The sequence below is a fragment of the Rhododendron vialii genome, chromosome 6a (assembly GCF_030253575.1).
Source record: "Rhododendron vialii isolate Sample 1 chromosome 6a, ASM3025357v1".
Taxonomy (NCBI): domain Eukaryota; kingdom Viridiplantae; phylum Streptophyta; class Magnoliopsida; order Ericales; family Ericaceae; genus Rhododendron; species Rhododendron vialii.
Genome location: NC_080562.1, coordinates 11,275,957 through 11,334,909, shown reverse-complemented (window position 1 = coordinate 11,334,909; position 58,953 = coordinate 11,275,957). Strand labels below are relative to the sequence as shown.

Below are 58,953 nucleotides of genomic sequence, written 5' to 3'. Positions count from 1 at the left end.
GAAAATCTACATTTTAACTAAAATGAGGACCTCCTCATGGGGGACAGACTGACTATATATAATTATAAAAGACGTGCAAATTTTGGATTAAACAATAGAGTATTTGAATGCATAATTTTCAATTCGATCTTCGCACAAAATAATTTGAAAAGATTCATGAATTAGAGCATTACAAAAAATGATACTCGACAATACTTTATTTTTGAATCATAAAAATCACCTCCTCGCCTTTTTATAAGAGAGATAAACTTTACAAGCACAGAGGGTGGGTGTAATCATAAGAAATAACCTACTCCAATCATTATAGCAGAAATAGAATAATCTCGATACAAGCGGAGAGACAAGAAGAGCAACATGGAGAGAGAGAGAGAGAGAGAGAGAGAGAGAGAGAGAGAGAGAGAGAGAGAGAGAGAGAGAGAGAGAGAGAGAGAGAGAGCACTGCCTCTATCCTGGCTAAAGCTTATATGCACCCTAGCCAAAATTACGAAAGAACTACAAACTTAAACAATGCAACCCAAGTAATCAGCATGGCCACAAGAGGGGAGAGACTTCCAGCCGAAGATGCCATGGTACCGGTTGTTGGCGTCGTGGTGGTGGTTGGCGTCGTGGTGGTGGTGGTTGGGGGAGTCGGTGTTGCGGACGACGGTGTTGTGGTGGTGGCTCCGCCTCCGGCGGCAGCTGCAGCGACAGTGACTGATAGCTTCATGCCACTAGTGCAGTGACCAGCAACGCCACAGATGAAGTAATGTGTGCCGGCTGTAGTGAGAGGGACGGTGGTGGCGCCGCTGCTGTCTGTGTTGATTGCGTTACCCGCGGTGCAAGAGCTGTAGTCGCTTGAACTTACTTCGTCCACTGTGTGCCCACTTGGATAGTTGAACACTACCCAAATTTTAATAAAAAATAAAACTAAATCAGATATGCCAATTAAAAAAAAAAAAAATTAGATTAGCAGTTATGGAACAAGTAAGAGTTCTCTAGTAGGAAGCTAAGCTAAAATGGTGAACGCAGAAAACCAAAATTAAAACAGAATTCGCATGAAGAAGATGTAAAATTTAGTATTGGGGGCTGAAGTGATACTTGGTAATAGTTGAGGCAAGGGTTACGCAAAAGTGATCGATCATAAAACACTGTAGATATATATCACCACGGATCCCGTAAGGGACTACCGTGCGGACCTCCCCTTTTTTGAACAAATTTTGATAATTCGAGCCGTTCAAAGTGTGCAGAACGTGATTTTAAGGGCATCCACGAAAAATCAGCAAAAAAAATAACCGGGAATGGCTTGATTCAATAAAAACTACTCCGATCAAACCATTCCCGGTCTTTTTTTTGCTGATTTTTACGGATATCATAAAAATCACGTTCTGATCACTTTGAGCAGTTCAAATCATCGAAATTTGCTCGGTAAGGGGAGGTCTACACGGTAGCAGCGTCCGGGATCCCTTACGGGTTCGGGACTGTATAATATATAGACGCACAAAAGTGAACCTCACTAACCAAAGAAAAGGTGGAGTGGCACAAGAACTGCCTCTTGATTTATGCCTTTACACGCGAGCGAGTGTTTGTGTGCGGCGGCGATAACAATACCACTAACAAATCTTTTGAACTCTTATCCAGCCCTGTATTTCCCATGGCCTATTTTATAAGTATTTGTGTCCCCACGTCAATTGGATAGGTATAAGATAAGTTATAAGTGTCTCTCCTGTGCTCCTCTTGTAACCGGGACATCCGTAATTGTGTCTCAAACTTTTTGAAAATGATTAAGAAACCACATTTTTCATCACAGTATAAACTGCCACCTCTCATTTGAAACGGACATGCAGTCTTGCGGGAGATATGGTTGATATAGAAGTTTTAAATAGTGGTAGCAAACAGTGTACGTAAAAGACAGCAGGAGCTAGAATTAAATAATACGCGTCGAGAATCAAGCGAGAAGTCATGAACTACTTTTACGAAACAATTTTGTCTGCAGGACTTAAAGTGATTGTAGCGATCAAGTATTGGCCGCGGCGACACTGAAGCGAAATTGGTCATTTCTTCTGGTAACAAAACTAGCTATCAGTTGTGCTATGAGGGTGTGGGATAATTAAAATGCAATTATGCTATCAACAAACACAAAAAACATGCTCATACTCGTGCAAGCCCCTAAATTTGCATGCAATCATGTTACAGACACGTCTTTCGACTACTTTCCAAACACTCCTCTCTCACAAGTAGCGGAGCTCGAAGATGTGTGGAGTTCATAAATATGTGAGAGAGGAGTGTAGTGGCCGAGAGGCGTGCCCCAACATTTCCGATTTACGTGAGTGTGTGTGTTCATAGCAATTTTCTTAAGAACATGTATATATGTATATACCGAGGCTGTCACCAACTGCGAAAGTCTTCCCACTAGCCCAACTTTGGTAATTAGAACCGATAATCCATCCATTTGAGTCCCCCACCTTGTAAACCGTTGCCAAACACGGCACAGCTGCTGAACACAGGACCAAGAAAATACACACTACTCCGGCTTCATATCCACTTGCCATTGTTTTGTTTTTTAGAGAGAGAGAGAGAGAGAGAGAGAGAGGGGGGGGGGGGTTTGATATCACAAATGGGAATTGGGGAAGCGGGAATCCTTAAATAGTGGTATAAAGGGAATATGGGGTAAGTAACTGTTTGGTTGAGAAAATCAACTTAATTCCCGCTGAAGTGTTCAAAAGGCCGGGGTGTAGAATGACTCAATTTTTAAAAAAGTATTATGTTACCATAATTTTTTAGATTTTATTTTATTTTCCTGTTTCCTCAATTTGTTTAGATTTTTAGTCACGAAGCTTGTAGCCTATAAAGGCATATTAAGGCAATATTTTGATACAAGGTAGGTTTTTGACAATTTACTTTCCTAACATTGAGAATCAATTTCACCATGTATCAGCAGGGGGAGTGCTATAATACACACCTCTTATTTGAATGTATATCATATGCACCTTCATTGAAACACACCAAAATATTATGATTCCCAAAATGTTATGAATCTATTACTAAAAAGTTACGAATCATATAGATGAAAAGTTACGAATTTTTAGTATAAAAGTTGCAACATGAAATAAAATATTACGAATGACCGGTCCTACAAGTAATTTTTTATGAGGTGGTACAATATGAACTACGCAATAGATGCATATGGTAAACATTTTTAGAGGGGTGTGTATTAAAGACTTTCCCATCAGCAGAGGGTCACTTGAAATTGGGACCGTTCGTATCCCTGCTCCATAAAAATTGGCAACACTTAAAAAAAAGTTCGAAATTGAAACTCGGATGGGAGCAAACCTTCTAATTCTCATTATCTTGTTAAAGCATCTTATCATACCTTGGGGATGACTTCAATCAGACTCTGTACCTAATGCTCAGCAGTGCTCCCCAGAGTGGTTGGCTGCTGCCATTTCCTTTTTTTTATTTAGTTTTTCTTTTGTTGGTTTTATTAGGGGACATGGTTGTTGAAAAAGGGTTTATTCCTATAATTATGATGATGTTTTAGGACCTGTGGATTTTGCAAAACTGAACAGCTGTGTAAAAAGGCATAAAGGGTTCAAAGATGCTCTTGCAAATGCTTTTAAAATAAGCAAAAGAGGAGTCAATTATTCCTCCAGGGAACTGTTTGATGAGAATGAAATGAATGCTACCATAATACAATAGTCAAACTCGAATGATTATGAAGCAGAAACAGAATTTAATAGATGGGGGTGTTTCCAATAGGAAATAAGTTGAAAAGAAATTTTATTGTTGTTGACAAGTGATCATTAGTTGTTTTTACTAATCAATAAGTTGTTGAAAAATATTTAGTAATTTTCACTAATCAATAAGTTGTAGATAGGTATGTGAATGAAAAATATCAAATTGTTTGCAGTTTGCACTAGTCAATAAATTGCTGTCAAATGTCAAGTTATTTCAACTAACTAATAACTTATTGATTAGTGTGAACAACTTGGTAAAAATGCCATATGTTATTACTGAAAAATGTTAGTCAAAACATGACCCAATGAAGTACTGTAAAACCAGCTTACATAATTAGGTTATCGAGTTGAACCAATTAGGTTACAAAGGTGATTGCTTGGAGAGCATGAAGCAAAATGGATGCATTTTGGATAGCCGTGGATTTGAAATCAAACTAGACAGTTGATGTTGTTCTTTAGTGAGAATGGGCGTGTTTGCGATAGCTGTGGATGCAAAATCTTAAATTTTAGCTTCATATTCTGCTGTAGATTTTAAATTCCCAATTGAAGTCGAAGTAGAGAAACATGTTAATTTGTTGCAGCTGTGAGATTATGTGGATTTCATTCTTTTTTTGAGAATTTGTGTTGCAGAATTCCAAAAACTACCCAAACCTGGTTTGAAATTTTGAGAATTTCATTCATTTTAAAACTTTTCAAAATTTGGGAATCGTTATTTAGAATTTTTGTCAAACACTCCAAAATTAATTTTGGAAAGTTAGAAAATCTCAAAATCTGAAAAAATAAAAAATAAAAAAATTCTCGCAAACACGCACAATAGCTTAAATCTAGATTTGGTAGTTTATATCGGAAATTTTGTACTCCCGTAGTCCCAAAAGATTTGTCCGTCCCAAAATATCTATGAACGAAATCGAATTCAGAATTTTAGATATCAATACTCATAAAAGTAACTACATTACCTAATAATAACTTACATCTATTCTCTTTCAAACACAATTATGGTTGTTTTTTTCTCTTCCCTAAAAACCTTGGGCTAAGATTTAGAAGTTAGTATTTCAGCTAAAAACTCAAAGTTTTTTTGCACTTTGAAGTTTTGAGAAAGAAATGAGAACAATGGTGTTTGTCTAATTCTTCAACATCCTCGTATGAAAGCCTCTCTCTGGGTCAGAAATTGATAATTCTTCTACCTATGGGGTCCGTAGTTGGTTGGGGCTGTTGGGGTAATCCATTGGGTTCAGCCAACTGCTCCCAGTTCTCATTTGTGACCAACTCTACTCCGTCCCAATCCTCTAATTAGTTCAAAAGCCAGCCAGCCAGTACTCTCCATGCTATTGGCTATTGCTATTGGTCTTCTCCCCTTTCTTTTTCAGACTCTCTATTTTTATGTGATATGATTCATATGTTGCCAACGGGCTTATAGTCCGATGACACTTCCTCATCTCTTCCACATGGAAGGTGAGAGTTTGATTTTCGCCAAGAGCGCGAGTGTTTGGTAAGGTGGTGGATATCCTTTTGGCTTGCCCCACCTGTATGCCACTTAGCAGTACGCATTCCTCATCCCCTTAAGAGTAGGCTAAACATCTATCGAGCTGTTTTTTTTTTTACAAAGTAGTAGTGAATTAGGTTATTTACAAGATCCAAGGATTGTATGTGCTGAAGGAGCAAAAGTCATAAATTTCCAAACAAGAAATAGATGTATCTTGGCATATAGTAAATGCATATGGTTACAAGAACTTGACATCCGAACAGATGATAGTGAAACCCAAAGCCACAAGCACAGGCTTCATGTATTGGTAGTGCACATATAGGTGGAAGGCAAAAACAAAAAACAAAATCTGGACCATACATTTGTATAATCACTCTTACCAGTAAAAATCTCTAAGCAAATCAGCACAATTAATCACAGCAATGGATGATCCAGATTTAAACTATCTCATCCAGTCCAAATTAAGGACTAGAGAAGAGTATCCAATTCCCTTTGTTAATGTCATTTCATTCTTTCATTGACACATTTCATTTTCCTAATTAGGTACTCCATTATTAGGACGATTGTGACTAAAATTTGTGCCAACAAATAGGGGAACCCTTTTCTTCTCTTAACCTAATTTTTAGGTAGAGTTTCAACATTCACCCACATTTTCTTACTTTTTCTGGTTTTCCACTCTCAGAGAAAGCAGGACTAATTTAACATTCTAAAAGTACGAATGGTGCATTTAAAATCCTCAACAAACAAATGGAACCTCGTCGATTTTCTTTCATGTATCTATCTTCTTTCTCTTTTGTTCTGAACACCGAGACTCTATTACATCACGAGAAACAGAAAAGCAGATATGCAACGGTTGAGAGATATAGCTTTACAGCAAGAAAAATATGAAGGACTCCAATTTTCATCGGAGCATAAGAGTACTGGAAAAAAAAAACACACGATAAACTAAGGAGTTGTTTGATAACCTGAATTCAGTACTTAAAAATTGAATCAATTAAGTAATAAATGATTCAAAAGGTTTGATAACCACATTTTACATTATTTAACAAATTAAGTGCTACTTAAAATATAGGCTAAAAAGTTGAAAAAAATTAAGTTCGAGCTATTTAATTCTGGCTGAATTTTTGTGTGCTTGTATTCAATCACCATACCACCTTCACAACCACTCACACCACCACCACCACTCCACCACCACCATCACCTCCAGCACTCCACTACCACTTCACCACCATCACCATCAATTAATCCACCACTGCCACCCCCACTCCAGCCCACCACCACATCGCCGCCGCCACTACCACGCCACCGCCACTGCCGCCACCACCACCACCACCATAATGCCACCATTGCACAACCACCACTCACCACCACCGCTGCTTCCACCACTCCACCACCACCACCACAACCACACCGCCGCCGCCACACCACCATTAATTGCACAACCACCAATCCATCGCCACCATTCACTGCCACCATTACATCACCATCACTCCAACGCCACCCCCACCATTACACCACCACTCTCACTCCATTCCCACCCTCACCACGTCGCTACCACCACCACCAACCCATCACCACCACAATCACCACTCCACCATTACCATAAATATATTGTGACCATTAGTAAATTAAGTGAAAATCGAAAGTAAAATTAATTCATCATTTTTTTAATTCAGTACTTAATATATTTATCAAACGATTTTTCAGCTTAAAAAATTCAGCATTCAGTACTTAATTTTTCAGCTTTCAGTTTCATTTTCAGTTTTATCAAACAACCCCTATGTAAGAAGCCATTTTTCCATTTCAAGCCTTCCAGGTAACCCAACAGAGCAACAAGCAGGTTCGGAAACAATAGAGGAAAGCTAGAGGTATGATCACAAAATTGAAGGTACAGCTTCACTGAGCGTAAAGTTTCCGGCGTAGTGAAATTCGATAACTGGTGTGATTCTTCTCATCTCCTCTCATGAGTTCGGAAGTACCAACCCATACTACATTTCTAGTGGGTCTCAAACGCTGTAAAAGAGGGTAGACCAAAGTGAAACGCGAAATGAAGTATGTATATTGTATAAACCATTTAAACCAAGTTCTACAAAGCAAAATATTAATAAAGCCAATACACATATTTTTGATAAGTAAAAGTGAAGCCAATGAGCTCTTACCTTGGTAGGTACGCCTCCCTCACTGGAGGCCTGGTTTGAGCCCCGCGAGGGGCGGTTTGGGGTTAAGGGCTATGGACAGCCTTTGAACGCCTACGGACTAACAAACTAATACCCCGCTAACCCCTGCTAATGTCTACAATATCGGCAAAAAATAGAAGTAAAGCCAATGCACTATAAATAACTTCAGCAATGCGATCCATGACAGAAGCGTAAATGATAGAGAAGTTAGAAGCAAACAGTAGGGAACTCAGCGTGAAACTAGAATCTTCTAAACATTTTGTTCCACCGAAAGATGACTACCATTTTCTTAGTAATCCACGAGTGACAACCACTACGCATCACAGATATGCTGCCATCTTCCGATTGGAAGAGGAAGCTCTTACAAGAACATAAGCTCAGCAGTCAGCACACTGCACACAAGCCCCCGTAACTTCGTCTAAAATACAGGATGCTCTTGTCCATCTTATCTAAAACAAAACAACATCCATTCCTCCTCCAGAGAGCAGATGTGCGCGCGCGCGCACATCATCTAAATATCCAAAATCATATAGAAAGAAGCAATACGTGCTCGTAAACTTTCTTAAAAAAACACAAATATGTCACATGTACTCACTTTTTTTGAAGCATGAAAATGAAAAAGCCTACCCATTCAGAAGCTGAAACCACTTCAATACACAAATACAAATTTTATGTTTGATATTTCATTATGTGTAATTACATTATAAGTAGTCTATTATCTATCAGTTGACGCCCTCCTACTAACCAATTCCATCTTCTTCTTTTTTTGATAGGCACCAATTCTATCTTAATTACCATGGGTCAACTGCAATGCTATGAAGCACAGGTACATACGATACTGCATTAAAATATGGGTATGTCAATACGGCTAATTCTAAAAAAGTTGGGTAACAGGTGCAACTAGGTTGCGTCCTTTAAAAGTATTTTTATACTTAGAAGAAATGCATTATGGATGACAATTTGAAAATTGACAACAATTTACCGATTTACGGCACAGGGTACAAAACAAAATTAACCTCATTATGCAAAGAAATTACACACCAATGCTTAGTTCTAAAAGCATGATAAGCGTAATAAGAAATCTCATCAAGCTAACTCGTATAAAAGATTTATCATCCTGACCGGGTACAGCTCTAGCATGTACTTTGTACTTTTGGGTTATGGAAAAAAATTAAAGGGAAAAACGATTGCGCATGCATTTAATACACCTGTGCGCATCTAGAAGTACCATGTCTGTATACCAACACTCAATAAGTAGTCAGCATGGGTGTGACATTTTTTTAAGTACCCATGCTTCATAACTCGAATGACAAGAATACCTTATGTAGTTGCGTAACTTTTATTGTGTACGGGACGATCGATGAGTTCCATAAATTGAATTTTGTATTTATATCGGCGTTACTAGCAAGGCTTCTCATTATACTCCTTCAAGTGTTGTGGTTTCCATACCCAAGGGGTTGGTCTGGTGGTTAAGGCTTGGGACTTAGGGGTTTGCTCCCTCCTAAATCTTAGATTTGAAACCTCTCAAGTGCTATCAAGTATCAACTCTTATTGGACCATCCAATACGGGAACTTTGCTCTAGCTTTAATTAGGGCCCCGCTAGTGGACAGTGGGATTGGTCCTCCAAGGATTAGTTGAGGTCCAAGTAAGCTCACCCGGACACCCTAAGACATCCACCTACAAGACTTTGAAAATTTTATTGCTCATTTGTTCGAATCCTTTTCACATTTCACAGCCCTTATGTCTAGGCTGATGTTATCAAGGCAGAGAAGAGAGCCTTTCACCGAGGGTAACAAATACAGCTCCAATGTCACAAAATGGATAAAAACAGAAGAAGTAGAGACGTTTCTTTTCCAGACTTACAAATGTAAGAAGTCAGAACCAAAGGACTTGATTATCAATATGGATAAGCATCTACAAAATTGTTTTCGAGCACTACTTTCCACTGTTGGCTAGCACCTAGCCTTGTAAATAAATTATGAATTTCTGTACTAGTCAACCTATTGTTATTGAGGTTGACAATGCAAAATTAAGTTGCATCCAAGACTTCACCATGCAGTCAATCTAGGTAAAGTAAGTACTCCTTCAGAAACTCTATTATCAATTTCACTTACATAAAAAAAAATACACCATGATAACAGCCAATGAATCAAAACTAGAGGAAAGTCCACTGAGGTAAATCGAATGTCATCTAGGTTTTCGCTTATGCAAACTGAACGTGACATTATGAAAATCATACCAAGAGGAAGAAAACTTCATTGCCACCCAAAAGATACACCATCAAGCCGCATCAGCTTCTTCTGACCGTTCAGTGTTAGGGTTCAAGGTTGTTGAGGCACTCTCTAATAGGATGGTTGCCTTTGTCCCTTGTCTCAAAAATCTTTTACTATTTGCTACTCGAATTCGCCTTCCCATGAACAACTGCGAAACAATAACTCCTCAGAAAACACCAGGTAAAATATTCCAAGTATTTAACTGACAATCCAACAGGCACGCAGGGTTCGTTTGGTTTGCTTGCTTATTTTCTTATTGCTCAAAAATAAGCCATAAGCAAATAAGTTTGTTTCTCGAGCTTGGTTGCTTAATTTCTTGGGAAGATAATACACACGCAATCAGCAAATACGTAATCCCAACCAAACGGCCCCTAGATAAGCATGCCAACAAATGGAATCACCAATGTACATAATTCACTTGGCAGAGTCAACAAAACCCCAAATTACCTTTCCTTGAAAAGCAGAAAGTGCTGCCTCAGCCTCCTGCTTGGTATAGAAGGAAACAAATCCATACCCAGCTGACCTTCTCGGCTTCTCATGAAATATAACATCTGCAGAAACAGCATTGCCATTTTCAGAATTGAAAAACTCCTTCAGATCTTTGGCTCTTGCCTGATATGGCAAATTTGCAACAAATAAGTTGTGAATTGGTGCCGGCTTGGGCTTCTGGGCAACAGGATTAGTTTTCTCCTTTGGCTTTGCCCAGTCAAGCTTTAAAATTCGACCCTCAAATTCCTAAAAAGAACACATCAACAAACCAAACTTCAGCTTACTACCATGATAACACAGAAATCCCTCAAGTGAATAGTAGTAGAAAGCTTCTCCATTTCTTGCCAAATCCTGGCATTGCCAAATCTTCTGCCTAATTTGGCACAAGGTTTGACAATGCCATTTTTGCCACATCATCCTCAGCTGTTATGGCCAAATCTAAGAGATATATAGCTAGTTGGCTACCAAAATGTTTTGCAAAAACCTGGCATTTAGGCGCTCTAGCATGCAAAAGTATAGCTTTGGCATTGCCATTTTGGCAGTGAATAGATGGAGTTAGTCCTACAAGGTTAGCATTTCAAGAGGAATTCCATTGATTTAAAAGCAGAAACTACATTGGTAATAGGTTTTCTAAAGCAAAAGGGAATACTTCCACCAAAATGCTAGGCACACCTCCAAGTTTACATTCATTCTTACGTTCTCTCACAAGTTATGGTGAGACCCTCAAGAGAAGGTTGTGGGCCCTACCATCACTTGTGAGAGAGGACGTAAGAATGGATGTAAACTTGAATGTGTCCCAAGCACTTCTCAAATCAAAGCCAATATTCTTACATAGGATTGCAGGTTGTTGAGAGCTGACAAAGCTTCCTCGTGTGAGCCCATAGTAACGAAAGCCAATCCCCTGTTCGTAGCCCTTTTCTTGTTATAAATCGAGAGCTTTTTAATTTAATCCCACAAACAAAAAAGAAAAAGACAAAAAGCAAAGACCCAAAATCAGAACAACAAAAATAAACATAAACCAGAAAGAGAAACCAGCATAATAGAAACAAATTCACCAAAAAAAAATAGAAACAAACTTCTATGTCCACAACGGTGCCGTATTTCTCAAATAGAGAACGAACGTCATCGACAGTGCTCGTCCATGGCATGTTTTGGGCGAGTACTTTGGTCTGAGTGGCTTCATCAACTTCTGCTTCTTCATCTTCTCCTTCAGAGAGATGGGGCTGGGTTGACTCGGTTAATTCTGGGGTTTCAATGGTAGCTTGGGATTGGGTTGAAGATGAGGAGGCACTGAAGATAAAAGGGTTGCTGGGTTTATGGGTTTTGAGGGGAAGTATGTGGGAGAGAGGAAATGAGGAAGTAGAGAGAGAAAGAATGGAGAGATGAGGGAAGGGGTTGGTGGTAAATTGGGGGGCTTTGGGGAGAGAGGATAAGGGGTTTGTTTGGGGGAATTGTAGTAATTGTTGGGTAGAGAATTGAGAGGATGTTGGACAGTATGGAAGGCGAACAGGCGCCATTGAAACGAAACTGAGGAAGAAAGTGAGAGAATTCTAGATTTTTGTTTAGGGTCCTGTCCTGGTTATTTTAGAGCGCCGTTCTGGATAAGGGAGCTATGGATAATTTCCCACGCTTTTGGGGGCCGGGCAAGCAGTGAAGTGAAAATGTGATTCGTTTTTGCTCTCAATTATTGCATTACGATGGCACCTTGAATTTTTGCTCTCGTAAATTTTAATATTATGAAATTTGATTTAAAGACGCCTTCACTCAAAGCACAACACAGGTGAATCGACGACCTTCAAGGATTTCATGATGATTATGAGGAGTTGGCTTTATTTTCTTTTTTCTTTTTTCAAAAAAAAAAAAATGCTTTGTTTGTATTGCGCCCCGAATTTCCCAAACACGAGCGGAAGAGAATTCTTGACTTATGTTGCGAAGAAATAATGCTCGTTTGTATTTATTTAAACTTGGACAGCCGGGACTTGCTTTTTAAAGATTTTAGAGTCACCACTTACCATAAAAACAGGTGAGTTAATCACCTCTATATACAAAAAGATTATATTTAGCAAGCGTATTGCTTTCGAAAAAATGGTTTTGCTTTGCCGTGCCAGAAAGTGACTCTTTATGGCTTGCGAAAACAGAAATTGGGTTCGGAGATTTACCGTTATGTGTAAGGAAGTCATAAAATAGAGCGCTTTTACAACACCTTAGCCTGCCCTTTCGGTACTAACTTCTCGATATTAACCTTTTTAAGAAAATAAGTTATCCTTGGCTTCGTGGGAGACAGAAGACAGGAAATGCACTAACAAATAAGGTTAATGCGATGAGATATGTCAGAATTTAAATAAAATGCCTCAATAATTCGATAAAGCTAGAATTTTGATAGCAGGCAAGAGGGAGCCCATCTCAACGATACTGCGTCCTCAATTTATATCACTGAATCGAAATATACTAGGCTCCGCTTTATCAAATTACCAAAGATAGCAAAACTAGCATTTTGAGGCTCTAGATAAAGGGGGATCGATGATCGCTCAAACCGTACCCAAGTCCAATACCCCGTTTGCTTCAAAATGCTAATTAGGCTATTTAACGTATTGCATTCTAAAAGCAAGACATCGTGGCGGTTGACTTAGCAGCTTACTTACCTAACCTCGACGCTCGCGATCTTTGAATGAAGGGAAAGACTACAATACACACCCCTTATTTGGGTGTATATCATATGCACCCCTCAAAATATTATGAATTTTAGAAAATAAGTTATGAATCGTATTGCTAAAAAGTTACGAATCGTATAAAGGTTACGAGATATACCAAAATGTTATAAATCATAATGAAAAATATTACGAATCGTACTGCTGAAAAGTTATGAATTCTAGAACAAAAGTTACGAAACACTCTAAAATGTTATGAATGAACCACAAAATAGGTGCATATGGTACATTCTTTTAAAGGGTGTGTATTGTAGACTTTCCCTTGAAGGAATACTAATGTTGTTAAGTTTTGATAATAAGCTAAGCAGGTCGAGACTGACACGACAATAGGAGCCCGAACTCAATCGGGGGTTGTCTACGACAGCCCTAACACGCGAAGCTTATTGCCAGAAGGCTAGCGATATTACCGAATTTTGAAAAAGGTTTTTAAAAAAAAAAAAACTAAAATAAAAGAAGGAGAAGAAAGAGAATGCTGCTTTTATTGCTTGGCCGGGCAGAACCCTGGCTATAACTGCTACATTTTGCTCCCTTCGTGCAGAGATTACAACAACAGCTTAGGGCATCTGCACCTCCCTCGTTAAACCCCACTTCTTGTTAAAGTAACGAGTAAATGTTCGAAATTGATGCAGCATCAGACTCGCTTGAGGCTTGCTACTAATTACAATCGCTACAGTCACTCTTTGTTTGAAACGAGCTCCTGTTTACTTGCTACCTATTTCTTTAATGTTTTACTTTTTCATTTGAAACTTCTCTGCCTATCATGAGCTGCCACAATACCAATGCCTAGAGCTTACAAAATCAGGTGGGATGGTTTTCAGATAAAAATAAAATATTTTATTGAGGTAGTTTTTGGATAAAGAGTCCGGTGTAGTAGACATTATAAAAAATGGTTAGCTAAAGTAATAAAGTGAGTTTTTAAGGTGTAATTTGATCCAAAATTTGAAGAGATTAGTGCGGATGCTCTTAGGAAAGCTGCTAGTGGGGCTGCCTAAACTAAAATATATAGAGCTGAGGATCGTAATGGTGAGGTTCGTATCGCTTGATTGCTGTCAGATAAAAAGCCGAATGGTGGCGCTGCCGCTTTAGCTATGTGATGGTACTAACGAAGTGTTCCGAGTGTCGTGGGACGTGCTTTTTGCCGATGCTGATATTGCTATGCTTTGATAGTGTGGTGTTAATGCCCGTGTTGTCGTCAGAGTTATTGTGCTCCGGTTTGTTATTTAGATGTTGCTATGCTCAGGTTGTTGCCGATGTGTTGATGCCATCGTTGATTATTAATGCCGTGCCGTTGTTCGAATGTCGATGCCATGCCGAATGTTAATGCCGTGCGGCCCGTGCCGCTGAATATTGCCGTGCCATTTGAAATATTCTCGAGGCTTGCTTGGGGCCTTTGAATATTGCCGTGCCGTTAAAATATTTTCGAGGCTTGCGGGAGCGCTCGAATATTGCCGTGCCATTGAATTTTGGGATTTTAAAAGACTTTCGATCATTGCCTATGCTGGAGTTCTTCGGACTTGTAACCGCTTGTTGGAGCACTCGATAGAGCGATTTTTGTCATGCGAGGGTATTTTTGCCATTTGTTGTTGACCTGCAGCGAGGCTAAAAATATAGGAAAATCCTATGTGTACCGACCATTTTTGGACCGAAACCGTACCGACGGCCGCGCGCGGCCGTCTCCGGCCACCGGACGGCCGATCCGAGCCGTCCAAAAATTTTAAAAAAAAAAACCGAGGGGCCCAACGCGGGAATCAACGTCATCCGATGTGTGTAAGGTGCTTGATCTAAACACCCTATTTTTCGTGTATACATATATACACGAAAAATAGGGTGTTTAGATCAAGCACCCTACACACATCGGATGACGTTGATTCCCGCGTTGGGCCCCTCGGTTTTTTTTTTTTAAATTTTTGGACGGCTCGGATCGGCCGTCCGGTGGCCGGAGACGGCCGCGCGCGGCCGTCGGTACGGTTTCGGTCCAAAATGGTCGGTGTATATAGCAGTACTCAAAAATATATATTCAGGTGGTGGGGCAAAATGGGGTGTCAACAGCTTGGTTTTGAGTTTTCTAAAAAAAGATTGATGTAAAGAGTGGTAATGAGGAGTCCGGCTCATCTCCAATCTTGGCCCGTAAAAATTTCTTACGATCTCGCGTCAATGATCGAAACAGTTCTTTTTGATCTTCTCGCTGAGAACAAGTATGCCAAAAATCAAGTTTATTGGACATCATTAGATACGATTTTGGAATACATTATCTTGCAAAATATAAGATTACAACACTGGAACAAAACCCCTTTCTAAAATTTTTGAAATATACATTTGTTTCGAAATCATATCAAACGATAATTGATCAAATTGATTTTTGGCATGCTTGATGCTTTCAGGGAATTAAAAATTATGAACAGTCCCAATCATCAATGTAACGACCCAAATTTTCGACCCAATTTTTTTTTTCTAAATATAATATTATTAAAATTATTTTTCTTAATGCAATTCTTTTAAAAAAAAAAAATACAATTATCCATGCAATATATATATATGCATTCTTTTTAAATTTTTCCTGCATACACATGCGTGTATGCACACTCCTTCCTCACCTCAAACTCCTTCCGTCTCCTACTCAGTCTCTACTTCCTCCCTAACCCTAAAACCAAGCCAAATTCGTTCATTCCAAATCCCATGAACCCAACCTTATTAAATTCACTCTTATTCTCTTCCACCAAAATTTTCCTATAAATACCCCACCCCATTGACCCACGAAATTTACACCACAATATTCCTCACGCCCCACCAGTCCAAAAGAGAGAGAAAACCCATAGAAACCCAAGCTCCAAACAATGGAGTTTTAGAGAGAAAAGGAAAGAGAGAGAAAAGTGGGTTTCGTACCAAGACCCAACCAAAACTCAATCCGACCATTCCAATCTCTTCCTACTACTCCTAGCATCACCAAGCATCGTCCAATTTGGTTCCAAAGTCTCCCGATCAAAAAAAAATCGAAGTCTTCTTTCTCAAATTTCAAGATTCGTTTTTAAATCAATTCGATCCGATTAAAGGTACTATAATCCTATCCAGCCTTTTCTCTAAGTATATTAAGTGTTTATATGCTTAACCCTATGTCCCGAACGAAAAAATATAGTTTATCGCGCGTTTTCTGCCGTATTTACCAATATGATATTATTTTTGAGCCCAACACTTTATTTGTAATTATTTATGAAGAAAATGACCCTTATGATATTTATTTTACAACCTGTCTGATATTAATGTTATAACAAACTACTGACTTGATATTATTTTCTTACAATATAATATCAACTTAATATAAAACGTATTAATTATATCAGTTTAATTTATCTGGTAGATTAAGTTGGTTTTAAACGTTTCGAAACAACTTTGCGATCTTCCGAACATCGTTTATGGCGCCCGAACTATTTTCCTAGACTTTTCACACCTCAAGGATCATAAATTGTTAAGATCATATTTTTTTTATTTAATTATCTATTTATTTAATTATTTATTAGTTATCTATCAAAGTTTACAAACGAAAAATCTTTGCGACCTTCTAAACAACGTTTTAACACCCAAACTAATTTTTCCTAGACTTCTTGCATCTCAAAGATGATATCTAGTTAAATTAATATTTTTTTTATTTAATTTACTATTTATTGTTATTTCTTTAGCGTTTCAAATCAAAAATTCTTTACGACCTTATAAACCTTATTTTAAATGCCCGAATAATTTGATTTCGACTCTCTATATTCTGAAGATGAAATTTTGTTAACCGTAACATATTTTAATTTGTAAATTATTTATTATCTATTTACTTCACTTTCGGCCACTTTATTTAACGTCTTTATTTAAATTAATTCCGTGACCCTCCGAACCCAACTTTTGACATTCCACTGGTTGCGTAGGACCTTTAGGACTCTTATTTAGGTCATGATAAATATTTTAATATTTTTATCTAATTAATGTATTTTATTCATTTTTAATTAATCTATTATCTTAGAATTAATTAATAAGAGCCCTGAAATTTTTTTCTTTTAATTCATTTTAAAACTCTTACTTTATTATTGACATTGTGACCATACAAGATTAAGGACAACGGTCCGTTCATAATAAGTTGCATGATTTTATTGTTTATTAATTGTTTTTAAATTATTATTGATTGGTTGTATATTGCATCGATACTTGATTTGAATGCTAGATTGGACCCTAGAGACATGGGGTGGTATTGTGAAATAGAATTCATCTAGACGATGCTAGATAATAAACTGGAAAGTTTTTATTTTTAGATTGCTTGCAGGCGGATTTTGGTGATTGTGATGAGATTTGTGATGAAAATAAAACTGGCGGGTGTCCAGTGATGAATTGATATACTGGCGGGTGTCCAGTGGTGATTGTGATGTGGTTTGTGAAGTGGTACATAAGATAAGCGAACCCTAGTCGTGATTCAGGCATGATAAGCTTTCCCCTTGTTGTAGTTATTGGGATGCATACTCGGTACATAACTTAGATTCATCTGCGACAGCAAAGGGAAGTGATCTCATGGGACCGAGCATGGCTAGCGGTTGGGGAGGAAAGATCCCGCGGAGGAGATCTTTGATTACACGACAAGTTAATGGATAGTAATAAACTGGTTTATGTGGAATAAACTCTGTATTGCTTTTTCGCACTACTATTATCCTGTTGCTTGCTAGCTGTAAAGTAAGAGGGGTGGTTGGGTTGGATTATTCTACTGGGTGATTTATCACTCACGGATACGTCTGTATCCTGGCAAATCGTTTGCTTCGGCGATCAATTTGCCAGTGGGCGCAGGATTCAATGAAGAGAATTCAAAGATGTTGCAGTTCAACACGGAAAGAATATCAGGAACGAAGATCGAGTATGTTTCGGATTTGTATCGAACCTAGAGTCAGCTCTGAAATTAATGTATTTTGAATCAGTAAATTTATCTTGTGACTGTAATAGCTAAACTTTATTTTGAAAAATTATATTTATTTAGCAAATTTTCTTAAGATTTTATTTTATTTTGCTTCCGAAAAGTCGGGGCGTTACAATTAAAGTGTGATTGAAAAAGTTTTTTTCAAGCCGGAATTGGAGAGAGTGTTTTCTCCAATCAATTTAAAGGGATTGGAGAAGAGCCAAACTCGGTAATGAGTGGAGAGAGATAGATAGAGAAATTTATTTAGAACAATGTAAAGAGTAAATTTTTTTCTCAAAACTTATAAAAGAATTCCTTTTGTATGTCTTAATTTGTTTTCTTTTTCTTTTTCTGAAGTTTGTTCTAGTTTTAAATATTGACATCTTTTAATTTAATTTATTAAGATTTTAATGATTTCAAAATTTTGTTTAATTAAATTAATTAAAATTTATTAAACAAGATCCATATAGTGGTAAAAAGTATTATTATTAATTTTTTATTCAGTTGGAATAAAGACAATGGAAAAACAAACTGGTAATAGTGTATCCTAATTTAGTACTAGTAATTTAGACCATCAATTTTGTTAATCTCAATATATTTACTTCATCGGGTATCAAATGGAGTATTTATCTCAAGAATTACATTATCTTCAAAAAATAATGTACAATTAAAATCATGACTATTCATTTTGGACGAGACATAAAGTAAGATATACTATTTCTGTTCAAAAAAGATTATCTGCTATACGAAATAAGATTTAAATAGAATGCATTATTGTCCAAAGAAATTTAATTTTTTTTTTTTATCAATTTAAAGAACTCATGATTGTCTAGTAAACTGTAGGAAGAATTTTGAATTCTTTTCAATAAAATGCATTTTTTCCAAATTCTCATTTTGATATGGCTACAATTTGTAGTCGTACAATTGCGATGTCGTTGCACCGTTACCAAAAAAAACATGAAAAAAAAAAAAGAATACATCTTAGAGCATCTTCAATGGATCTTATCTCCATTTTGAAAACCAAATTTCTCTATTGAGGGGAGATTTTGTGATTTACCTCTTCTTTTCTTCAACTTTTTGTACTTCATTTATGGAGGAATTTTGAAGAAATCCATCGTCTCTAAAATCGACCTTTTTAGAGATTTGGAGCTTTTGGGTCTCTATGTTTGGAGACACAAAAGTACTTTTGGATCTCTAAATCTCTAAAAAAAAAAAAAAAAAAAAAACCAATGTCCCTCCAAGATTCCAAATGAGAGATTTGGCAAGAAATTCTAATCATTTCTCTTATTTTCTCTTCAAATTCCTCAATCCAAAAGGGCAGTAGGAAAACTAGTCCGGTAGGACCACCCGTACCAACATGAATGCAAATGAATTCCTCAAAAAATGACAACTTTTGCCTTCAAGTCTGTGTTGAAATAAAAGGATCACTCCATTCATGACATGATAGAAATGGAAGGACAAGATGGTAAGCAGGAGCATATCATTAGCATCTATACCATCTTCCCCAACTTCCTAAAGAGCTACATTTAGAACAAGAGCACTTATCATTGTATCTGTAATGCTTGGAAGTGCAAAAACAAATTGAGAGAAGGAAGTAATCTATTAACCATATGATCCAAGCTGCAAATTGGGAACACATTTACCAGGCAATGTTCAACAACCAGAAAGAAAAGAAAGCATAACCTACATAATATGACTGAAATATTATCCGCCATGGGTATCCATTGAGCAGACAATTCAGCAGATGTTCATAAACGATGCAATTAGAAACCAAAACATTCACGTTAAAGGTGTTGTAGAGAAAAACTGTTTCCGAGTGAAATCATTCTTTTGCACAAATCATGTGGTTCCAACCGAATGTGATTTCTTTCCAATGCCCTATATAAGAGGTTACCAAGAAAAGTAACATTTAGGATACAACATTTACCTAAGGATGGAAATTCACAGAAAAAAAAATGAAAAAGACAAAAAGAAAAGAAGTTGGAGCAAACAAAAACTAATTCCTATTTTTACTTCTTGTGCATTCTGGACTCTGGGGAGTTATGTAGCAAGGGTGACAGAGGCTTTCTTGGCGAATCACCATCACCAAAATTGATTTTCCCCTCAATTGGGCTACTCGTCAGGGGGCTAGTTTTCCGCTTGTTCCCCTGCACAGATGCCAAGTAAATCATGTTACCACTGTTTTTAGCGTGCCAAGCCCAAAAAAACAACAGAAAAATTAAAAATAAAATGCCAAACGATCAATTCTATCCTTCTCACCTTCGCAGAAGCGCTACCAGTGCGTTTTTCACTGGAACCAGGGTGGCACCTTTCTTTCTGGTGCCGCAACAACCTTTTATTCTCCTTGTGCAATACTTCGTTTTCCTCAAACAACACTTTCACCTAAGCACATCAAAGAAAACAGTTTGTCAATTGGTAATGCGCCATAAATAGAATAAATAATCGACCACGTACTACTTACCTCCTCTTCTGCTCTAGCGAGATTAAACCTCAGATGTTCCTTATCATTCTCTAGAGTCTTGACTTCAGCAGCCAGTGCCAGAATTTTCCGAGTTGAAGGCCTTAGACTGGAAAACAAATACGAATAAAATATTCAGTAAACAGTTGATAAGTATTTGCAGGCAAGTGCTGCTATGATGCGTCCAATCACCAGAGAAGCATCTCACCTATTCCAGGTATTGAGCAACTTTTGGCACACATCTACTCCACTATTTGCCTGTAAAAAGGCATGTGCAGTTGATGTAACTTCGTCATTACCAACCATGCTTGTTATGAGTGACTCAAGTAGAAGTTGTTCCACTGCAGAACCTTCTCTGGAAGAATCAACCTTTCAACAAGAGGAAAACAAAGTTCAAATAATCATCAGCCCCCACTTATTGTTGGATTAAACCACCAGTTTTGCAGAAGTTAATAGCAAAGCATCAACCAAGGTAAAGGTAAAAAGGAATAGGAGAAGAACTGGGTTCACTACCTTAATGTGGACCACCAGTTTATTCAAGAATCAAGTTCATGACTCACATACAAACGTTCATATATAAGTAACCTAACAATATTTAGCGTCAGCTCTGTATAGAATCAAAGCATGCACAGTAGCAGCATTCCATTGTCAACTGAGAAAGTGACGAGAACTAAAAAGTGAACAAAAGAAGCACAAGATTCAATTGTCTGATGGTTCATAAGAATCAAACCAGTCTGGATAAAGAAGAAATTGTGTTAGTGAAATTTTTTTTTTCCATATCATTAAAATCGTAAAATTTCCTGTAGAATTACAACAAAAGAGGTCCCGCATTGAGATAGTTTAGAAGGGACCAAAACCCTCCTACTTCTAGAGCTCGCAGAAGCCTGAATTGTCTCCTCACCTCTCATTTTTTATAAGAAAATACATCCAAAAGCACCTAAAACACCCTGTGTGTTGGCAAGACACCAACACCACCCTATTGGGCTCAGCCCGATAGACACCTAAACCCAAAAGAGGCTCAGCCCGATAGACACCTAAACCCAAAAGATGCCCAACCCTATCCCTAATCCAGTCTCAGCCGCCGCCACAGAAATAAAACAGATCACCATCGACGCCGCCATCGTCGCCGCTGCCGATGACGCCCCAGTCTGCCTGCCTGACTGCCTAAAACCAGAGTTCTACAACCAGAGAAACTGATCCTGTTCCTAAAAACACAGACGCGCCCCTTGACCTGCACCCCCAATCTCTAGGTGTTAGTGATAACCACCTAGAGATTGCGTTCTTACAAGATTAACAGTTTCATACACTTGTATCACACCGATACATTATGATTTGCGAATGAAATTTGTTACCCAGAGAGAGAGAGAGAGAGAGAGAGAGAGGGAGTAAAGTTCATTTGCAAGGAATTGCATGATTCCAGAGGTAAGCTTCAACTAAAAAATGCAGTTGCTATTGAAAATCAAAGTTCCATTTTCCCAAAGAGACAGCCGAGTTCATAATTTTCTCCACCAATTCGTCTTATACCTGTTGTCTGCTAGAAATCAAAGACAATTAACTACAAGAAGTTCAAGATATATAGTTTCACACTACAGTTACACAAAATAATGTTTTCTGACGCTGCCTGATGACAATTCACATGTTACCTATTTCTAACATCCATGAAAATCTAGAGGAACGGACTGAAATATCATAAACTCCTCCCTAACCACTTCTAAAACTTAACACTATGAAATAACCTGCCAAATGCCACTTCGCACCAACCAATAACAGTAGATCGTATGAGGCTTCTAAGAGAAAGAAAGTAAAAATAACAGGACTTCATCTACTGTGTAAGCTCATGCAAATCACACATGCCAGAAAATTTAAACCTATTCGTGGTTTCGTTGGTCACATATAACAGATTTTGGCACTTATCCAATTAGTTCTCTCGTGAAATGAAGATCTGACCTGGAAGTGAATCTTGGGAAAGAAGAAAAACAGAACCAACTCTGTGGGTCAACCAATGGGCTGACCGGTTCCAATGTTGCTGTTAGAAGACTAGAAACTAGCTTCTGATGGGCAAGGATGAACCATGTGGTCCTGATATGGAACTGGAGTATCAGTAATTTCCGCAAACTACACGGAAAGCCATCCGACTATTTCAAGTTACTTTTTCACAAATTAGGAACTAATTATTTCAGTGACGGTACCTCCATTTGGAGCAGATATTATAATGACTGAAAAGTATGAAAGCAGTGGGGTTTGTGTTGAATAATGTTACCAAAGAAGATGTTGATTAAGCTATTGTCTAAAACTTCACAAAAAATGAGATCAAACTTCACAAGGGATGTTGATTAAGCTAATACACCTCTCCTCCCTTCTCCCTGCAACCACCACCGCCACTTTCCTTTTCTTGCCCACTAGAACTTCCCTTGTACTCATCCCATGATTGAACCCACGCGGTGAACTTTTTTCCCTCCTTGTCGCTCTTCCTCTCTCCTACTATATTTTGAGCTCCATTGTAATGGCTACTTATGTTGGTGACTTGGATGATGTCATTGTAATTGGTAACTTACGACATACATTCATCTTTCACTTAAATTTTAAGATTCGCTACATTGCCATTATTTGCCCTCGTTTCTGATATGTGGCTATACATTAATGCACAACTCTAGCAAGCAACAAAACTAGCAATATCTGATTCAAACGTCTTTGAGTTCTAAGTTGTACAGTTCAGAAAAGCTTTTACTTCTTTCCTCCTTGATTCCTGAACCTTTTTGCAAATACAACATGAACACTAGATTAATCAAAATTAAAACCGGACAAGCTACAATTATAAACTAAGCAATTGTCTACTGGTTGTGTAGTATTGGGTTCGAGCTAATGGAGCAGTAGCCCTAGAACTTAGAAGTAACCTAATTCACTAACCCACTAACATCCTACACATAGAAAAGAAAGACGAAGAGAGATTTGCATTGCTGATCTTCCTATTTGCTGTCTATATAAATGCATGCATATATTCGTGCTGGCTTTTTAAATTGTATGTTTTGATTTAAGCATTTGCCAAAAAATACTTTATCAGCAAAACCCCCATCCTTAACTAATTTGAATTCCTCTTTCAAGCTCTCAAGATACGGGTCCACCTGAGGATGCTGTCAGAAGGAGTCCTCCCACAATTTCACACCTTTTCTCTTTCCCACAACAAGAAATCGAATTGGTATATGTTTGCAGTGGGTGCTTCTGAGGTGAATTGGACGATTAACTTGGACGGAAATTGCGACCATGCAGTTTTAGTCCAGGGCCATGGATTTATATACTTGGTTTTGGATGTCGGGTGTTAACAAGTATAGCCATCCTAGATTATAGCCAAGTCAACACTAATCTACTGATGGAAATTGAAGAGTTATCTACTGCAAGGAAATAAAATCGAAAATGAAACGTAAATGTGATAGTTATTTACCGACTGCATCTCGCACTGATGTTTGTAAAATTGCAATTCATCCACCACTCTCCTCAACTCTCCCTCCAACTCGTGCACCCGAACCTCGGCCTCCTTAGCACGTTCATCCGCCTCGTTTCCAAAATCCATCAATGCTTCCCTATCGTGGTCGTACAACGAGCACTCGTTCTCCCACCTCCGACACTGCCCCAAGAGGCTCTCGCATTCCTTTGCGAGTTTCTGGTTTTCCTCCACAAACTTCTTCAACGCTTGCGCGTTCATACATGATTCAGCCTAAGTACAATTAAAAATTATATATATCATCAAAGGACTCACAAAACCCTAATTAAAATCTCCGGTGAAAACAGATGAAATTTTACGAACCCTAGAGCGGTCGATGACGTCATCTTTCTCCTTGAGCCTGGTCTGGAGGTAGAGGCACTGTTGGCGGAGACGGTTGCAGGCCGCTTCGGAGGCGTTGAGTTTGGACTCGAGAGTTTGCGTGGATACGGGAAGGCCGAGGGCGTGTTCGATGGACTCCTTGATGTAGTCGTCGATTTCTTGGGACAGATCCATTTTTGCTTGATGTTCGAAACCCTAGAAGTCGACTGCGAGTAGAGACCAGAGAGAGAGAGCCCCAGAGGTTGAAAGAGATTAGGGAAGAAACAAGTTCGCGATGACTGGAAATCGAGAGCGAGCGAGAGAGAGAGAGAGAGAGAGAGAGAGAGAGAGAGAGAGAATAAGGGATTTGGTCTGAATTGTGAAGAGAGAGGAAACAAGGGTTTTGGTATTAATGGAGTACTTCGAGTTTCTATTTTGGGGGTTTGGAATTGGGAGCGCTAGCCGTTACGAGTTCACCAATTTCAAATGGATGGCGTGGGCCGCTAATGACCCGGGTTTCGGAACGACCCACATTCTTTTTTCCTTTTTAAATCCCATCTGTCTCGAATTTTTTATTTTGTCAATCGATGGAAAGATTATTTATAGAGATTAAATTATTTACACTGTCGATGTAAATATTTGTTTTCATCAATTTAATTATATTGCGTCACATCGTCATATTCTATTAATTTCACCATTGTTTTGACGACGTAACACAATATTTATAATGCCGGTGTATATAATTTATTCTCTTATTTATATGTGTATGAAGTACATAGTACTATTAACTCACGACACTACATTAACTATGAGAGTCTAGAAGAGGAACAAGAACAACTCAATCAATACAAAAAATAAGTCTATCATAGGAACGAATAAAATAAAGAAAGGAAAACACATATGAGAGAAGAATACCCACATGCGGGCGGATAAATTCAAACTCATAATCTCCTAGTTAGATTCAAGAGTCTTGATTAACTAAGTGAGCACCAATTGGTTCATTTGCCTCGAATAAGCAAGTTGATTTGTTTTTTTTTTTTTTTGAAAGGCAATTTTTTTTTTAATCATTTAAGTGTTAAACTAAAAATCTAATTTTGGAGATGAGAATTTTGAAGCAGAACATAAATTTGAAGAACGAGCACGTACAAATGTCCGATTTAGTTGAATTTTCTTCTAACAAATGATCTGAACAAAGTGAACAGATTTGATCATCGAAGTCAGAACTGGAGTGAGCACCCTTGCCAAGGGTGAACAAAATTGCTCTCAAATTATAGATAGAATCAAGGGAAAAATGTTCAAATACTTTCTTTCCTCATCCGATCAAACTCTCATCTTAGGTACTATTCACAATCTACTAAAATCAATTAAATTGCCTCCGGCGACAGCGTCCTCTGTCGGGTTTTTTTTATTTTTCTGTCTCTTTTTGGTTTTGTTTGTTTTGGATTTTGTTGGTTTCGTTCTCTTCTTTCAATGGGAGTTTTTCCTCCCTAGTGTGGGGCTCTGGTGTTGTTTTGATTGTCTTTGCAAAAGGTGAGAGTTTGTGTTACTCTTTCTATTTGAAGATTGGTCATGGCCGATGAGCTGGCAAAGCTCAGTTGCGAGGCTTTGATGGGTGATCTTGGATAGCTAGGCCTCTTATTTGATTATTTACTCCCCTTGGGATGATTTTCAACTTTAATGAATTAAGTTGTTTTTTTTATATAATACAAGTTCTATCATTTTGGAAAAAAAAAAAAAAATTTCAATGCACCTTATCATAATCTACATTTATGCATCAACAGGGTTCGGTTTTTATTTTCAATGTCGGTGGGCTTGCTTATTTAGCAATCTCTTTGGTTTGATCATCAATTCCATAAAATGCCTCTACCTCTTTCTCTAGTTCTTCAAGCGGATGAACCGATCACTCAATCCGTCCAATCTGCACCAAATCGAGGCATGCTACATACAGATACGGATCTAAAAATACTAATTCTGACGGATCCGGATCGGTTCCATTCCGTTCCACTTAATCCGCCTAATCTGCAATGTTCCTATTTCTCTTCTGAAAGTTATGGATGATGTTGAGTAATTTAAACAAAATTTCAGAGGTAATAAAGTAATAAACATGTATTATATGATTTTTTTTATGTTTTATGTTGAAAATGTTAATAACCTTCTCTATTTTTTTGGTACATTAGAATTTGAATCAAGTTCATGTTCTAGTCTAGCTCCAGGTTCGAGTGTTATTGACATCTAAGAGCATCTCCAATCCTCACTCATTTTATTACCCATACCCAAAATTTTAGTAAAAAGCTTAAAAATCCATCTCTAATGTTATACCCATTTGCCTACTCATTTTGAGTTTTACCCATTTTCTCACCCAAATTTGGGAAGACTCAAACTCATACCCATTTTTTTCAAAGCCTATTTTCACTCTCATTAATTACAAGTGTGCCATTCAGTAATAGATTTGGGTGCAAATTAATATGGGTTTAGCATTCGAGATGTTTTACCCAAATCAAACTTTTGACTCAAATCTCTATCCAAATTTGGGTGAAAAAAGGGTAAGGATTGGAGATGCTCTAATAGTTTATCTCTAAACTTTAGGGTGGATGAATATAACTTAATTTGAAGTAATGTTAGTTTAGACTTTTTTGATTTTGTGGCGGAGTTGAAGTTTTGAGACTTTAATTTTCAATTTTTTAGTGAATATAAAAAAAATAAATTTCGTGCTCAAATCCGTTGAAACTGCATCCAAACCAAACCAACCAAACAACACTACGGACGATTGACGGATGGAGAAAACGATAATCCGCTGCGAGTGGATCAAATTGGGAACTGAATCAATCCGCGGGCAACCCTAACCAACACCATTCATTTACAAATAGCATCAATGAAAAAATTTACTCTTCCAATTTCTCTCGTCGAGACGAATCAATAGGAGTCAAAAAATTTGTCGCAAAACGAACAAAAGTAAACTTTTTTTGAATAAGGACAAAATGAAAAAAGCCCAAAAATCCCTTAGCAGAACACTTTTTTTTTTTTTTTAGCAGAACTTAGCCTTAGATCAATTTGTATAAAGTTACTCCAATAGCTCAGAAGGCAAGTTGGTCCTTTCTATTATTTTCTATTATTTTGTGAGAAGTCTCCCATGGAGATGCAAGTTGGTCCATTTTTCTACCTAATCTACTTGTCATTCAAGCAAACTATGATCTCTTTTAATTATTGTTGTTAATTGATGATCCTTAATTAGTCGTATGAATGGAAAAATAAATGGAAGGAACCAGTGGACGAGGTAAAAATGTAAGGAACCAATGATCCTTAATTAGTCATATTAATGACTCTCACAATTGATGCGGTGTTTCAAGTTTGTACTATGTACATCATATATGATGTAAATGATCTCTACTACTGATTGAAAAAAAGAAAGAAAAGAAATTCAGCTTCCTGAAATATCAAGCTCAATTTTGCTCAATCTTGCGTAAATTGGGACCCGAAGGTAGTACACCCAAGAAATTATACAAAGTTGAATCAATTAAATCATTATAATTACAAATATTTCAAGTACAAATAAATTACACGAATCTTATACACCAAATCGAGTCTTATGTCCCTATCAAACTATATATCCATTGTGCTCAATTATATAAACCCGTTTTTTTCATTGAGTTCGGTTGAGCGCACCATTATTTTCTATGATATCTAAAAAATTAAGATCCTAATGACAAATTGCAGGTCAATAATTTGATCATATTTTATTTCTCCGTGCCATTGGCTGGGTGATTGACTGGTTTCATGAGTTCCTCTACCTCTTTATCTACTTCTTCAACCTGCATTTTTTATTATTCAAAAAATAAGCAAATATTAAGAACTTCTACTACATCGTACGAGGATCAGAAAGACAAAGGATGCTTCTAATTAGGTCACATAGACTAATTAGTCAATTATAATGAATTATGATCAGTTAAAAAATTACATCGCACATGAAGGTGTGAATGCATGTCTTCGATCATTTAATTAATTAAGGGGAGTGACATTACCAAAGTAATGACCTAACAAGAAATTTTTTGGAGCCCTAGGCTCAGGAGAGTTAAAAAAAAAATGGCCTCTCAATGTTACGTGTTATGTACGGTAAACATATTTGACGTGCAATAAAAAAATAAGATTCTCTCGTGGTCATGTTTAAAATATATATATATATATATATATATATATATATATATATATATATATATATATAGAGAGAGAGAGAGAGAGAGAGAGAGAGAGAGAGAGAGAGGTGTGCTTGTTCCATGGACACAATCTTTAAAGAGTTCTCTCACGCAAATAATCGAAGCCGTTTAATTTGTTTAAAACATGTTTTGAAGAGTTTTTGTGAAAAATAACTCATTCGGATAACTGTAAGGGGCTTGATCCATTCATTTTGTTTTTGTCCTGTCAAATTTAGGGACAAATATTGATCAAGCCCTTACTAATATCTAAATGATTTACGGAAATTCTAAAAAACTTGTTTTTGAACGGCTCCGACCATTTGCCCATATGCGAGTGTGTGTATCTTACCGTTGAAAGCTATCCTATATACAAAATACTACTGACATACATAATACTATTTATTTATTTTTAAGGGAAATGATTTTGCCACACCGTTTTTTGATAATACTATATCCTACAGGTGTATTTTTGCACCCAAAAAATACATTTACAGGGTGTGACATTATCAAAAAGAGTAAGGCAAAATCACTACCTATATTTTTAAATATTGAGGGTTCTATTATGGGGCCGAAAACTGGGGGCGACAGGCAGTGGCCTGATGGGACCCAGACGGGCCTTTGCATGATACTCCGTACTAGTAGATAAATAAAGCGTATTTTGAAGGCAATAAAAACCTTGTCAAGGATTTGATCGACTAAATGAGCTCCATTGGCTGCTTTCCTTGCAGCATTCTCAATGGAATCAAAGGCACCTCTGAGCTTTCCACCTTCCGCCAGCTCATCGCCGATCTCGTCCGCCACTTTCTCCACTCCCTCCGCGACCTTTTCAACGACTTCCGCTACTTGATCGACTGTCTCCACCACAGTTTCAATTTTCTCTGTAATTTCGACTTATAATTAAAAAATTTCGCTAAACACAAAAATACAATGTGAATGAATTTATAAGAAATTCAAGATGAGTTGATGTTTGAAAATCTCATTCATAAAGCAAACGTCGAACACGTACAATGCAAGAAAAAAATTGTACCGTCTGCACGCAAAATTAAAAAAGAAAGAAAAAAATAAAAATGTTTGATTATTTATGCTTACTCGTAATTTGGAGTAATGGCCCCCATTTGTGAGTAATGAAGGGTAGAATGATGGTTATTACAGCGCCCAGAATCCAACTTTTCCTGTTAGAATGCCCAGGATAAATATGATTATTACTTTGGAGTGCAAAAGAAAGGGAATATAATTCTTCATATGTTCATAGGCTTAAATATTTACCAAGAATCTGAAGGGGGTCCTGAAGGAAGTGCTGGAACGTCTGGTAATAGATTGTTGAAGACAACCAAGTCCCTGCATCAATAGCTAGATCTTATTTTCAACATTCGCAAGAACTAAACTAAAACATGTAAATCACACATGGGTTCATATATAAATCGATCCGGCCAATCGAGAAACACAGAACATAGAAATAGCTACCTCTTCCCGTTGCTGGAATTATAACGTGACGGCTGATTAACAAGAAAACAGGACTTCTGTTTCGAGATTTTAGAACGAGAAATGGGACTGAAATATTTGAGAGTCTGAGATTTGGTATGGGGGGGACTGGTGCGAAGACCGGTGATTAAGGCGTAAGGAACGATGAATCTTGCCGTGGGCATAGCCATAAATTTCGATATCTTCTCGGTCGGGGATAATTAAAGATCGATATTGGAGATTGGAAGAGGTTTGATCAGTGAATTAGGCTGTGAGTTTTTATAGATGAATCCAAAGTCCAAACATGTTTTTTTCGATTTGGTCCATCCATCAAATTGTCAATATTACAAGGCTGAAAGGTCAAAATATATACCGATCGAAATGATGAATTATAATCTTATAAGCTACACGCAACGCGACCGAGTCCTTGGAATTGAAATTTTCTTTTTTAGTTTTTCTGGTTGACTGTAGTCTTTTACTACGGTAATTTGCACGTGGCTGAGGTGGTTCTAGTTGGATTGGTCCTGTTTGGTTGCTGAGAAACTTCCTCTCATCATGTTAACCCAGAAAAGTTATAAGTATTATGAAGACCCTGCAAAATGGTTTAGATTGAACTGTAACGACCCAAAAATATTGGATACGGTGATTTTTTTGTGTGGTACGTAGACTTTATCAAGATAGAAAAATCTTCCATTGGCAATGGCGGTTCATTCCTGTATTTGTGATGGAATCGTTGCATTACCTAACGAGCTTTGAAATGAAATTGCCGTTTGTTAAAAAAAAAAAAAAAACAACCGCTGAATATCGTGCCTCTAATAAATGTTGAAGATCAAAGAATATAAAGGTAAACCAAAGGTTGTCCTAGTTGTCAATGTTCGAGACTTAAAGATTTGCTACCTCCTAAGGATATCTACAATGCTATAATAAAAAATTGATAACAAAAAGTTGCCACATTAGCTTTTGATTATTCATTTAAGAGATTGTTAAGGTTAGCAACGTAGATGTCTACAATGACATAATCAAAATTAGATAACCAAAACTTATCACGTCATATTTTCAAATTACAAAAAACTAAAAATTGTGAATAGTAGAAAATAGTTTTTCTAAAACCAATTTTGAAACTAATAAAAACTATTTACTAGAAATAGAAAATAGTTTTTGAAACTTTATTTTGGAAAAAAATTATATTTAAATTTTTTTTCTAATTTTTTTTTCAAAAATATTGGTCAAAAAGAAAGAGAGGAAAAGGGAAGGGAGATAGAACATTTTTGTATAATGATTGATGTATTTGATTGAGAATATGTAGGGTTTATTAAATTTGGTTATTGTCAAAAAGTTGCTAGTTTTGGTTATCCAAATGCCAAAATTTGATTATTTCTAAGAAGGTTGTTAAATTTGATTATAGCATTGTGAGCCATATTTTGCACAAACATTGTTAACTGTAAAAATATTTTACTTTTGATTATAGCATTGTGGATACTCTAAAAGCATCAGTAGTGGAATAAGCAAATATGAATAATCAAAACATGTCACATCAGCTTTTGATTATCTATTTAAAGGTTGTTAAAGTTAGCAATGTCAAATCCCACATTGGTTATTTTTTGTCCATAATCAAAACCAATGGGCCCTCCAAACTTTTTTCCTTCATTTCACGCACATTTTTTGAAAAAGCGATATTTGAAGGAAAAAAAAAACAGTTTATGTTAGAAACAGTTAAAAAAATTAGTTTTCCGAAATAAAAAATAGTTTTTCAAAAAACACACTTTGTTCACTTAAAAACTGTAAATACAATTTTGAGAAATGTTGAAAGAATTATATTTACACAAATAGTTTTGAAATTTTAAAAACTATAAATACAGTTTTCTATAAGAAAGTTTTGAAATTTCAAAAACAGATTTTTGAAAAACACTCTTTATTTACTTATAGTTTTTAAAATTTTTGAAAAAATTGTTTTTTGTTAAAAAAAAAAAGGTTTATGAAAAAAAACAGGAAAAAAAAATCTGAAAGTTACAGTTTTTTAAAATTATTTTTTGAAACATTGTTGAGAGAGAGAGAGAATGGAAGAGAGAAGCTTTTTATGTAATGTTGGTGTAGTTGATTGAGAGATAAAATTTTGTTATTGATAAAATATTGCTAACTTTGATTATTGAAGAGCCAAAATTTGATGAGTTGTTAAGAGATTGCTAGGTTTGATTATTCCGATGTGAGCACTTTTTTGATCCAACATTACTAACTTTAATAATTTTTTGTTTTGCTTACTCCACTGTAGATGCTCTGAGGCTTCAAGAGAATATACCAAATTTAGTTTTTGTGACACATGTAGAGGGGCACATGCCATCCCCGATTCCCAAAAAAACCTTATTTTACACTAAGGGAAGCCAATTAAGTATTTATCGATATCTTAGCGATTAACCACATAAATGATTCGAATTACTAAAATAATATATCTTAATGACTTTCATTTCAAGACCAAATGATACTTAAACCAAGCTTTTGTTCTTGTTAAACAAAAAACAAAATCAGACAAAACTGATTTTACGTTTACCTTTCTTTTCTTATTTGAACGAACACCGTACCATGCATGCATACTGGTGGAATTCAATTGAATGGAGTAGCATATATCCAAACTAAAACTGATACGTAGTTGTGTTAATTGGTTCAGTTTTCGATAGCATTTGCCTTTTAAAAATGGAACACCCAAAATTAACAAATACTAGTTATGATTGCGGTGTTGCAGCAGCATGTGGTAGTTTGGGCGTGGTAATGTTTTTCCTTTTGCAAAAGTATTGTTAGAATAATAAGATTAGCACCTTAGAGGCTGATCTTTTTACTTTAATTAGCACCCAAATGCATCTCTTGGTACCGTTGGGCCAAAGGTCTCTCATTTAACCCTCTTTTCAATATCTATTTAAACAAAGCTAGCATAATTGCCACGAGAGAAATGAACTATGAGTGTTTGACCGTTTATTTCTCTTTGATACAATTGGAACACTACCTCACTGATGTATGATCAAATTGAATTTTTGGATGGATGATGAACGCGACGAGTTCGTCTAAATGAATGGATTGAATCGTCACGTGAAATCGTAGTGGGTTTTATTTTGCATCATACGAGCGTCACATGCATGAGACTAGCTAAAGGATCTTGATTTGTGTTGCATGCGTATTCATTCGAGGTTGTTTAATTTGGGCGGAATTGCTGGCCGGCTATGGTTCGGCGTTTTGATGGTAATTGTGATGAAATATTGAAGGGGTGGAGGAATGAGAATGAGTTTATACAGGTTAGGAATAACAATAATTATTAGGAGCTCTTGAAGTATGGTGAAAGAGATGGTCGATCTAGTGCCTCTCACCACTACATAATAAATGAGGTCCCTAAATGTAATTGTGGGTCGTGAATGATTTTTTGGTGATTATGGGCTCTGGAGCGCCTATTCATACTCCTGGAGGACCCAATAAGTAATCAACTTGCGGAATCAAAATTGATCATGTAGGACAAGTCTATAGTAGTATTAATTTTCTGTAATTTGAAAGAAGCCGGCCGGGAGAGCGGTTGGGCTGATGACTATTTAATAGTATCAGGGTATTATTTCTTCATTTTCTGTTCCAAAAGAAATTCCAGTTCCAAAAAAATTGACATTATTAAAATTCATGTGCTTATTATAAGACATTGAATTAAAAATTTACGAGACTATTTAAGATTTTCTATAAAAAGAATGAACGTTGGATTTCTAAAAAACATATGTGTTAGAATAATGAAAATATTATGATTGATTATAATAGAATCTATTGTAATTGATTAGAATCAAGAATTTGATTATCTTTCCATTGTATAGGATTTGATTTTGTTTCCATATTTTAGGATTCCACTCTTGTATAAATACAAGAGCCTATGTACATGTTATATCGAATTCAATAAAACATTTATTCTCTTTTCTTCACATGGTATCAGAATTATGTTAGACTTGTCTCACATCGCTCATTCAAGCCACCCAAGCTTGGTTAATATATTATAGAGGCTACTTCACTTATTGCCAATTGATTTTAGGTTGGAACCCTCCAAGAAATCTAACATGGTATCAGAGCTATAAGATTTAGACCCTATGGAATTTTTGCTCCTGGCGGGCGGACTAAGCCTTGCTGCTGTCCGCCGAACATTCATAGTTTACTTCGCCCATCGTGCATCTTCACCACCAGCGCTCATGGCTTTTTGATTCATGGATTCTTCCTTTCTTTTCTTTCAAACTCAAGTTGGTCGACCTACTTGAGTTTGGCTTGGCTTGGCTTGGCATGGCTGCTCTTGGTTCTCACTTATGGCTATCCTTTTGGCTCTCATGGTTCTCTTGGCTTGGCTTAGCTTGGTTGTTCATGGTTTCTTTTTGGCTTCGGTGCTCTTGATTTCTATTTTTTTTTTCAAACTCAAGTTAGTAGACCTACTTGAATTTGAGGGGGGATGTATTGAGAAATATGCTCATTCAAGCCACCCAAGTTTGGTTAATATATTCTAGAGACTACTTCACCTAATGCTAATTGGTTTTAGATTAGAAAGTCTTTGTCATCTCTATTGCCTAAGTCAATCACTCAGCTCCTGGTCTGTCACCTCCACGTGCATCCGGGTTGCACGTGAAAGGGAGTGTTAGACTTGTCCCACATTGCTCATTCAAGCATGGTTAATATATTCTAGAGGCTACTTCACTTATTGCCAATTGACTTTAGGTTGGAACCCTCTAAGAAATCTAACCATATGGACATGGATCACATCGAAATTCCGGAAAAAAAACTGCTATAGGGATCAATGGGTTCCGTACCGAAATCGTACCGACGGCATATATACACAAAAAATAGGATGTTTGGATTAAGTACCCTATATATCGGATGCCGTTGATTCCCGCGTGAGGGCCCCCTCGGTTTTTTCTTTTTAGAATTTTTGGACGGCTCGAATCAACCGTCTGGTGGTTGGAGACGGCCCAACGCTGCTGTCGGTACAATTTTGGTACGGAACCCATCGGTCCCTATAGCAAGACTCGGGGTAAAACCAAATTTGAAAAATATTTTGGAGAAAGTTGGTCTTACCCGCTCTTTTCATTAAAATGAACATCCTTAGGCTGTGTTTGTATCTTGGCTTGAAGGAAGGAGTAATTTGTAGAGAGAAAAAGGAGAAGAAAATGGATTTACAAGTTAAATTCCCGAAAATCCTATGTGTACCGACCATTTTTGGACCGAAACCGTACCGACGGCCGCGCGCGGCCGTCTCCGGCCATTATGTTGTTGATTAGATAATAGCATAGCGTGGCCGCGCGGGTACTTCTATGCATAAAGCTTATAACACTGATTCAAATACTTTCATACACATGTATATAGCCTCTGGCCTGCAGTACGACGCAGCGCGAGAGAATAGAAATATAAAATTCCTACTCAAGATCTAATTCTAGAATAATAAAAATTAAAATATAAAATCTTTCAGAATCTTGTCCTACATAACCGTAACAATCTTTAACACATTAGCTTTCTTTGCTTTTCGTCCTTTGGCTTTTAAATACCTTCTAGGGACATATATTTACAACAACGTACAGATCGGGTGTCCATTTTACAAGTAACGAGTCTCTACTTTTCGCCACTTTCTTCATCCAAGAGCTTCTCGTGTTTTCGAATTGGCTCAACAACTCTCTCCACTGCTTCTTGCTTCAATTTATCCACCTGCATTGCAGACAATTTTGTTGCTTATACATAAACACTATAATTCAAAACGTTTTGGTCTCGCCCTGGATTTATTCTGTTGTAGTTTGCTCAGACAGCATCTACAACAAATAGATTTCTTTTGGGCTACTTGAAGTAGAGATCAATTTATTCTCTCAAACTACTCCTATAATCTGATATATGGGAGCATATTTTGAATATCATTTGATTTGATTGTGGTCTTTGTAGCAAAATATTCGTATTTCCATTAATTTCGTGAACAAGTATTGAGTATGCGATAACAGCACTTGGACCTTGTGAATGAGTTTTAGAATCAAATGCGCATCCTTTTCGGCTTCCTTGGAAACATATTCAACTAGCTGAGCCGCATCTTTCAGTTTTGAGTCTTCCGGGAGCACATCCGCCACTTCACTGGACACCTTCTCGGCCACACTGGCTACCTTTTCCACCACCTCCGCGACATTCTCCACTTTGCCTAAATAAACAACGTAAAAGCAGGTCCACTGTCAAAACTAATAAGGAACATGTCACGAAATACCTCCTCGTCTTGTTCAGTGCAATTCACGGATTAACAAAGAGACATTGTTAGATCTATCATTAAATCAACTCAAGATTTGGTGGGATTCGTACTCCAAAATTAGTCAAAGTGCACGTAAGCTGGTCTAGACAGAAGAAAAAAAAAAAATCAACTCAGGATTCTCCGTGGTTCGTACCTTCAAGCCTTAGAAAACATTCCCATTTTTCCTTCCCGAAAGTAAGTAGAGATAGTATTGCTCCTAAACTCCATTTCGCCCTGCATCAACCATATTCAGTACAGTATCCAAATCAAACATGATATATGTTTTTGGTAGCAATAGCCCTGTTTAAGTTGAATAAAATGACAGGATTAATGCTGGGAAATCCATACATACCAAGTTGGGAGAAATGGTTTGCGAGAAGATTGAACCTCAGGCCCGATGACGCGTTTTGCTCTGCTGATGCATTTCTCCCTGCACATCATGCCAACCAAAACCCAACTCATTCATATGATTATAATGAGGCAGGCTTCTCTCTCAAAAAAAAAAAAAAAATTATATACATCAAATCCGGGTTCCTGGTAGAGGGCTAGTGAATCCAATAATGGCGTGGCCGCATAAACTCCACTAGCCCTTTCTCACGTTTCTTTTTTGGACTAGACGCAGAGCCAGACTTGAGCTAAAGTTGAAGAGGCAGTTAGTTTAGGCCCCCAAAAAATTTCAAATTTTAAGGGCCCCTCCGATTTTGATACCCTTTATAATAATCTTGCAAAATGGCTCAATCTTTAATTTTCGCTTTAGGCCCCCTGAAAAGTCAGGGCTCGGCTCTGACTAGATGTCTAATTGCCTGGAGTGAACCCGACATCCTGTGTTTACAATGGTAGTGCCACACTACCCGTAAGTAAAAATAAAAACGAAACCGAAAACGACAAGGAGAAAGAATTAGCCAACATTACATCTTTACATTGGAGCCATTGTGCCATCGTCTATCGTCAATGAGTAAACATGCATTCTTCCTTGCAAATGCGGAGCCATGGATTGTTGGTGTAGTAACATCCGAGCGCCAGTATAACAAACCATCGCAATTACCCGATCTGCGAGCATTAGCCAGGACGCTGCGCCATTGGTATAAGGCAAAACCGCGTAAACTATACATCTTTGCTAGAAATCGGGAAGACAAACAAATTTGACGACCGGAAATTTACGCTTGTAGATATACAAAATACAATCAACTTTGGTGAAGTTGTAAGGTGACTGAGATGTTTATATCATGAGCATTACCCAAAATATATACGGTAAGAGTGATCATCGGACGTACAGGATTATGTTTGGACTCGAAGCTTATCCGAATAGAGCTGCATGCTTTCTCAGACAGATAACGTGTTGTTGACTCTCAAACTTCTAAGAATTTCTCTTCTCCAAATCATTTCCATAAATTTCATTTTACTTGTAATGAAGTCGTTCATTTGAATCATTTCCATCAAATTTACAATTGCTAGGTGTTGGAAATCTTATCCCCGGTTAGTGCAAAATTCTCTCATGTGACCCTTATATGATTCGTCATGTGACACAAAACGGGACTCATCACAATCTTAATTCATGATCCAAACTGTTCATTTAGTAGGAATATTGGTGTGTTTAAAGTCTACGCAAAAAATCAAGTTGATCGGAAATCGGTAAAAACTTTTTTTGCAAAAATAATTTCTGCCACAAGTGAAATAAATTACATCGTCAAACTCCAACCATCTATTTCCAATAAAATTGATTTTTTGCAAGGGCGTTAAATATATCGAGAGTTGCGAAACGAACAGTTTGAATCGTCAAATGAATCGATCCGTAATGGTTTTCATTTTGCGTCACATTAAGGACCACACAAGGAATGATCATTACGTGAAGGGACCTTAACTCGTTGAGTTAAGTTACAGAGTTTATTATGGTAATTCTAGGGTTTTCATAGCTTAATTAATAGTACCGTGGAATTAATTAATCACCTTTGGTCTTGAACACGTATTTATCTATATCGAGGAAAAGTTGTTTGTTTGGTACACGTTAGCATCAAGCTTATATGAATGAAAATTCTGCACAGTAGAATTTTCATTGATGAGATAGATACATTGGACCAGGTCTATTCGGTTTACTTGGTTTCAATAGATTAATTGCAAATACTGCTACAAATCCAAAACCCCATAGTAAAGGAACCACTTTGCCAATTTTATCGCTTCCAACAAGAGGGATCTACCAGCCGGTCTTGGTAATTGCCTCATATTTCTGAGAATTCTAGCTCAATCCAAAAAATGCACCATCAAGGAGAGGCTCACGTTTTACTTCCTAGACTTGCAAGTAAATAAAAAAGGTTATACTCCTTAACGGGAACTAAGGGGCAGTTTTTGGATTGATCCGTAATTTTCTGTTCCAACATTTGGCCAATTTTTTCCAATTGTGTCCTATCGATTTTTACATTTGCCTTGGTCTTTGAGGGCTTCTATGTCTTTTTGCAGTCAAAAGAGACGTTCGGATTCAAGCGGATGATAATAAGCAAAATCCATTACTTGACCTAACAGTTGAGTAACGGAGGGGCTAGGTGTTACGTGAATATAACCCTCAAAAGGTGCAGAGTTATTTTTCATAAGTGGAGGGGGAATTTGTCCGAAGAACAAACCTCAGGGTGTGTCAGTGAAATTTATCCGTTTGAATTTTACGCCACCACCAAAAGGTCCAAAACATGTTTTTTACCAAAAAAAAAAAGTTCCAAAACATGGACATCAAATTGTACTGATGTCAATTGCACCCAAAACAGAAGGATACCCAAATCAAATCGCCCTTATATATGGAGTGGGTTTCTATATCTTTGATTTCGAAATTCAAATACCGTTCGATTTCAGTTTGAGTTTGGTATGAAAAGGCATATGCATCACAATTAAATCTGAAAAGGCATATGCATCACACACACACACATATATTGATTGTAGTCTGAATGTAGTGTTGCTCTAACCTTTAGACACTTTGTTGCTTTGTTTTGGTTTCTTTTTAAGTATCATATCATGAGAGAATATTGTTACTGGAAGGATTAAAACACTTGCGAAAGTTACAATTATCAGTTATTTTGCTTAATTATGTTGAGTGGTAAATGATAATACCGTATAACAGATTGATTTTTTTAGTTTTAACACTTAGTTGTTCTTTTTCTGTCTGTTCATTAATTAAATTAATAATGTCATTGATTGGTCTGCTTTCGTTCACGATCTGCAATATCTGAGCTCGTTTTGCTGGTGGTGGGTGGCCGTTGGTGGTGGTTGGGCCTCGGATGTTGCTGGTTTGTTGTTTGGGTGTGGATTGTTTGCTGGCCGGGGAGGTTTTGGGGTTGGTTCCGGCAGGCAGGGGCCTGGGTTACGGTTCTTGGTGGTGGAGGTGGTCGGGCCGTTCTGTTTTCTCTTTTTTTTTTTTTTTTTTTGCAGGTTTTTCGAAACTGGTAGGCAAAATGGATTTCGAGGTGGTGGTGGAGGTATGGCCGCGAAGGGTATGCAACATCAATGGTCTACATTTTCTGGTCGTTTTTGTGTGCTGATTTCGGCCAACAATCGCTTCGGAGATGCAGCCCGGACGAGGGGTTGACTTGGCGGTGATGTTCTAGCTTTTGTTCGCATTTGTGATCCTGGGGGTTCGTGGAGGCGGCTGATCTGTTCTCCCACTGCCCTCTCTTTGTTCTCCTCTCCGTTGTCTTAGGCCGTTAGTATTACTTTGGTGGGTTTGTTGGGTTCCTTCCTGCCGCTAGTCTTCTACATCTGGGAGGGACCGGATTTGCTTAACAACGAGGCGGTTGGGAGGTGGTGTTGGTTGGGTGGTGATGCTTACGGTGTTTTGTGCGGCGGCAGTTTGGGGGCGGGTTAGGGTTTTGTTGGGTTGGATTTGCTGGGCGGGTCTTTCTTGGCCTGTTTGTTTTGTTTAGGCTTAGTTGTTTATTTGGGTTTCAGGTGGGCTTGATTATATTATTTTGGATTCCCGTTTTAGACCTTTTGGGCTGGGCTTTGGTCCTTCTGATGTATTATCCAATTTTTAATTGGATTTTCTTTTCCCCTCTCTCCGTTTTTAATAAAATTTTGCCTTTCAAAAAAATAATGTCGTGGATATATGGTTTGGGTGGAGTAAAAACACAAACTTTGTATGGTTAAGTTACTGATACACCAAGAACCATATCCATTGGACGGGTCCGACGAAATGGCCATCCCAATTATCCATGGGGTACGGGTTCAGTTTTGGGTGCCGGCTCTCACTTTTCACTTTGGATATGTCATATGTGTATTAGTGTATAGTGATTGCAAAACTCGAACTAAATACTAACCTGTTGCCACTCAATTTCACGGTTCCAACACCTGCTTAGAAACCTACTGTATAGTTCAAAGGTAAAGATTAGTCATTTCCACGTTTAACAACATCTAGGGTGCATTTGTTTGACGGAATTCATAGTGAAAGTACGTATATTCTCATAGCATACTCAATATTGTAGAATTATATTTTCGATTATATATAAGTATATATAAACTCGTCGCATACGCAATATCGTAAAATTATATTTTCAATGACATTATACGACAACCTATTGTATAAAACCTACACTCGCTATGAAATTATAAATCCCAACACTTTTGCAAAACTATATATTCGATGCATGTTTAATCAAGAACATAAAAATAAATTAAACTTAAGACGTATATAATGTCCTTGACTATATTCTAATCTTATGATCACAAACGGTCAAATAAACGGGCCCTCATTGGTAGGAGAAATTGGTGATATAAAACTGATTTTGGGAAATAATTAAATTAAAGAAATGGGTCTTGAGCTGTGAACCTGCACCCTCACAAGTCACAGGTAGGTGAGTGATTTTTCAATACTTTTGGAGCATAGTTACGTGATGCTCGAGAATCCGTCACACATTAGTATGAGAGTCACGCACTTGGTAATTGAGCTCACACCAACGTGTGATGGATAAAGCTGCGGTGCTCAAGAGCATTTAGTATTAATTTTCATTCACGGGTAAGATGTGGGATGATCTTCGGCAGGTAAATGTCTATTTCACTGATAGATGTCGACCACCTTTATGAATTGAATCCTGAGACTTCATAGTCACGAAAACTACTTGAGAGTGCAACCACCAAACTAAAATTATACTCCAGATAAAGACGTTGATTGGACTTGCCACCAAACATGATTACTAGTTATGCAACTCCTCACTGAGTGCTAGAGTTATGGATAGAAGAACTCGATCAATGCAAACCCGTTCACGCACAACTCGATTAAGTCAAAAATTTCTGAAGTTAAGAATACGACAAATTTTCAATGGTCTCAGAGAGTTTTTTTCTAATGGAAATTAAGAATAAAACCTGTGAGCTTGAAAGGGTAAACTTCTTACTCGTTGTCATTCTATCATTCAATTCAGAATATTGACCTTTTCAAGTATCACGGACATCCGGTCATTAAGAAAAATGATCACGTATAAGGACTAATGTACATTATCACATATAGCCCTATATTATACACAAGCCTAATCTAAAATTCCAAAAGGTGATGGGACTGTGAGTCTGTGACCATCAAACTTCTTCACTGATATACATACAGAACCAAACCCATCAAAATCTTCCACCAAAACTTTGAAAAAGAACCATTACCAAAGAAAAATAATAATGACTTCTGCAATGACCACCAGTTCCTGACAAGTTTTCTTTTCCCTCTCCAAACAGAAGGTTTATGGTTCCTCAACACTCAACAGCCATGAAGCACAGAAAGCTCTTCCCAACTTCAACTAACCAAACTGACTGTCCAGAATACTGTGACCCAATCTCAACCTGTCCCTATGGTTGCTACCCATATCCACACTTCTATTTCTTCCCACCACCGCCCCCACCATCGCTACAGCCGCGTATTTCAACCGACGAAAGCCAAAACTTCTCGTCCCACGTGATCATCATTGTTTCAGTGCTAGTCAGCTTCTTCCTCCTCCTCAGCTACTATTTAGTCATAGCCAAGTATTGCTCCGGTCGGACCCGTTTGGAATCCGACGGCCAAGATGTCGTAGACGAAAATCAAGGGCCAGTAACTGACCATCCCATCTGGTTTATCAACACGGTCGGACTACAACCTTCGGTTATCAACAAAATTGCGGTGTTTAAGTACCGTAAAAGCGACGTCTTGATCGACGGGAGCGATTGTTCGGTGTGTTTGAGCGAGTTTCAAGAAGATGAGAGTCTTCGGCTGTTGCCCAAGTGTAATCACGCGTTTCATATTCCGTGTATTGATACTTGGTTGAGGTCGCACACCAACTGTCCGCTCTGTCGTGCCGGTATTTTATCGAACACTTGGAGTGCGAGTAGTCCTTCTGCCTCGGGTGAGCAGAATGGTTTGAATTTGAGGCCTATTGAAGAGACCCATATTGGAATTTCAGAGAGGAATGGAGAATTGGGTGAAAACAGGGCTGAAACAGGGGATGGTATTGGATTAACCCCAGTTGATGGTGAAAGAAAGCAAGTTGATGATTCAAAGGAACAGAGTTCTTTGGATTTAATGACTGGAGAAGGAACCCAGATGGATAACTCAGAAAGTAATGGTGAATTGGGTGAAAACAGGGCTGAAACAGAGGATGAAATTCCATTACCACATATAAGTGATGAAATAAAGGGATTTGAGGATTCAAAGGACGGTGGGAATTCTATGGATTTTTCATCAGCCGTAACTGAAAATTCTGCTGATTGTGGAGATGATTCGTCACAATCCCATATGGGTATTGTTCAAATGCAAGATTTGAAGGATTCTAAGATGAATGGAGTGATTGGTACTGATTCAACTTCACAGACTGTAATCAACGGCCCTGTTTCATTCAAGAGATCGTTTTCATATGGTGGAAGGGAAGGTATTTTTCGCCAAGACATGGTAGGACTCTGAGTTCAATTCTGCCTCTGTGAATGTGGTAAATAGTTTGAGCACTTTTTTTTTTTTCTTTTTAACTGAGTACGGGAAATTATAGATAAAGGTAATGTAGAGAAGACTCCAGCCGGACATGCAAAGTCTTATTGCGCGCAAGTTGTTCCAGATATCTGATTATCAAAAAAATAAAGTATGAAGTTTCTGATCAATTCATTCCATACGTCTAGACGCACGGGATGAGCTCGGAGGAGGAATTCGCTGATACGTTCCTGTTTATGGAACGTAATATCTGTTCTGGGAAATAACCATTGCTAGTATGATACTACTAGTAGTATCAGAACCACGAAAGGAGCGGGTGTGAAATTTTCTGAGCCTAAACTGGCTATGTAAATTGTCATTACTCTGTTACTTCTTTCTTTCTCTTTTTTTTTTTTTTGATCCCTCTCTGTTAGATAATATTGTCAAAATATTGTAAATGCGTCCTATATAGTTTTGCCCATACTGTAGAAAATTAGAAAGCACAAGTACAAAATATGGACATGTCAATTTTGCAAATTTTAGAACACGCACACAAGACGAAGAAAAAAATTTGTTCGTCGTTTTATAGTATATATATTTAGTTGTTGGCAATGCGGAAAGTTATTTCAACAAAAACCAAAACAAAGAAGACATACCGTCACGTAAGTTATGAATTTAATGGTCCAACTTACGATTTTTTATCGTGAGATATGAATTTTTGTAGCTCCAGATTCAATATCTCTAATGATAACAACTGCTAGGATTGCACTTATCAAAAAAAAAAAAAAAAACGACTGCTAGGATTCTTTTTTTTTGACCAAACTGCTAGGATTCTTCAAGATGAAGTAATTACAGTTTCTGCTGGGAATTTACGCACAATTCATTAGAAGAGAAACTTATTCATAGCGGCAACCAATTGAGACCATCTAAAAGTATTCTGGATGGTCTAAATTTTAATGAACTCTACCCCGAAAAAGTTTCGAAAACATGGGGACCGTCCAAAACACAGACGGTCGCAATTACCTTCGCAAATAACTATTTATGGCTCTGCTGTTTGAAAAGATTTTATCCTCATTGAGATTTAAAGGTCTACTTTGGTTTGGTTTATGTGATACCGTTGTGCCTCGATTAGTTACCGTGTCAATTTAGTGACATAATGCTGAAAACTGATCAAATACTATGCTTAAAATCAATTCTAGAGCTCTCTAATTAGACAACTACACTCATATAATTTCAACTATCTCAACCACAGTCTCCAGAGTTAGTCTAGTTGGTTGGTCTATTTGTTTTCGACAAAATTGATTAGAGTTCGATTCTTTGGGTCAAATCAAAAGAAAGTAATTTTTTGTGAATTCTCTAGTTTTAGTTTAGATGGGATTAATGGAAGTGCCCATAAGCTAACCCAAACACCCTTGGCTGTCGAATAAAAAATAACTACCTCAATCATCGAACCAACTTGCCTCATACAAGCATATTTGGATAACTTTTTTGATGAACAAGATCAACCCAATTTAACAAAGGTACATGAACAAAATACAACTAAAAAGAAAACAAAAGACAAAAAAAGCCGCTTGGAACCAAAACACTGGAGCCGGATCCATCGATCACACTCGTAAGGGTGGGTGGAGTGGGCAGGTATGAGCAAAGTAACTCTCGAGATAGACCCTCCGCACCAACTTAAGCTTGTTCCCGCCTACCCCAACTCTCTTTCTCTCTCTAAACTCTCGAGAGAGAGTTCTACCTTGTATTTGGATAACTAGCTAGGCCAAACGTATGACTATTAAGTTGTCACTTCATCAATAATCCAATTAACAGAAACCAGCTCTAGATTTGCAAAGAGCAAAGAATTAATTAAGATTATTGGAAAATCAAATTTGGCAATTTCTTTCAATTTAATTTTTTCTCAAATTTAAAACTTTTAGATGTCTAGCTATGTTCAACAAACCACGGTTGGATGTCAATCTAATATACTGAGACAAAGATTTGTCCAAACAAAACTAATCTCCCAACTAATAATCGTGTTCATTACAAAAAAAAAAAAAAAAAAAATTAGTATGCCTTTTCTTTTATTGCGGTTTGAAAAGTTTAATGCCTTCACGTACTAGGAATGAAAAAGAACTTGGATGTACAAAGTAGAAACTTTATATTTAACCCAAAAGCTTAAATTAGTAGGTGATAAGTCAACATTATATATATTAAACAAAAAAAAGGTTAAATTAGTAAGTGAAGCATCTTGGTATCCATAAAAACAGTCCTCGATAACAGTTAGCGAAGCATCTTGGAGTAATTGAACTTCGTAAATTCAAAACATGATGTAGCCGACAAAATTGAGTGGAACCTTTTTCTTTTTTCTTTCTTTTCGCTTTTGGTAATTTTGCTAAGGATTCTCATAAAATAAGTCATTATTTGTAATTTTTAAGTTTAAAAATAATAGACTTATTAAAATAATTTTTTGCGTAATATGGATCTTATTTTATAGATCTTGATGAGATCTTTTGAACAGTTTAAAAAAATCAAAAAATTATTTTCATAAAAATTATTTTTAAATTTAAAAATTATAAATAAATACTTATTTTTGAAAAATTCTTAGCGGAACAAGGTAGCTTAAGAACTTTTACAGTATTTTTTACCAATCTATACTACTCCACTCTCTCTCCTACATGGCATTCTCTTAATAAAGTTTATTTTCAATCCCCCATTTCTGGCCTCACTCCTCTCCTTCTCTCTTCTTGCTGGGCTCATGGTTGTGAGGTGGTTGAGATTCTCTCCTTAGGGAATTAAGATTTCCCACTTTCCCCTCCAATTTTTGGACTCAGGAGCCAGATCTGGGGTTTTAGATCTGATTTTCTTGGAATCAATGTACCGGCAACGAAGACTGCAGGCTTCTGCCTCCCTTCTGAGGCGGGAAGAGTTTGAGTTGGTGCGTCGAGTCATCCAAGAGGGCTTGCTTTGTGTTCATATCTAGCCTCCCAACTTCGGTCTCTCCAACCCCTCTTCATGAGTGTGTTCGATGGGTTTGGCTTCGGCATCGTGGTTCCATACGATTTTTTTTTTTGGTTTGTTGTATTTTATTTTCTTTTGTTAGTTTCTGTATTTTGGAACTGGTAGTGTCCCCTTTTTATTGTACTGTGTTTTGCTTATATATAAATTGAGTTTACTTTTTGGTCCAAAGAAAAAAAGTTTATTTTCTTCTTTTTTTCATTACACTTTTAGAATACTAACCCCGTTCATTTAAAGGTTTTGGATTTTGGATTCTAATCATTATCATGTTTCTCTCCAATCATTACCCCTATTTTCAATCATTACTCTATTTCTCTCTACACTCATTACGTACAAATCTAAATCCAAAATCCCAAAACGAACGAGGAAGTTTTTTTAAAAAAAAGCTTTCAAACTTCCTTACATGCTCAAACATTTCTCATCAAAAACTTTTATATTTAATGTTAAATCATAAATAATGTGGGGTAAATAAAGTAACAAGACTTTACCCATAGTTATAAATAACATTAAACACAATATAATTTTTTCCTTACTTTTGTGCTATTAGAACGCTTGTATTGTATATATCAGTGAGAGTTAGTAAGTTAATTCACAATGGGTTTTAAAGGCTATCCATAGCTTTGAATCCTTGAATCCCAGACGCCTACGACAAAACTCGAACCCTAACCTCTCACATGAGAAGGATCAAGAAATGCCAACTGAACTGGAGGCTATTGGCATAGTTTAAGAACTTAAGATAGCCCAAATGTGTAAAGGCCATTTGAGTAAACTTAACTGAAAGGGCTGGGCTGTCATCGGACCCAATGGGCTAATTGGAAACGATGAAGACGCAACAAAGGGAAACCCAATTGGCGTCACGGACTAGAAAGAACACGGCTGCAAACGACCTCAGGAACCTTGCTTGGAAGATTTAAGGAAGCTTCAAAAACATTTACTATTTCATTTTGGGATACAACTCACTGTCCTGTTGGCCCACCTTTGGGCCCAATTATAGTCCACTTCGACGATCGAAATCGTTCACTTTTTAGATCTCGTTGAGACTATTAAGGCTCGTGAAAAATCATCTTGATCAGATATTGTTTGTATAGTTCGCAGCACATATATATTGAGGAAAGAAAGGATTACAACACAGGATCACATCCCATTCAACCTATTTATTTCAATATAAACGTGCTCTGAAATTATAGCAACGATATTTGATCAATGTGAATTTTTGAGACAATTACTGATCTCGATGAAATCTAAGAAGTGAACAATTTTGATCATTAAAATGGGTCCGAAAGTGGGCCAACAGGATGGTCTAGTCCATGCAGTGAATCAGAGAGAATCCTCCTTGAATTTTGATCTGTTACCGTTTGAGTCAATCTCAGATGAGCATAATTTAATCGCATTTGGACTGTTTGTTGGTTGGTTGTTCAACATGTTACTTAGTTTCTTTTTTGATTACTCCTATAATTACATTGGTGGGTTTTTGTTATTAAATTTTCGGCGTAGTTGATTATTTTATAAGCCGATGTTATTTTCATAGTATTATTTCTCTTTTTTTATTTGAAAAGAAGAAGAAGAAGAAGAAGTACCCAATGAAAAGAAAAGAAAAGAAAAGGAGTGCTTCGTAGCAATACTTTTAGGGCCCGTTTGGATGGCGTATAAGAGGGGGATTATCGAATTAGTTATGTGGGGGATAAGGAGGTGGAGCCCACTCTTATCCTTGGTTTGGGAATCATTTTGACAAGGGGCATAAAGGATGTGGGGGAATTAGTTTATTCGGGCATAGAGGGGCGCGGAGGTATTATTTATGGATAGGTTTTGGGGTGTTATTAATTAATACCCCGGATGAGGCTTAAATAATACCCCCTCCTCCTTCATTTCAATTACAAAACAACCTTATTCCTCATCCAAATCAAGTGTACTATTTTATCCTCACATTTTTAATACTTCATCCAAATCAACTACTTTTTTTATCTACCCTCCATAAAAGTCACATTATTGAGGTCTACACTCTATAAATAATACCCCGTACTATCTTATCTCATTTCATAAAGAATACTCTCAATCATTATCCCGCATTCAAACAGGCCCTTATGAACGAGTAGATAAGACCAGTTCGTAAAGCAATCGCGGTAAGGTTCATATTTTATAGCGAAAATTAGGGCTTCAAAAATGTTTTGTCCCTAATAATAGCCAGCAAAAGAATTGTGTTTAGTTTGACAATTAACCAAACAAGTCGACGAATTTTGATTGTACTCATAGCTTTTGCAGTTAAAAATTTAGAAAACGTTATATAACAAATTCTCTTACGGTTTTCTTCATATTTCTTTTTCTTCGAATTCATGTGATTTTCATGCTTTCAAATTTTATTTTTACCTTTTGGAAATTTTATTGCTGCAAGAGGTGTATGAAGAGGCCGTATTGAAAATTCCTTTTAGGTAAAAAATAAAATAAAATCAAGTTCGGTCTATAAGATCATTTTTTTCTCTAGATTAGTAAACTTAAGGGTGGACATACGATGAAATTCTATAACGCACTCTCCCTTGAGGTTACCTTTAGGATTTAGGCCTAGTAATTACCTGGTACATATGGGACGGGGGACTGCATGTACCCGATGGATTAATCGAGGCAAAATGCTTCGAGCACCTTCGATAAGCCAAAAATCAAAGACGGAAATATATATAGCTCAGTGTCCTGCTAACCTTTCCTCAATGAAAATCTAAATTAGTATTTCTCCTGCGGTAATCTATAAACCCAAGTACTTTTCACAGCTTTGATAAACAGAGTGCCCCAACTGCATATGGAATTTACAATGTGTGTGTATATATATACACAGTCCGGATCTCCTAAGGGATCCCGCACGGCCTTACCGTGCGGTACTCCCCTTTCCCGATCGAATTATGACGATCCGAGCCGTTCAAAGTGATCAGAACGTGATTTTAAGGGTACTCTCAAGAAATCAGCAAAAAAAAATGATCGGGAAAGACTTCATCCGAACAGTTTTTTATTGAACGGTTTAGTAAAAATCTGTTCGGATCAAGCTCTTCCCGATCATTTTTTTTTGCCGATTTCTCGCGTGTATCCTTAAAATCACGTTCTGCACACTTTGAACGGCTCGGATCGTCGCAATTCGATAGGGAAAAGGGAGTTCCGCCTACCGTGCGGGATCCCTCATTGGATCCCGAGTGTGTGTATATATATATATGTATACACATATATAGTCAGTCTCAAATGAGGGAATCCTTATTTTAGTTAAAATATGGACCTCTTCATTTCTTCCATTTTCTGATCGAATTTTGATGATCCGAGCCACTCAATGTGTTTATAACGTGATTTTAAGGGTACTCGTGAGAAATCGGCAAAAAAAATGACCGAGAAGGGCTTCATCCGAGCAGTTTTTATTTGAACCGTTCGATAAAAAACAAACAAAAACTGCTCGGATGAAGCCCTTCCCGGTTATTTTTTTTGTTGATTTCTCGCGGGTACCCTTAAAATCACGTTCTGAATACATTGAGCGGCTCGGATCATCAAAATTCAATCGGGAAAGGGAGGTCCGCATTTTATTAAAATGAGGTGGTCCTTACGGGAGACGGACTGTACACACACACATATATATGTGTGTGTGTATATATCAGGGTGGTTCCGGAAACACTCAAAAAAATACCTAAAAAAATACCTCATAGTTCTCGATCAAATTTTGATGATCCAAGCAGCTCAATGTAATCAGAACATGATTTTAAGGGCACCCGTGAAAAATCAGCCAAAAAAAAAGACTAGGAAGAGTTTGATTCGAACAGTTTTGAACAGTTTTTTATTGAACGGTTCAAATAAAAAATGCTCAAATCAAGCCTTTTTTGGTCATTTTTTTTTTGCCAATTTCTCGCGAACACCCCTTAAAATTACATTCTGCACACATTGAACGGTTTGGATCATAAAATTTTGATTGGGAACTATGAGATTGAGATTTTGGGTGTTTTTTTATGTATTTTTTTGAGTGTCCCTTGAACAGTCTCATATATATACATATACATATATATACAGTCAGTCTCAAATGTGGAAGTCTTTATGTTAGTTAAAATGCGGACCTCCTCATTTCTTTCATTTTTCGATCGAATTTCGATGATCCGAGTCGCTCAATGTGTTCAGAACGTGATTTTAAAGGTACCCGCAAGAAATCGGCAAAAAAAAAATGACCGGGAAGGGCTTCATCCGAACAGTATTTGTTAGAACCGTTCGATAAAAAATAAACAAGAACTGCTCGGATGAAGCCTTTCCCGGTCATGTTTTTTGTTGATTTCTCGCGGGTACCCTTAAAATCACGTTCCGAACACATTGAGCAGCTCGGATCATCGAAATTCAATCGGGAAATGGAGGTCCGCATTTTATTAAAATTAGGTGGTCCTTACGAGAGACGGACTGTGTATATATATATATACAGTCATTTTCAAATAAGGAGGTCCTTATTTTAGTTCCATTCCTCTAATTTTCCGTTCGATTTTTGATGATCCGAGCCGCTCAATGTATTCAGAATGTGATTTTAAGAGTGCCCGCGAGGAATCAGCAAAAAAAAAATGACCGGGAAGGCTTCATCCGAGCAATTTTTATTTGAATCGTTCGATAAAAAATACACAAAAACTGCTCGGATGAAGCTTTTCCGGTCATTTTTTTTGCTGATTTCTCTCGAGTACCCTTAAAATCACGTTCTGAACACATTGAGCGGCTTGGATCGTCGAAATTCTATCGAAAAAGGGAGGTTCTTATTTTATTAATTTAATGTGGTACTTAGGAGGAGAAGACTCTATATATATATGAGGCAGTTCCGGAGACACCCAAAAAAATACCTCATAGTTCCCGATCAAATTTTGATGATCCGAACCACTCAATGTGATCAGAATGTGATTTTAAGAGTACCCACTAGAAATCGACAAAAAAATGACCGGGAAGGGCTTAATCCGAACAGTTTCAAACAGTTTTTTAGTGAACGGTTCAAATAAAACTGCTCAAATCAAGCCTTTCCCGATCATTTTTTTGTTAATTTCTTGCGGGCACCCTTAAAATTACATTCTGCACACATTGAACGGTTCGGATCATAAAAATTTGATCGGGAACTATGAGTTTGAGATTTGGGATGTTTTTTTAGGTGTTTTTTTGGGTGTCCCTTAAACCATCCCGATATATATATATATATATATATATATATATATATATATATATATATATATATATATATATATATATATATAAGTTGTCTTGTTTCTCAAAATACCGAAACAAAAATCAATCGCGCATCATTTAATGAGAGATTATTCCACCACCGTCTTTTTCTGTTCTATTGTGTGTTTATTGTTGATTTGAATCGTTCATTTTGTAGACCCCACATAATAGTATATCCATGCAAAAAATAAACTTAATCGAACATCGATATGAGTATCAAAAATTGAATTTTGCTTTGTAAAATGGACAGTTTATCTTTATTATTATTGACAGAAATCAGATCGTCCATTTTATAAACCAAAATTCAAATTTTGATATATCTATCGACTTTCGATGAAGTTATTTTTTGCATGATAATACTATATTGCGGGTCTTATAATATGAACGGTTCAGATTACAATAATAAACGCTCGGTGGGGCCCATAATGAATAGTGATGAAAAAGTGGAGTTTTACACCGGCGTTGAATAGAATTTATTCTCTCAATTTTTTTTGATTCGCAATTTATTCTCTCATTTAATACACTGCTTGGCAATACCAAGGGGTATTTTGATAATTGAGTGGTTTCGGGACGCTTAAAAAAACACCCCAAAGTTTTCGATCGAATTTCGATGATCCGAGCCGCTCAATGTAATCAGAACGTGATTTTAAAGGTATTTGCAATAAATCAGCAAAAAAAATGATCGGGAAGGGCTTCATCCGAACAGTTCTTTATTGAACGGTTCAATAAAAAACTACTCAAATCAAGTTCTTTCTGGTAATTGTTTTTGCCGATTTCTCGTGAGTACCTTTAAATCCACGTTCTGAACACATTGAGTGACTCAGATCATCAAAATTTGATTGAAAATTATGAAATTAAAATTTAAGGCATTTTTTAAGATTTTTTTTAGGTGTCACGGAACCGCCCGTTTGATAATAACCAAATCGTAGTAAGCTTTTTTGTTTTGATCAGAATCTGTTTGTAAGCTCAACCCATCTATGGGTACCAATGGATTGCGGATCAGGATGCAGGGGTCACTTTCAGATTCATTAATTTGGAAATATTTTTTCAAGAGGCTCTATGAAAAACCAAAATTCTAAAATTAGTCAATTGAAATAACTGCAACTGCAGTAGGCTTGTCAATGGACCGGATCTAATCCGGAAAATCCGATTCGGATCCGGATCCGATAAAGTCGATCCGATAATCCGAATCCGATAATTCAATACGGATCCGGATCGGATCGGATTAAATCCGTTATCAATCCGAATCCGAACTTTATTTTTTTAAATTTTTTAATTTTTTTTTAAAAATAGTAATTTTTTTTTTTTGAAAAAAAAATGTTTAAGAAGTTGTATTTTTATTTTTAATTTTTTTCGGAAAATATTTTTTTTTTTCAAAAAAAAATTGTATTTTTTTGAAAAATGTAAATTTTTTTTTTTTGCTAAAATTTTTGAAGTAAAAAAAGTTTCCGGATCGGATTCGGATTTTCGGATCGGATCCGGATTTTTTGGATCCGGATCCGGATTACCACTATCGGATTTGAATCTTATCGGATCCAGATCAGATTGGGTCTTATCGGATCCGGATCGAATTGGGTCTTATCGGATCCGGATTTGGATTTGTCGGATTCGGATCGGATCCGGTCCATTGACAGGCCTAAACTGCAGTGCTTGGTCCGATGTACCAACTGCATTGGTTACGTCCGGACGCCACCACCATTTGTGGGCCCTGCCATACATTTATTGAGGTAATCTGAACCGTTTATCTTGTAGAACTCGCAAAATAGTGTATTCATGCAAAAAATCAGTTTTATCAGACATTCATAGGTATATCAAAAATTAAATTTTGGTTTATAAAACGGACGGCCTAGATTCTGTCAATAGTTTTTAAGCTAAAATGTGCATTACCGTACATTTTATAAATAAAAATTCAATTTTTGATATACCTACGAATGTCCTATAAAACTAAACTTTTCCGTTAATACACTATTTAGTGAACTCTCTAAGATGAATGGTTCAGACTAACGCAATGAACGCACGGTGAGACCCACCATGGGAGACGGAACACCTCATCCGGGAATAGTTTTTCCTCAATTTATAATAAGGGATCCGAAAGTAGGCGTCTTGTGCCCATCTATCTAGTATGGTCGCATCCACAGAATTATTGTTGTACCAATTTGAAAGCAGAAGTGCTTTTCTCTGTTTGCGCTTCCATCGCAAGAACCTTTTCAGTCTCTTTTTTAACAGGGGAAGGAGTAGTCATTTCTCGTCCAACATCGCAAAAAGGCATAAGTACTAAACCCCTTTTTTTTTTTTTTTGACAATGAAGGGTGTTCCGGCTAGTTTACATGCATCTCGGATTAATTCTTATAGCCACTTTCACAGCTATTTAACAAGCTTAAGCACGAGAGTGAGGTGACTCTAAGAGATGTTGACAATAAAAACTGAACATGAGACCTGAAGAAAGAATAAATTTCTAAGTCTCAGGTTAAGACTACGAGACCCAACCCATGTACAAAACTTTGCTAACGAGAAGATGTTTTGGAACCAGCGCATCCATTATTTGATTATTATTGTTTTCGATTTTCCCAATGATTTTGATGTATGAGACTTCATGGATGCTACTTCAACACAAAAAAACAATGGGCGTGTACCGTTTGGTGTATATGTAATGTATACCGGATTATGTGAGATTCACTCCGGCGTCCAACAGAAGTGACCGGAACCGTCTAAGTTGTTCAAAACATGTTTCTAAACGTACCTATAAAAAATCAGTTTATTAAGATATGGTTAAACCAACCTGTAGATTTCCATCCCAGAATTCGCAACGAAAAAAAAATCTCTATCACGTACTAGGAGCACAAATGAGCATTCAGGGTGAAATTAAAGAATCAAACCAACCTCTTGGTGATGTAAACGGAAACATGCTTTCATAGAAGTGAGGTAAAACACAATTTACCCTTCCAGAAAAGGACTGATGAGAGACGAAAAAGAGCAAAAGAATCATGATATCATATGCTATCTCTACTGCTAGTAAAGGACACCTACATGTTTTGATAATTTGATGAGTGTTTGGGCAGTCGTCAAAGCCTCGATAAAGCCCCAAGCAAAAAGGCACGAAGTAAAAAGCCTTGGGAATTTGGGGCCTCCAATCCAAATTAGAAGAATATGTTACCCAAAAAGGAAGAAAAAAGAGAAGTAGATTTTATGATTGAGAGGATCGACATGGTATTCCATTCGGACTTCGGGTTGGTGCTGTGCAGTCGAGTGCACACCGTGCTGCGCACCTCTGAGCCGTCAGTTCTCGCATCCGATGGCTCGGTTCTCATCTCGGCAACCAACGATTGAGAACTGTTCATTGCCGAGATGAGATCTGAGCCGTCGGACGCACAATCTAAAGGCTCGGAGGTGTGCAGCTCGGTGCTGCGCACACCACTGCATAGAACCATCCCCCAATTAATTCCTCTCGCACTAGGATCTTTACATTAGATTATTAATCAGGGGATTTGTAATGGGAGGTGTAAAGTTTCATTTGAACCATTCATTTTTTGTTAGTTTGACGGTGTATGAGAAAATTTTCAGAAATTATGCAATCCAAATATCTGCAATGGTTAGTTTTTCTGTTCAACAAAACAAAGGAAGGATTAGGTTTTTTTTTTTGGTGTGGTCAAAATTGTAATAACTTTATCGATAGAAAACGTAGGTACTCATGATAACCACATAGAAATAGCATGTCCCTAATCAAAGGACTAGAAAGCTATGAAGGTGGAAGCGTCTTTTAAGACTCAAGCACCTAAAGCACTACGATCTCATAGTCAAAGAATGGACCACCTTATTCGCATTCTTACACACAAAAAAAAAAAATCACACTTATTAAAAACCCAAGCACTCATAGCAGTGAGGCCGACAAACCAATCGATTTGATTCGTCATTAGTCCGCTACCACCATTGGCGCCTTCCTTCGTCAAGGAACAATTAAAAGATTACTGTCCAGAATCTGAATCAGCACCTCAATGATGAAGGGGAGGTCGACAGAAAGGAAATTAAAGAGGGGAACACATACTCAGATTGAAAACCGAGAGAGAACCCTCACTAAAAAAAAGAGAGTTGTAAATGAAAGTGAGATCGAAAAGCATTAGTCCTACGGAGGAAGGAAACGCCCATCAAGGGCGGTGAAAATCCTGAGAAGAGAGTCGGGAAAGAAGAGAAGCAGCGAAGTTTTTTTTTGGTAGGATTAGTTTGAATAGGATTTGGAAAGAAATGAATATCCCAGGTTTACCGTCTATTTCTCTCATAACAATTATGATTCATTCACATGGCTAACAATGTCCGATGAATTTGATATTTTGCAAGAACGTAGACATATTGAACTTGCATGATGCATGTAAGGTTTTGATCATCGAATAGGATCATAGCTACTTAGCTAGTGAGTCTTTTTTGCTTCATATGAGTTATTTCATGAGAAATCATCGGATGAGAGGAGTTGACTCTAATCGAATCAGGATTCTCTCATTAAGAATTATAAGCACAGTAATAAATTCTTTTTTTTTTTAACAGAAAAAAAGATTTTATTAATCTTTAGTTCTTTAATTTTTTTTGACCGGCAAAAAAAGAAGAAGATTTTATTAATCCTTGAGAGGAATTACAAAGACAAAAAGGATCATGAGTGCACTGGCAAAAACGCCACCTGAGAATTATAACCATAGGACGGCAAGACGCCAACCATGACTCCACACCCCAAAAAAAAATCCACCCACCTGCTAATACTTATATAACCCCACAACCTACTCCAAAGCAACCGAAAGACAAAACAACAATCCGAAACCCAAAAGATACAAACAATTAAACTATCAAGCTGATACCAACCTTTTTAGACAGAGAATATATTGGTGGAAAGATACAAACAGAAGATGGTAGCTACCTGTAAGTAGAATGAGACAATCTTAGAATTTGTAACGACCGGCTACCTTATCTTCAACTCTTTCTCTACCGCATCGGCGAATAAGTTTGGACTTCTTGTTGTAGTTCAATACTGGAATATTTGCGTGTGTATATATGCATACACACTCCGGATCAGGTAAGGGATACCGGATTTTGCATTTCATGCGAACCATGATCTCAGCCGTTGGATTGTATTTTCCATGGTTCAGATCTGCGAAAAGTTTATGACCGATAATAAATGGTTTATGACCGGTCATACACCTTCCGCAGATCCAGACTACTGAAAATACAATCCAACGGCTGGTAAAAAAGGTCCGCACAAAATGCAAAATCCGAGATCCCTTACTTGATCCGGAGTGTATGCATACATATATAAAAGTAGAATATTAAATATTTAGAGGGATTTGGTCGGTAAAATCGAATTCATCCAGAGATTAGATTGTCAACAATTTATGCAGATCATATACGTGTGTGTGTGTCTATATATATATATATATATATCAGTCGGGTTCCGGTGAGGGATCCCGCATTTTTTTAAAATGCGGGACTCCCCTTTCCGATTGAATTTCGATGATCCGAGCCGCTCAAAGTGATCAGAACGTGATTTTAAAGGTCCCCGCGAGAAATCAGCAAAAAATATGACCGGGAAGGGCTTCATCCGAGCAGTTTTCATTGAACGGTTCAAAAAAAACTGCTCGGATGAAGCCCTTCCCGGTCATTTTTTTCGCTGATTTCTCGCGGGGACCCTTAAAATCACGTTCTGCACACATTGAACGGTTCGGATTTTCAAAATTTGATCGAGAAATGAAAGTCCCGCATTTTAACAAAGTGAGGGATCCCTCACTTGATAATTTGTGTATATATATATATATATCAACTGATGCAGCGCAGCTTCCTTTTACGAAACTATTTGCAAGAAGAGATCACGAACTTGCTTATATTAAAGATTCTCTCTTTGAAACATAAACACAAATAGGTATGAACTAGATGTACTTCCTCTTCGAACACACAATAATGAGAAAACTCTCAATTTTTCTTTAATTCAATATATATATATATATGAGGACGGTTCAAGGGACACCCAAAAAAACACCTAAAAAAACACCCAAAATCTCAATCTCATAGTTTCCGATCGAATTTTTATGATTCGAACCGTTCAATGTGTGCAAAATGTGACTTTAAAGGTGCTTGCGAGAAATTAGCAAAAAAAAAGACTGGAAAAGGCTTGATTTGAGCAGTTTTTATTTGAACCGTTCAATAAAAAACTGTTTGAAACTATTCGGATCAAGCCATTTCCGGTTTTTTTTTTGCTGATTTCTCACAGGTACCTTTAGAATCATGTTCTGATCACATTGAGCGGCTCAGATCATCAAAATTTGATCGGAAACTATGATGTGTTTTTTTAGGTGTTTTTTTGGGTGTCTCCGGAACCGCCCCGTATATATATATATCTACATAATAAGGGATAATGGTTTTTAAATCTTATCTCTCTATAAATCCTAACCATTGATTTATTCTATAAATCCTACGGTTTTCCCTCTCTCTTAAACAATAGTAAATTAGTAATTGTACAATTTTCACTAATTAGATATCATGTTCAAAATCATATCTCACTTCCCCCTGCGCCGCGGCCCCAGCCCCCCCCCCCCCCCCCCACACACACACACACACACACATTTTTTTTCTCCGTTTAAATGGCTATTTCAATTGCAAAGCTTCCACCATTGTCCAATCTGTAATAGGATTGTCTACCTTTGGATCGAGATATGATTTTGCAATGAATACCTCTCCCAAAAAAAAAATTTAAAAATTAAAAAATAATAATAACCAAACGTTCCATATTCTCTTTGTGTGTGTGCTATTCTGAAATTTTGAACGACCTCTTGGTGTTATATGAACAGGTTGATACTTTGTTCACGGTTACGATATTGATTTGCATGTGTGCTGATTGTTTAATCCCCGTATTCGGGTACGAGCATGCACTAAAAGAACTTTGTTTGAACTTAATTTAAAAAGAATTATTCCCGTATAAATCAATTTCATTGGCGGGGGTAGTCAATAGTTTCGTAATTCATTTTAATTGTGTTCAAAATGCTTTGCACCGGGCCGTGCCTTTAGGCACGGCAAACCCTATACGTTTGTGTGTGTGTATATATGTAGATCATATACGTGTGTGTGTGTGTGTGTGTATATATATATATAGAGTCCCCTTCTCCTAAGGACCACCTTATTTTAATAAAATAAGGATCTCCCTTTCCCGATCAAATTTTGATGATCTGAGCCGCTCAATGTATTCAGAACGTGATTTTAAGGGTACCCGCGAGAAATCAGCAAAAAAAAAAAATGGGAAGGGCTTCATCCGAGCAGTTTTTGTTATGTTTTTATCAAACGGTTCAAATAAAAACTGTTCAAATAGCGCCCTTCCCGGTCATTTTTTTTGCCGATTTCTTGTGGGTACCCTTAAAATCACGTTCTAAACACATTGAGCGGTTCGGATCATCGAAATTCAATCGGAAAATGGGAGAAATGGGGAGGTCCTTATTTTAACTAAAATAAGGACCTCCTTATTTGAAAATAACTGTATATATATATATATATATATATATATATATATATATATATCATGTAATGCCTTTTCTTTTCCTTTTTTAAGAGAGAAAAATAAAATAAAAAAACTAGATGGCCGGGCGCACCTCGACAAATTTTAATTGAGGCCTTGAAAGTTGTGACAGGGTTGGCAAATCCTTTAGCAGCCTGCGGCCCTAAAGTTTGGAATGTTTGATCCTTTTTTCATGTGACTGGATTGTTTGCTCTCTTGCCTAGGTTTGCATAGAAAAGAGGAAAAATAAATTGTATTTTTTTTGGTCCGCAAAATAAATTGTACTTCAAAATGCAAAAATCAAAGTTGTGTTGCCGATGATTTGTCTCACTGTTAACTTTTGTTAGAACTGTGACTCATATATGAGAGGTATGGAGAAGTTCTACAATAAGAGTAAGTTGCGAGCGTAGTGGA

At 37.1% G+C, this 58,953-nt stretch overlaps 6 protein-coding genes across 11 annotated transcripts; 1 reads left to right on the top strand and 5 right to left on the bottom strand.

The window, feature by feature from the left end:
- Positions 1-272: 272 nt before the first annotated feature.
- On the bottom strand, positions 273-2,589 carry LOC131331427 (blue copper protein-like). Its single transcript, XM_058365357.1, has 2 exons — positions 2,357-2,589; positions 273-879 (listed from the first exon to the last, which is right to left on the bottom strand). The coding sequence occupies exons 1-2, from the start codon at positions 2,526-2,528 to the stop codon at positions 482-484; spliced, it is 570 nt and encodes a 189-aa protein (XP_058221340.1). The 5' UTR covers positions 2,529-2,589; the 3' UTR covers positions 273-481.
- Positions 2,590-6,979: 4,390 nt separating this feature from the next.
- On the bottom strand, positions 6,980-11,782 carry LOC131331424 (28 kDa ribonucleoprotein, chloroplastic). 6 transcript variants are annotated; one of them, XR_009201385.1, is made up of 6 exons: positions 11,213-11,782; positions 10,968-11,072; positions 10,095-10,382; positions 9,614-9,795; positions 7,356-7,488; positions 6,980-7,209 (listed from the first exon to the last, which is right to left on the bottom strand). XR_009201385.1 is itself a non-coding variant. In XM_058365352.1 (5 exons), exons 1-4 carry the CDS (start codon positions 11,651-11,653, stop codon positions 9,655-9,657), a joined length of 975 nt encoding a protein of 324 aa, XP_058221335.1. In that variant the 5' UTR covers positions 11,654-11,782; the 3' UTR covers positions 6,980-7,209; positions 9,614-9,654. The 6 variants fall into 6 exon arrangements, 4 of the variants coding, with proteins under 4 accessions (XP_058221335.1, XP_058221336.1, XP_058221337.1 ...); XR_009201386.1 differs by having other exon boundaries at positions 7,356-7,478; XM_058365352.1 differs by lacking the exon at positions 7,356-7,488.
- A 7,743-nt stretch (positions 11,783-19,525) lies between these two features.
- LOC131331423 (uncharacterized) lies at positions 19,526-24,433 on the bottom strand. The gene is made up of 7 exons (XM_058365350.1): positions 24,023-24,433; positions 23,660-23,932; positions 20,429-20,589; positions 20,224-20,329; positions 20,022-20,144; positions 19,776-19,909; positions 19,526-19,640 (listed from the first exon to the last, which is right to left on the bottom strand). Exons 1-7 carry the CDS (start codon positions 24,212-24,214, stop codon positions 19,547-19,549), a joined length of 1,083 nt encoding a protein of 360 aa, XP_058221333.1. The 5' UTR covers positions 24,215-24,433; the 3' UTR covers positions 19,526-19,546.
- Positions 24,434-27,446: 3,013 nt separating this feature from the next.
- On the bottom strand, positions 27,447-30,036 carry LOC131331426 (uncharacterized). Its single transcript, XM_058365356.1, has 5 exons — positions 29,674-30,036; positions 29,476-29,547; positions 29,299-29,381; positions 28,885-29,087; positions 27,447-27,828 (listed from the first exon to the last, which is right to left on the bottom strand). Exons 1-5 carry the CDS (start codon positions 29,859-29,861, stop codon positions 27,754-27,756), a joined length of 621 nt encoding a protein of 206 aa, XP_058221339.1. The 5' UTR covers positions 29,862-30,036; the 3' UTR covers positions 27,447-27,753.
- Positions 30,037-35,109: 5,073 nt separating this feature from the next.
- On the bottom strand, positions 35,110-37,137 carry LOC131331425 (uncharacterized). The gene is made up of 5 exons (XM_058365355.1): positions 36,839-37,137; positions 36,279-36,356; positions 36,081-36,160; positions 35,661-35,842; positions 35,110-35,367 (listed from the first exon to the last, which is right to left on the bottom strand). Exons 1-5 carry the CDS (start codon positions 37,036-37,038, stop codon positions 35,275-35,277), a joined length of 633 nt encoding a protein of 210 aa, XP_058221338.1. The 5' UTR covers positions 37,039-37,137; the 3' UTR covers positions 35,110-35,274.
- Positions 37,138-41,389: 4,252 nt separating this feature from the next.
- On the top strand, positions 41,390-43,332 carry LOC131331422 (RING-H2 finger protein ATL54-like). The gene has a single exon (XM_058365349.1). It carries the CDS (start codon positions 41,628-41,630, stop codon positions 42,816-42,818), a length of 1,191 nt encoding a protein of 396 aa, XP_058221332.1. The 5' UTR covers positions 41,390-41,627; the 3' UTR covers positions 42,819-43,332.
- Positions 43,333-58,953: the final 15,621 nt, after the last annotated feature.

What these genes read in the sequence shown, in the direction of transcription:
- LOC131331427 (XM_058365357.1), bottom strand. Translation starts at nt 2,528, where the DNA reads ATGGCAAGTGGATATGAAGCCGGAGTAGTGTGTATTTTCTTGGTCCTG. An exon ending in CGCAGTTGGTGACAGCCTCG is followed by an intron (nt 880 to 2,356) that starts GTATATACATAT and finishes AAATTTGGGTAG; the next exon opens with TGTTCAACTATCCAAGTGGG.
- LOC131331424 (XM_058365352.1), bottom strand. Translation starts at nt 11,653, where the DNA reads ATGGCGCCTGTTCGCCTTCCATACTGTCCAACATCCTCTCAATTCTCT. An exon ending in TCAACAACCTGCAATCCTAT is followed by an intron (nt 10,383 to 10,967) that starts GTAAGAATATTG and finishes TGTTCTTTTTAG; the next exon opens with GAATTTGAGGGTCGAATTTT. An exon ending in TTTCTGCTTTTCAAGGAAAG is followed by an intron (nt 9,796 to 10,094) that starts GTAATTTGGGGT and finishes ATTGTTTCGCAG; the next exon opens with TTGTTCATGGGAAGGCGAAT.
- LOC131331423 (XM_058365350.1), bottom strand. Translation starts at nt 24,214, where the DNA reads ATGGATCTGTCCCAAGAAATCGACGACTACATCAAGGAGTCCATCGAA. An exon ending in TCGCTAGAGCAGAAGAGGAG is followed by an intron (nt 20,145 to 20,223) that starts GTAAGTAGTACG and finishes TGATGTGCTTAG; the next exon opens with GTGAAAGTGTTGTTTGAGGA. An exon ending in GAGTCCAGAATGCACAAGAA is followed by an intron (nt 19,641 to 19,775) that starts GTAAAAATAGGA and finishes CCTCTTATATAG; the next exon opens with GGCATTGGAAAGAAATCACA.
- LOC131331426 (XM_058365356.1), bottom strand. Translation starts at nt 29,861, where the DNA reads ATGGCTATGCCCACGGCAAGATTCATCGTTCCTTACGCCTTAATCACC. An exon ending in GGACCCCCTTCAGATTCTTG is followed by an intron (nt 29,382 to 29,475) that starts GTAAATATTTAA and finishes GCATTCTAACAG; the next exon opens with GAAAAGTTGGATTCTGGGCG. An exon ending in GCCATTACTCCAAATTACGA is followed by an intron (nt 29,088 to 29,298) that starts GTAAGCATAAAT and finishes TCGAAATTACAG; the next exon opens with AGAAAATTGAAACTGTGGTG.
- LOC131331425 (XM_058365355.1), bottom strand. Translation starts at nt 37,038, where the DNA reads ATGTATAGTTTACGCGGTTTTGCCTTATACCAATGGCGCAGCGTCCTG. An exon ending in ATGTTTTCTAAGGCTTGAAG is followed by an intron (nt 35,843 to 36,080) that starts GTACGAACCACG and finishes TTGTTTATTTAG; the next exon opens with GCAAAGTGGAGAATGTCGCG. An exon ending in TTCTAAAACTCATTCACAAG is followed by an intron (nt 35,368 to 35,660) that starts GTCCAAGTGCTG and finishes TCTGCAATGCAG; the next exon opens with GTGGATAAATTGAAGCAAGA.
- LOC131331422 (XM_058365349.1), top strand. Translation starts at nt 41,628, where the DNA reads ATGGTTCCTCAACACTCAACAGCCATGAAGCACAGAAAGCTCTTCCCA.